Here is a 72,089-nt window from a genome sequence, read left to right on the forward strand (position 1 = left end):
ATCCATCAGAACACAAACACAACAAATTCAACACTCACAACCTACGCATAAACATTACAAAAACGTAATACACCAAACCGTCACGACGGTGAGCGAAAAAACACCATCCAAACCAAACCGCAAATGCATCCGTTAACGCTCACCGTCGCACGGTGGTTTTGCCAACCCTTTGAGAAACTGCGTACGCAGTGATTACACTTTGCACCGAAAATGCGAACGCGTTCGCAGTCCTGACAGACAGACACACCCACAGACCCACCCACAGACCCACCCACAGACCCACCCACCCACAGACCCACCCACAGACAGACACGGTCGTTGTATAACCCCTCCTAGGGGACTTTGTCCCCTCGGAGAGGTAAAAACCAGAAATAGAATAACACCAACAGCTATTCCTACCCTATTTTCTAAGGATTATAGGCAGGCATTGAAAAGTAAAAATAAATTATAATTACTACTTTTTTTAGTACAGCTAAATTACACAGTGCTTTTTAAAGGAAATGACCATTGCGCTAATAATATTAGTAGCTCAAACAAACATAACAAAGACCAGTTAGAAATAAACAACCTCAGGAATTGTGATAAAAACTCTGGTATAATAATATAATACATTTATATAAGGTACTTAATTTAATAAAAAATTCATATCAGAATCTAGGAAACGGGTACTAGAACAGTATGGTGATTCGCTATCAAAGAAAACTCGCCTTTCTAATGCTACGCCCACTGCATGTAAGTAAATAACACTCAAATTGGAAAATAAATAATACCTTTGAATTTTCATATTATCTGGTGTTAATCAGGTTGTACAGAAGTACAGGACCACACTTTGAATAACACCACAGAAACATTTTCAAATTATGTGGATAAACAGAAAAACACCAAAACATTTAAAAATAAAGGGGTTCAAGTAGCTGATTTTAAAATATGCGCAAACAAAATGGTTCAAACAGCAAATTTAAAAACAAGCCAAATATGCGCAAACAAAATTGTTCAAACCTCTGGATTAAAGACAGAAAAAGAAAAATTATATATAAAAACCATCAACGAACAAAAGTTAAAATTAAGAAAAATGCAATTAAAAATAAATAAATTAAATGATAAATTGGTAAAAAACACAGGAAAACAAGCAACAAATTTTCTATCAGACATTGCTAAAGATATTTTTGACTCAGAGCCCAATTAAGTTACGATCTAGAAAAGCAATTAGAGGTAGGCGCTATACAAGCCAAATCAAAAGTTGGGCACTGTCTTTATATTACCATAGCCCACAAGCATATCGTCAATGGCAAAATGTCTTATGTTTGCCAACAAAGAGGACCATCCAGAAATGGATATCCCAATTTGAGATCCAGCCAGGTTTTGATGTTAATGTAATTCACGCTCTCAAAGCTAGGTTTGAAAATAAACCATTAAATGAACGTTTATGTTTGGTAGCATTTGACGAAATGAGCCTCATAGAAGCTCTTACTTACAACGTTAATTATGACGAAGTAGAGGGTTTTGTTGATTTAGGTCCCATAGGCCCAGTGCCGGATTTAGACTACTGGAGGCCCTGTGCTTAACACACTTATAGAGGCCCCCATTAAGGTCCCAGTCGTAGAGCATCATCGGCGTTAAAGCAAGTCGCGGCTTTAAGAAGATGTTTCAATATTATACAGGGTGTTTGAAAATTCAGTACAGAAAATTTGAGGTGTTGTAGGGGTTGAGTAAGGCGAATTGGACAAGCGCTAGAGTGTTTTAAGGTTCGGCCTGAAGACGCCTAACAGTACAGTAGGGTACCACACGGACACAAGAACCCAGAATGGTAAGCCGATTTCAGGGGTAGGAGGAAAATGGGACTTTATAAAACATTACACTGAGAGAAAAAACCGTAGTTTTAACAGAACATTTTTACATGAAAATATGATGCAACACGTTGACAGAATAGTCCTGTAAATATTACCGGGTTTTGGTATTTTTTAAAGAGAATATTTGCAGGAATAACGTGTATTCTTTAAGAAAGGTATTTACCGTAAAAAGTACCGAAGAGGTACGTAAAAACCTTTAGCACACTTTAAATCTGTATAAATTACAGGGAAAATGTCTGTGAAATGGTCAGTGCACATTGCAAAATTAACATAAATATAATGCTTTCGCTAAGTAAGTTAGCTTACGTTAAAAGTACAGTTTGATGTCGTAAATACGTTTTATGTAATTGAAAACTGTATGTTTTACATATATGGGAAGCTAAAATATACATGTTTGAAGGGAAAAATTCATTAGAACTTTTAATGAAAAATCAATTTTAAATATTTTAGACCACATTTATTACATAACACCAAGTTTATTTTCGCAACGCTATTTTTTAATGACAGTATGTTTTTCTAATAAAAATATATTTTAAAGGTAAAAGTATACTCTTACTTTTACCAAATAATAATAAACTATTCAGTTGGAACCAGTGCCGTAGTTAGGGGGGCATAGGTGGCACGTGTATATACAATTTATGTATTTTATTTGTTTCCATTGTGTGCCCCCTCCGAAATTAAATCCCGGCTACGCTACTGGTTGGAACGTTCCATTTATTATTATAAGCGCTCACTTAAATCCCAAAATCGTCTGCTAAAACTCGTCCTTAGGTAACTAGCACCAAACACTCCTAGCTTTGTTAAACCTGGTGGTAGAAATGCGAAACTCGTTGAGCCACCATAAACATGGAACTACGTACTCCCTTTAAGGTACTAATTTTTATCTCTCCGAGGGTACATTCCTGTTACGCAGTATAAAAAAATCTCTAATATTTTATTCAATGACGTTTTCGTCACTCTTTAATCATCAATATTTGAATTATTGCTGTGATACGCTAATGTTTTAAGTTGCTGAATTCCAGGCAAAAGAAGGAACTTATTTTACTTTTGTTGACCTTTTTGTACTGATCGACATAACGATTAATTTTATTTTATTTTCGGCGTCGGACTCTACTGCATACGATGGTCGACGTTTGTTCTGCACTTCAGCAGTGCTACTACTGGCGCCTCTAACGGCTGGTCAGAAGCTTCTCCCGTGTTTCTAATGGGGTAACAATTTTTTTGTAGGGCGACGTCTGTCTAGTTAGCGAAGCGTATTAATAGTCTTTGCAGGAAAAATGTAGATTCTTAGATCGTAGAACTTCGTTTCTTCAAACTCTCGAACAATGTTGCCACTCCTTGGCATTTATCCAGGATCTTGGCATTTTGAGGTCGATTTTGCCACCAGGGTATATATTTTCAACACTTTGGCATTTCACCTAAGGGGTTTTTTTTTGACCCAAAGATCTTATATTATCCGTAGGATTTTCCTTTCGTAAACGTTACAAATTGGGATTTTACTATAATTTATCCTATTTAAGTTGGGCTTTAATGTCGCTACGAGGCCGTGCGAACAGGGTTGGCAACCTTGCGTACGAAGTATAAGTCAAACTATAACCATAGAAATCAGAAAGTAACTACATGTAGAACGATTTTTGCAAAGGCGGAATGCCCGCCGATTAGAACCGTAGCTTTGTCTTTACTAAAACAGTACTTCCAACTGTATATTTTACACATTCTCCAATATAATATAATATAATATAATATATATAATCTTAATATATTGTTAAGATAAAAATAACATTTAGACCTTTTACCTTTAAATATAAATAACCTTTGTAAATATATTTTTTAATAAATTGTGTGCCCTGTTCTGACCCCCCCCCCCCCCGCTGCGCTCTCACTCGATATAAATAGCCAGTGTAAATGGCGATAGGGCGGAGAGTACCGAGGCCTTCTTGCTCAAACGATTCAATCCCTAGAGACAGGGCCTGATGTCCATGCCTAGGGTTGATTAGTTTCACGGGTACGAATGCGGTTGCTAACAAGATCACAGGGTTCTTCACAGTTAAACTTAGACACCATCTCATAATTTCTTAACAATATTCTGCAATGTAATAAACGTGACTACCCGTCAAATATGCAGTACTTCAAACTGTATATTTTACATATTCTTCTATGTATTAAACGTGACTACCCGTAAATTATACAGCACTTCCAACTGTATATTTTACACATTTTTCAATATAATACACATACGAACCCGTAAATTATACAATACTTAAAACTGTATATTTCACACATTCTGCAATGTAATAAACATGACTACCCGTCAAATATGCAGTACTTCAAACTGTTTATTTTACATATTCTTCAATGTAATAAACGTGACTACCCGTAAATTATACAATACTTCAAACTGTATATTTTACACATTCTTCAATATAATACACATACGTACCCGTAAAATATACAGTACCTCAGACTGTATATTTCACATATTCCTCAATATATTAAATATATCTTCCTGTACAATATACGGTAATTTGAGCTGTATATTTTACAAATTCATCAATATAATAAACATACCTTACGGTTAAATATACAGTACTTCAGACTGTATATTTCACATATTTTTCCATAAAATACAAATAACTGTAAAATATACTGAGGGGCGAACTGTAGTTTAAACATTTTTAGCTAGAAACTGTACTATAGTGTATGTAAAATGTATAGAGTTACCTACTGTTATGTTTACATATTGTCCTGTAACATCAAAAACCTCTACCGTGAACTTTTAAATGTAAAATCTACATTTTGTTTATGTACATAAATTTCACGAAAAGATCCAGTTCAATCTATAGTAACGACATGGACACCCGTGGGTCCAAAATATACCTGTAAATTCGACAGCATATTTTTCTCTCAGTGTATCGTGTGCGAAACGTAATTTTTTTAATGCTAAAAATGTCGTCCTCCAACTCTTAGAAAAGAAGGCAGCTGCGAAGAAGAGATGAAAGTATGTCCTCGAACACTCCAGGTGTGGTACGAATGGGTTACACAGCGGCGTTAATTATTACAACTAAATCCACCTCTGATTCGACTGGAGTTTCCTAGACAAAATCTTCCATCCAGCCCACAAGAGAAAGTCTAGCGTCTTTAGATTTTGCAGGCCTGGCAACTGGACCTCCTCGACCAATCCATTTCTGTGGAAGAAATTGCTCGTTGAGCAACTTATAAACCCGCAAGGAAAAGTGACCTGGAATCTCGACATACTGAAACCACATCTATCGTAAAATTGCTAACGGGGCATCATCAAGAAGGTCAGGTAAGTCATCACGCAGAAAAGCACTGTACGTCGTCCCATTGACTTTTGGCGGCAACATGTAAGGACCAATCAAAACGTCTCCGTTAATCCAGCCCAGAAGTAAACAGAAAATCTTTCCTGATAACCATGGGTAAACGTCGCATGATGATTTACATGAGCCCATTCGAGCTGGTTGTGAGAGTTTAAAACACCATCCCTGGGAAATGTGTCTTCATCACTGAAAAGCACAGTGGTTGGAAAAACGGAATCTTGGACGGAACGTTATACAAACCATCGTGCAAAAATCCACACTCAATGGGAAATCGGTTACTGTAAGATCTTGCCCCATTTGCCGATGATAAGGGTGCTGTCCGTCATCGTGAAGAGCACGCGAAGCAGAAGAATTATTGTATCCGGGCGGCCTCTCTCATGATTTGCATTGGCCACTGGGAACTCTGCGACGCTGCGCAACCCGTGCCGTCATGGTTTCCTCTTCGCCCAGACCACCTACTTTGATCACGTGCTGTTCGCGCTATCTCGAACAGCGCGTGATCGCAGACTCACAGTGGACTACTGGGAGGATAGTATACTGGATTAAGGTAATCGACAATTTAATTTAACCCAGGCTTTTTCTGATTGGTCAATTTTTATTATTCAAAAAAGGTTGGGAAATGTATACAAATAGTACAGAGTAAACCTGATATTTTTTAAAATTTTAAAATTGAGGGCTTTTTGAAAAATTAACATTTAAACTTAAGCCTAGTTTTGAAAAAAATAGTTATACCTCATATAAAAGCCCATTATAAGAGCTTTAAAATGAGGTATTGTGCATCCATCAATCTCAACCGGTTCTAGAGAAAAAGGGCAGTTAAATCAAGATGACACCATATTTCATTATAATTAAAATAATTAACATTTTTTTAAAAAATGAAAAATAAAAATATTTGTTATGAATTTCATTCATAGCTACATAACTTCCCTTAGTATACCAACTTTCATCAAAATCAAAAAACATGCGTCGAAATCAGTGTGTTGATTTGACGTGGAATGACTAAAAAGTAAAAACTAGCTTCTAGAATTTTCAAAGTTTGTTGTAGTGAAGTGCAAGGCCTGGCTGTCAGCCTGCCGGTTTCGTCACTTTCATTTGACCTTTGAATCGTGTCACGGCTCGCGCGCGCAGGGCCGTGCAGAGATATCCTGGGGCCCGGGGCAAACTTACTCGCGGGGTCCTTCGACTTGCACCCCCCCTTGAGCCCTGAAAACTTCTCCCAAGTTATCTTGATTTGCACCCCCCCCCCCTTGAGCTTCTTCGATGGGCCCTACAGCTACGGGCCCCGGGGATTTTGCCCCCCCCCCCCTCTGCACAGCCCTGGGCTAACCGAACTTACCGAAGTAAACTAGTCTATATCAATCATATCGTATTTGGGAAATTGGATTGAAACTTTGAAAGGAAAGAAAAAAGCTGGTCTGATAGTTAAAGCCATTGTGTGTGATCAAGGACCTAATAATCAAGCCTTGTTTAAAAATTTGGGAATTAACTATTAACAGCGTTCCAAAAGAGCTAGCATCATGGATCAAATCGCAAGACAGGGGTGGGTTATATTACCCAACTGAAGAGGCGTACAATTTTTTCATGCAAATGTATAAATACATTGCCAAATACTTTGGAAGAATTGAAATAGAAAATAGGGTTACAAAAGCCAAAGAAGAACTTTTGCAAGATAACAACATTACCAATATGTGGAATTCATTTTTTACCAACGACGTTCCGGAGAAGGAAACAGTGACATTGTTCAACCACTGCATTCAAAATTTAATTAATACCATTGGCAATGGACACATAAAGAAATTAAAAGATGATTTTAAAACAAAGGCCAGAATCAAGGCTTCAAAATGTAAAGCAAATTCCAAGGATAGGCAACGGAAACAACTTCTACAAATGTCAAAATAGATGTTGGTCTGTTCTGTCCCTTAAAAAATTAATAAAGCTATTCTAAAAGTCCTACAAATTCTGTTGAAGTGTTTCCTAAATCACTATGGCATGGGATTTTATAATTTTTTAGCATCCACAGTGTTTCCCTGTTATTGCCGATTGTGTCTACTGTTGGGTTATCATTAGAACCATTGACTTGACGTTGCCTTGAAAATTCCAGTTCCAGAGGATCTTGGTTAAAATTGGCAGTGAGGACATATTTTGCCCCTTTATTTAAAAGGAATTTAATGATGCCTACAATGGCTTTTGCTGTAAAACAAATACAATTAACCAACTTTTTTTTAGGAATTTGAGTAGAACTTACTTGTTTGTCTTAAAGGGTTTTTTGTGATAGGAGCATTTTCTTTCGTGCTTCCTTGTCAAAAGTTCCTTGGCGCTGATCCACATCCCGCTCCCATTCATTGATATACCCTAAGAAGTCATTTTCGAGCCACTGCAAAGGTAATAAAAGTAATAGTATGAAACAATTACTGGTTTTGAAGATTGTCGTTTGTATTTACCTCTATGCGTGGGTCAGTAACTCTGCAAAATGGCCTCTTGTTTGGCTTCCTCTTATGATATGACTCATGAAAGTTATTCGTATTGAGAATGTCAAACCACTTGTCAAATAACGTAATGAATTTGACTGTTTCGCTATACTTTTCAGTCTCAAATACTGAATTAATAGCGTGTGCCACTGATGAGCTCAATACTTGACAAGCGTAGCGGACCTTCATTTTGCTATACGAATTCAAAAAAATATGATCACCGGTGAGCTTGTGGGCTTTTCGTAAATTTCCGGGACTATTCTTTTCTTTTTTATAGACGTCTTTCACTGGGTCCCAAGTAATGAGTTGATCATTTTTAAACATTAGCCTCACTTTGCTACCAACAAAGCTAGAGTACCAACAGTTTCTTGTGGTTTTCAACAAATGGGGTGGGTCAAACATGAAAAAGATTGGCCGTTCTTCATCCAAGCTGAATGGATTTAAGCTACAGTGCGGGATCTCTTCGCTATTTTCAGTGTTCAAGGTAAAAAATTTGCGATTCGTTGCTGCTCCATCACCGATAATAGAAAGAATTTTGAAACCTAACGACTCTAATCTCTCAACAGCTTCCCAAATAATGGAGTTTAAGTCATCACCTGTCAAGCTGTTTGTTGCAAAATGGGCAAAAGGGTATTTTATACGACTGGTTGTACCCCTGAGCATCAACATCAACACATGGGTTGCGACTCTTTTGTTTGAATACAAGTCTGTATCAATGCTATTCATATTGTTTCTTGCTTCGTTTAGATGGGTATAGCCTATTATGTCTCCAGAATATTTTTTATAAATGCTAAAATACTGTTGGTGTGGCTCTAGGGTTTCTGGTTTGATATCCAGTTTCATTTGATTTAAGACCACATCTGTGAAGCCTAATGAACGTTTTTCTTTAGGCGTATGCCGAAATAAAGTGCTGTAGGACGGCAATTGCAAGATTTTAGAATTAGCCAAGCTTCGGTAAGCACTTGGTGATTTTTTGTATTGGTACAAGCACCATTTAATGACAAGAGGCTGCCATTTCCGCCCTTGATTATTTGTTTGCTTGCTTATTTTTAATTGCCTCCGAAGGAAAAGTGCTGCAAATGAAGTATCCTCTTTTTTTGGTAAAGCTGTCTCTAAAATAGTTTGAATACAGTTATCGTCACCGTCGTGAACTTCGCCAATTAAGTTGTAATTACTGGTACCTTGATGAGTAATTGGTGGTGTACTGATATCTTGCGCTTCAACATAATCATACATCATTCTTTCGGCCGCAACGTCTGCCTCAGAATCCAGTGAAAAGCCCAGTTCTCTGTTTTCAGTTGCAGTAGTTGTTAAAATTGATGCTGCACTCTGTATCAATAACCAATTAAACATACGTTAGTTCATAAAGCGAGTATAATCACACCATGCTTTCATACTTACTTGACAGTGAACTGGATCAGGATGTTGTTTCGTTGGACCATTTTGCCCAACAAAATGTTTGGAACATATGTACGTACTTGTTGTAATGTTCTCCATTTTAAAATCAACTCTCACTTCTTTCAACCATTTTAGCCATTTGTTACAAATTTCAGGCTTCCTTTTTGGTTTAGGAAATGTTACAAAGGATACACCTAACATATGGGGTTTATAATCGTATCTAGTATCACTATTACACGTTGGATACGCGCAATGTTTAATTCTACCCATTTTATGCCTATATAATTAAATGAAAACTCTTACGTTTTGATAATGTAAAGCCGAGTAGCCGACGCGATTTTAGAAAAATTTCCAGCCAAGATTTTCAAAATTTGAATTTTGAACTTTTTCGCGCCTGCGCAAAAGAGCTTGTCTCAGTAAACCTCCACCCTCCCTCTGCGAAAAATTTTCCTCTTAGAGAGACGTCCGCAAATGCCTTGAAGAAGGTACAACTGCAATATCCAGTAGAACGTTTTTAATCCAAGGTTAAATCTTGGTTAAATGATGGCGAACGCTCCTTGTAATAAGAAACAAATAACGAAATACGTTCTAAGCTTATTTAACGCCAAAAATTCCACGTATTTTGTTATTTGTTTCGTATTAAAAATATCACATTATTAATCCAAGGTTCTAAGAAACAAATAACGAAATACGTTCTAAGCTTATTTACGCCAAAAATTCCACGTATTTCGTTATTTGTTTCGTATTAAAAATATCATATTATTAATCCAAGATTTAACCTTGGATTAATAATGTGATATTTTTAATACGAAACAAATAACGAAATACGTGGAATTTTTGGCGTTAAATAAGCTTAGAACGTATTTCGTTATTTGTTTCTTATTACAAGGAGCATTCGCCATCATTTAACCAAGATTTAACGATAGTAATCGGGTTTTTCCGTTTCAAAATACGCAGTAGATTAAACCTTGGATTAATAATAGAAGCTAATCGATTTATTGCAAAAATAACAAGAGTTATGGGTGGTAAATTTTAAACGTGGTTACATGAAGAGCGGCGGATGCGTTTTAAACCAACGAAGGCGCAAAATGGTAAGACGCGTTTCGGGTACAACGTTAAAACCGCGTATACGACACCACGATTGCTCATATGTAAAATGTTCATAGAACATGTTTTGTGGGAAATAGCAGGACCCTAATGTTCATACTTGGGTTTATAGCCGTACATACAATACTAACGCAGATATTCGCGATAAACCATTACTGTGCACCGGTTTCCCCCATAACCATTGCTCGTAAAACAACTATTTCTAACAGTAACATGTGAAAAGATATGTTTTTGTTTGAGTAATTACTCATAAAATATTTAATTACGGAATTTTTAACCATTCTTCATTTTTTATTTAAAAAACTAGCTTTCTATGATTTGAAAGAAACGCGGTTTCTAGTGCGTTCTTAGCGATTGGAAATTATTGTAAAAAGAAAACTATTTCTAGCACTAACCTGTGAAAAGATATGTTTTCTTTTGAGTATGTACTCTTACACGATTTGATTACGCAGTTTTGAGTCATTCTTCAACTTTAATTAAACATAAGTTACTTTAAAGATTTTAAAAAAACCGCGTCAGCGTCGAGCCACGGCCGTCTCGAGATCTGCTTCGCGCACATAGCGGCCCAGGCAAAGATTTCCTCTCCTATGTATTTCCGCGAATACCTTCTTTTAACACTAGGAGCGCTGTCTGAGCCCCCCTTAAATGTAAAAAATTAGCGGGATATTTAATAGTTTTCTATGGCGGTAAATTCAACTAGTTAATCCTTTTTGCATTGTTTTTCAAAAACTTCTGGAAAGTTTGGGATATACATCTTATGATTTGATCTTTATCTAATAAGTTTTCATTTAAAACATTTATTTAATTAAAGTAATATGCTTATATTGAGTTTTATTAGTTAATTGCTAAGCCTAACCAAAGTTTCTTTTGTTTTTCAAAATTTTCAAACCAGTATTCGCATTTTTTTTATCAGAATTTTAAATAAATAACCACAATATTATTCATATTATTTAATAAATACCTTTATTATTCTTTAAATTAAGTTCACATTTCTCAAACTTTAGTTTTAAAATATTTCCTATTTTTAATTTGCAAAAATGCCCACCACAAAAATTTGTTGTGTTCCATTCTGTGAATCTAAGAAGAATATCAATGTATAATTTCATCAGTTTCCAGTTGATGAAAGTTTATGCAAATTATGGACTAAGAACATATCTAGAAAAGATTTTGGGGTCAATGAAGCTTACGCATCACGCAAGATTTGTTTGTAGTGGGACATTTTAAGGAAAGTGATTACTATCAAGGTCTAAAGATCCGCAAATTAAAGAAAATATTGACAAAGGAAACATATTAATCTATAATATCTATTAGAATAACTTCATTGTCTACAATATCTTGCGTGTCATACCTCCTTAAATCTGGTTTCCAGTTTGTCTTGACAAGAAATTTAACGAGCGATGCTATTGAAATGTTTTTCAGCATTCTCAGGAAAATGGCTGGAGGGAATGACATGCTTGATGCAAGAGAAACTATATTCAGTTTGGAATCCTACCTTAAGAGAGGCACTATATCATTAACAAAACCTAAAACATCTAACGTTCCCCAAGACAGCTTCACAGATCTATCAGCCATGATTGATACTAGACTCGATGGATTTTCAACTATTTTTAACGGCAATGAAGTTACGTTACCATCTGAAGTTATGAGTACCCAGATACACAGAGATGCACCTTACGGCTAGCAAGTATCGCATACTTGGCTGGTTATGTAGTACAAATCCTAGAGGAAAAACATTTTTGCGAATTGTGCCTTGAAAATGTATCACAGCCTAATTCTGACTCACCATTAGTTGGATTGATAAAATTGTCCGACAGAGGAAACCTTAGGTATCCGCAGCAAAGCTTTATCATGTTAATGGCTATAGTAACAACATTCATAGAGAGAGCTGTACCCTACCTCCGGGATTCACCTGCTATTTTAAAAAACATTGAAATCCACTTGTGGCCAAAAATTGCCCTATGCCCTTACATCCAATGTGATTTGAATAATAATCACCGAATGAAATTGCTGATTTAATTTGTTGAAATGTTGTACTTCCAATTATCACAAATATTACCGAAACTCTGTCCGCAAAATTTGAGATAGTGAATGAACTTGTGCATAAGCCTCTTTCTTGAAAAGTACTCAAGTTGTAAATTCTAGTTTTCTAAATTTTTAGTTGTGTATCATTCAGTGGGAAATTCACATTGGTTTATTATATTTATCAGATTTAAATACCTTCCAAGTTTCCATCACTATTTTCATTCATAGTGATCTTCCAAGTGACAGTTAGTTAATTAAAATTCATTTATTTCACTACTTTAATTAAAATAAATTTTTAAACATTAATACAAAACAAAGGCCTCTGGAAGTTACTACATAGCAAAAATACAGCTGTAAGGATCGAGAACCACGTGTTTATGTTTACATTTATATACAGAAAACGTCGACGGCGACTTCTGGCTCCAGAATGACCAAATTTTAATAACGTTTTTCAAAACTTTACTTTGCGTTAAAAAATCTCAAGAGGTGTTTAACTTTTTTATTAATAATTAACTTAAATATTACTAAAAAAATATTTTACAAAAAATTACATATTACGCGATAATAATTGAATTTCCAAAGTTCCGCGCAGTTCCTCCCATTCGATAACATGGCTGCGAATTTTCTCAAGGGGGGGCTAGACTAGCGCCAGAAAACGATGTGAGAAGTTTTTGAACTAATTTCCCATACGCGATTTTCGTACGATCGCCTGGGCCGCTATGAGCGCGAAGCAGATCTCGAGACGGCCGTGGTCGAGCTAAAGTCGGCCATTTAATTTTAGGCGAAATAGAGTGTTAGTTCACCAGTTTGGCACCGATGGCGTAACTTTCGTTGCCAGCCAAACGAAAAGCATGGGCTAAAGGCAGGGTTTTTTAAAAGTTCTAATCGGACCCCACGACAAAATTTCAAAAATCGTTCTAGTTTGTTATCCGATTTCTATGTTTAGAACTAGAGAACCTATTTTCTTGGTTTTTACACCAAACTAACAGCAGAGCAAATGGGATAAATTTACACTCATTTTAAAATTTTACCAACCAAATGCAAATTGCAAACGTAATGATGTTTTTTCAAAGTTGATACAGTAATTGTGCCTCTGTTAATACTTGAAATCCATTTTTGAGTGAGTTCTAAATTAACATTTCTCTTCCCAGGCTTAGGTACATTGTACCGGATAAAAAGATATGTTTTTGTGATATCGCGAATCACTTTTACATTTATAACATCAATATTTTCCCATAATATTTAATTAAACGTTAAATTTTAAAATATAAAAATCATTCTAAGCCTTAATAACCGTTACGCGTACGGGACTAACTCTTACAACCGGCGTCAACTTCAAAAAATATAAAAGCAGACGATTGAGACGAATTCTCACCCAAAATCAAATTCCAAATAAATTTCTTCACCACTAGATGTCATTAAAAACGTACGTTCGACCAAATAGGCCACTCCTCCTGTCCCGCGCTTGCTTATATTACCGCCTATGCTAGAGGTATCGTATTTTCCCCTCCAGAAACACTTTTATCCTCCAAGCCTAGTGTAACGGCAGTCCGATCAACCTCTAAAAGGTGCGAAAAAATGGCGGAAGCACACAATTTTTTTAATCAATTTTCTCCTAAAAACAGTCCTGATAGCTCTCCGTGGTTGGCTAAAGGCTAGAGAGATTTAAATCTTTTATCCCACATAATTTAATTTACTTGAACAGATTTATTAAGATTCGCCACTTTTGCGACATGAAAGTCGGCCGTTTTAATTAAAAAAATGTAAACTTAATTACTTTTGCACTTCACGTCACGTGAGCTACCCGTATCTGACGACACCGTACGTCACCATTACGACATATGCGGGTCAGAAAATCAGAAAAAAGATTACGAAATTCGAAATTCGTCGGACTGCTGTTACACCCGTGGCCCTTAAGAGGTTGGAGTGTGCAATAACTGGTGGCTATACCGGGGAGTCGGGGTCCGGCTCTTGTAACTGGGAGATGTTAGCTCTGATCAAATTGTCCTATCTCCACTTCCGACTTCGGTCAATTATGGGCTGGAAACTGGGCTTGTTGCAGCCTAATTCCAGGAGCTAGTAGGCCACACTTTGAAGCTCTCTGGCGCTCTTTTAACTCATCGTAGGGAAATGGGGAAAAACAGGCATACTTCTCAATTCACCCCCTACTGTCCCCTACAACTCCTTAAAATTTTTGCATAACCTTTTGAAACACCCTGCATAAAGCGCGCGTGCATATAGATATAAAACCACGCCATAAATAAAAAACCTCTCTAATAGGCCAGGACAGAAAATAAAAATGGGCCGTATACGGGGAATTTTAGGTAAAAGCTGGATTTTAGAGTAGAAATTGTAATTACCGTAAGAAACAATTTACTGAAAGTCCCAAGCTGAAGGGCGTTCCAAGATGGTGGCCATTAAAAATTGCCGCGCGTAATTTACTTTATTGCCTATAACTTCGGTTCTAATTGTCGAAATGATTCGTACTATACATCAATTGAAAGCTACGGCTATGCGCTATATTTAATTTAAAATAATATCCTTAGCTAGCTGTAGCCATTTTTGAATTTCCACGGATTTGAAATTGACCCACCCACTTTTCTTTTGACAATTTCGAATATTATTCAAAACCCACATAAAACTTAAAATAATCTTGGCCATGGACAAATAAAATTAAAAATTATATTTCATTCGAGATATTGTGGAAGAAACTTCAACTAACAGGAGGGAAGATATTTAAAATTTAATTTTTCGGAATTTCCAAAACAAGTTGGTCAAGACCAAAATAAATAAAGCCGGTTGATAAATTAATTTGTTAATTAATCCTCCTAGAGATAACAATGACGAAATAAATGTTAAAATTGACACTTTTATGTTAAGGCATTCAAGTTCGCGTCGTCGCCATTTTGAAATATGGACGCTAATTTACTCAAATTTTGTAATAAATATATTTTGACAACGAAAGTCCGAAAGTCGCTTAAAATTCAATTTCAGCGGCAAAATTACTATTTTTATGATTTCCACGAGATAAAAAATATCGACTTTCCGAATTGACTTCGGATCTAAAAAATCGAAGCAAAACGTCTAAGCTTTTGGTTACAGAATTACGAACAAGTTGAACTGCTAAGGATGTTTGTGCGAGCTGAAAGAACGGGTGATTGGGATCTTCACCTCCATTCTGTGCGCCAAATGCTACGGTTCTTTCACGCGGCCGCCCACTTACCGTATGCCAAAGTTGACCAAAATACTTGCAACCTAATTATACTTGCAACAGATGGAAAATCTTCAAAACCTTTTGCCGCCTTCCGAATTTCAAAACTTCGTTAAAAATGGTTTATTCACTGTCCGCCGCGCCGTTCTGATCGCGATTGGAGTGAAATTTGGGTGCAGATATAACCATTGGGCAGGTTTTGATGCCCTCACTACAAAAAGTTCTTTTTAACTTGCATTATTGAAAAATATATTTTAATCAATTATCCGGTGGTCATTTTGTAAAATGGCGTTGAAAGAATCATTCGAAATTTTTATCTGGTAGAAATCATAAAATAGTGACTTTGCCGCTGAAATTGTATTTTTAGCGACTTTCGTTGCCAAAATATATGTATTACAAAATTAGAGTAAATTGGCTTCCATATATATATTGTAAAATGGCGACGACGCGAACTTGAATGCTAAAGACTTAACATAAAAGTATAAATTTTTACACTTTTTTCGTCATTGTGATCTCTAGGAGGATTAATTCGCTAATTAATTTATCAACCGGCTTTATTTATTTTGGTCTTGACCAACTTGTTTTGTAAATTTCGAAAAATTAAATTTCAAATATCTTCCCTCCTGTTAGTTAAATTATCTACCATTATATCTCGAATGAAAGATAATTTTTAAATATATTTGTCTATGGACACGAATATTTTAATATTTATGTGGGTTTTGAATAATTTTAAAAATTGTCAAAAGAAAAGTGGGTGGGTCAATTTCAAATCCGTGGAAATTCAATATCGGTCTTTGGTTCACTTAAAGGGCCACACCGGAGTTTGAAAAATTCGTCTCGAATTAAGCACGTGGTAGCAAATACGACCAATCCTATTCTGGAAACTAGCGCGTGAAACCGGTCAAATTCAAACGCCGGTGTGGCCCTTTAAAGGGGCTCCAAAGTTCGGTGGCAAAATGTGTGTAAAGTCAGTAAAGTGCGAAATTTACCGTTGACTTTGGCCACCTCTGACAAGGCCAAGTGAGGGGTTGGGGGGAAGGAAAAGCATGCTCAATTTTCTTTTTTTTTGCCACTGAACTTTGGAGCCCCTTTAACTAACGTTTTTATGCACGTGCTACGTTTTTGAGTGGAAACGTTTCGGGATTATCTCGGTAGGAGCGTTGGCAGGCGTTGCTATGTTCTAAAATGTGGGATAGGTAATGATTTGTGTTAAGTAGTTTTACATTTTACACTCTCTATAGAGTGTTGTCGTCTGAAACCCTGCGACGTCACCATTGTAATTTGGCTATTGATAAAAAACGGTAACTGTCATGGCGGCCACTATTAACACTACAGCTGTGACGTCACAAGTTTTCAAAATCGTATCAGACGACAACACTCTATTCGCTACCGAAACGAGTCTAGGCGGCGTAACGATGGTAGCTTCACCATCTAGCGTCATACAAACGTTTTTTCTTAAATAAACTTATCAAAATATAAACGATGCATAAATTATATTAAAACGCAAGTATCATTATTTATTAAGTCAAATTTAGCCGCTACGTATCTAGCTTTCAATGGCAAACTAAAGGGGACGTAGTGATAGTTTTCGGCAGAGGCGTAGTGAGGGGGGCAGGGGGGGCATACGCCCTGGGCGCCGACGGTCAGGGGGTGCCAAAGAGGCGCCTAAAGTATTAAAGCGGATATTGGAAACTTTAAATTTCTTTAATATATCAATTAAATTGTAATAGATTAATATTAATTTTGTTATTGATAATGATTAGGTTTCGTTTAAAAACAAGGAATTTTATGGCGGAAATTGGGGCCGGCGTAGGTTGGGGGGGGGGGGGGGCACAAATTTAGGAGTTTGGTTTATGGAAGATCCCAACAATTTAAATAGTAATCTCCACAACAAAACATTAAGCAACGCCAAAATTGGGAGGACGCCTTTGGAGGCCAGATAAATAGTAGAGGCTATATTCCTTTTAAACTTTTCATAAATCCCAAAAAGAAGTAAATTACTTTTGTTATTTGAATATATATTATTTTTAAATTAAAAAAAAATGACTTTTACCAGATGTAAATAGGGGAAGTACGTATCTGTAGCTTTGAGCCGTAGTAGTCGCCGTGTGACCCACGAAAACGCCTTTTTACGCATAATAAACCAAACTGAAAAAGTTGTTTTTATTTTGATTCAACACGGCTATAAACGACGAAAGCAAATACGCCTTAGCTCAATTAGCAGAGAATGAGAAGGACAATATGTTACAATTGTTCAATTTAAGAAAATTTGATTTTTTAAACGATGTATTCATCCACGATTTTCTGGCAAACCGTTTTGGCGCGAAAATTCGTGAAATGTGACGCCTTTTCAAAGCTGACTAGAAGCGAACTTCCCCCTATTTTCTTCTGTTTTTACCCAATTTAACTTTTCCGAGTTATTTCGCAACCGAGGTACGGTCGCGATCATTGAGTTGGGAATAAATAGAGGTACAATTAAATCTGGCTGGCGCGGGACCAATTTCGTTCAATAAGGAGACATTATCAACTTTATCGTTCTACCGTGGCGGCATCTGTCTCTAGTGGTGGCAACTATATTGCAATTGAATTTTTTCGAGAATCGGATGCGAAATTGAAATGTATGATTACTCGTAACAAACAAAGCTTGGAAGTTGTTTCAAAATAATTTTATTCTGTCAACACGATCCTTTTTAACTCAAGTTACGGTGAGTTAGCTAATAATTATTTTTTTAGCCATATAACTTCACAAAATATAGATGGCGCTACCGCCTAATTATAAAGATGAATTTGGTACAGTCTTATCAGAACAGGTCCCGCGTAAACATGGCAACCGAAATCGTAATTGTAATTCTAGCAGTATTATTCCCAATTCAATGGTCGCGATATGGTTCATGAAAATCAAATAAGTAACTTCTCTACTTTTTATGCTTTGAATTCCGCGGGTTTTCAAGCGGTTTTTTATTTGTCCGTGGGAATAGGCATACGGATGTTGGCAGCATTGGGTCACTGCTTTTATCTCATCACCATCTCCCGCATGCCGCATGGCCGGGTTATTTGTCATTCAAAAGCGTGAGAAGGAAACGTGGGTGTAAGTTCAGTAAATTATTTCGAAGTATATTTTGTTATTGTTATGTCTCTTTCTAGCCTGTAGGCAGAAATGTTTTGGAAACTAGATTTTAGTGTAGTTAAGCCAAGCGGAGGTTTCAATCATTTATTTAAGGAGAGTTGAAGTGACTTTTATCTGTAAATCTTTAGGATTGAAGTGCCTGACTGGATATCATTGGAACATCTTGGATTTTCATGAAAGATAAAATTTATGGTAATTAAATTAATTTTGATTTTCCATTTCATCCCCATTCAATTTGGCCAGGTCTGTTGAGCAGAATATATTTCGTTTGATTTCAGAGTGCATGAAATCGTGTAGCTTTATTGCCCTAAATATTAAGATCCCCTGTGTAATTTGGTCTTCTGTCATAAATAGTGCTATAATTTATCTTCGGCTGCCACTGTTGGGGTAGGTGGTTATTTTGTCAATAGATATAATGTAAAATTTAATTATCTTTCTAAGCAAGTGTCTTCTATGTAAATAGATAGGAATAGTGAGAAATTACAACAACCAAACTAACCCCCTGAGACATGTAGGAACCATTTTACAGGTGGAAGGATAGAATAATTTGTGTTACAATATTTGCATTAAGTTTATTGCTTATAGTTTTTCCTTTAATTTCAGAAACTTTAAATAATTTCCGATTCTGGCTGGCCTGACTGTGTTCAAGCGTCCGTTAACAAAAATTGATTAAAATGTTAGCTCACTTAATTCTAGAAGATGGTACTGTTTTCACTGGGGAACATTTTGGGGCTGAGGTATGTGTCAGCGGAGAAGTGGTTTTTCAAACTGGAATGGTGGGCTATCCCCAATCATTGACAGACCCATCATATCATGCTCAGATATTAGTTCCAACATATCCCTTAATTGGAAATTATGGGGTGTCAGATGTTACATTGAGTAACGACAGTGGATTACCTCAATCATTTGAGTCTCATCGAATTTGGGTTTCAGCCTTAATTGTATCAGAATTAAGCGAACAATATAGTCATTGGAATGCTAATAAGTCTTTGTCAGACTGGTTAAAAGAACATGGTGTTCCTGGAATTCAAGGCATAGATGTTAGAGAATTAACAAAAATTATTCGTAAAACTGGCACCATTTTAGGAAAAGTAGTATTGGAAAATATTGTTCCTGATACCGTATTATTTACTGATCCCAATCAAAGAAACCTTGTCAAAGAAGTTTCTCTTACATCGTCAAGATTATACAATCCTGAGGGATTTCCCAAGATCGTAGCTATCAATTGTGGCCTGAAATATAATCAAATTAGATGCTTGGTTAAAAGAGGAGCATGTGTTCAGGTGGTGCCATGGGATTACAATCTCGATCAAACTACGTATGATGGTCTGTTTATAAGTAATGGCCCTGGAGACCCTGAAAAATGTGAAATTACCATAAGAAATATTTCAAAAGCAATTTCTAATGATATTCCAAAACCAGTTTTTGGAATTTGTCTGGGTCACCAACTATTATCCCTGGCAGCTGGAGCTACAACATACAAAATGAAATATGGAAATCGGGGTCATAATCAGCCTTGTATACATCATGACTCAAAACGGTGTTTCATTACATCTCAGAATCATGGCTTTGCTGTGGATGAAGACTCGCTTCCTAGAGGATGGCTTCCACTCTTTACAAATGCCAATGATAAATCAAATGAAGGAATAATTCATGAACATAAGCCCTTTTTCAGCACCCAATTTCATCCCGAACACATGGCTGGTCCAGAAGACTTGGAATTTTTGTTTGACATTTTCTTAGATACTGTGAAATCAAATGTTAATGGATCTAATGAAATGTCTGTAAAGCAACGATTAAATTCCAAAATACATGAAAAGAAAATGGAACACAACGATGAAACCTTTACTGAAACTAAACTTCCTTCTAAAGTACTTATTTTGGGATCTGGCGGGCTTTCAATAGGACAAGCTGGAGAATTTGACTATTCTGGATCCCAAGCAATTAAAGCTCTGAAAGAAGAAAAAATTCAAACTGTTGTTATAAATCCAAATATTGCTACTGTTCAGACGAATCCAGGATTAGCTGATAAAGTTTATTTTCTTCCTATCACTACTGACTATGTCACGCAAGTAATTAAATGGGAAAGACCAGATGGAATTCTTCTAACATTTGGAGGACAAACGGCTTTAAATTGTGGAGTTGAATTAGAAAAACTAGGAGTTTTTGAAAAGTACAATGTTAGGGTTTTAGGAACACCAATACAATCGATCATTAACTCGGAAGACAGGCAGCTTTTTGCAGATATAGTACAAGAAGTTGGTGAAAAGACAGTTCCATGTGCTGCCGTGTATAGTGTTCCGGAAGCTATAAATGCAGCGAATAAATTAGGATATCCAATTTTAGTTCGTACAGCTTACGCCCTGGGGGGCCTTGGCTCTGGCTTCGCTTTAAATCAACAACAACTAGTAACAGTTGTCACACAGGCTTTTGTAAGATCATCTCAAGTGTTACTAGACAAAAGCTTGAAAGGATGGAAGGAAGTTGAATACGAAGTTGTTAGAGATGCTTACGATAATTGTATAACAGTTTGCAATATGGAGAATGTAGACCCTTTGGGCATACACACAGGAGAATCAATTGTCGTTGCACCTAGTCAGACATTAACTAATGAAGATTATAATCGTCTGAGAACTACCGCTATAAGAGTTGTACGCCATCTGGGAGTAGTTGGGGAATGTAATATTCAATACGCGTTAAGTCCTAACTCCGAAGATTATTATATAATCGAAGTAAATGCACGTCTCTCTAGAAGTTCAGCTCTAGCTAGTAAAGCTACCGGATATCCACTGGCTTACATAGCAGCTAAATTAGCATTGGGCATTCCACTACCAGTTCTCAAAAATTCAGTTACTGGTAGTACAACCGCATGCTTTGAACCTAGTCTTGATTATTGCGTCGTTAAAATGCCCAGGTGGGATTTTAATAAATTCACTAAAGTTAGTACAAAAATTGGAAGCTCAATGAAGAGTGTTGGAGAAGTTATGGCGATTGGTAGAAAATTTGAAGAAGCTTTCCAGAAAGCATTGAGAATGATGGACGAATGTCTCAATGGTTTTGACCCCTACCTTCAAACTGTCAGCGATGAAGAACTTTCAAGTCCAACGGACAAACGTATCCTAGTTGTTGCAGCTGCTTTGAAAGCAGGTTATTCAATAGCTCTCCTAAATGATCTTACCAAAATAGATCCATGGTTCTTGCACAAAATGAAAAACATTATCAAGTGTCATTCCAATTTAGAAACTTACAAAAATGATCCAGATTCATTACCTCCAGATGTATTAGCAGCAGCCAAAAAACTTGGATTTTGTGATAAACAGATTGCAGCATGTATTGAAAGTACAGAATTACTAATCCGGAAAGTAAGATACAATAATGGAATTATCCCATGCATTAAACAAATTGATACTGTAGCTGCCGAGTGGCCAGCAGTCACAAACTATTTATATTTAACCTACAATGGTCAATCACATGATATAGAGTATCCAGGAGGCGAAGCAGTTATGGTAATTGGCTCTGGAGTTTACAGAATAGGAAGCTCTGTAGAATTTGATTGCTGCGCTGTTGGATGCATCAAAGAACTAAGAAAAATGAACAAGAAAACTATAATGGTTAATTATAATCCTGAAACGGTTAGCACTGATTACGATATGTGCGATCGCTTGTATTTTGATGAAATCTCTTTTGAAACTGTTATGGACATTTACTGTTTGGAGCAACCGGAAGGTATTATTTTATGTATGGGTGGACAATTGCCAAATAACATAGCCATGGACTTGCACAGACAGAAAGCTAGGATATTGGGAACGTCACCAGAGTCAATTGATGGGGCAGAAAATCGATTCAAGTTTTCCAGAATGCTGGATAACATAAAAATATCACAACCTCAATGGAAAGAGCTTACAACTTTAAAAGCAGCGAAACAATTTTGCGATGAAGTTGGTTATCCTTGTCTAGTTCGTCCATCATATGTATTAAGTGGCGCAGCAATGAATGTTGCTCACACTGAAACTGATCTTGAAACTTACTTATCTGAGGCAGCTGCAGTATCTAAGGAGCATCCTGTTGTAATTTCTAAATTTATTATGGAAGCTAAAGAAATAGATGTGGATGCTGTAGCTAGGGATGGTGAACTTCTGGTAATGGCTGTTTCAGAACACATTGAAAATGCCGGAGTTCACTCGGGAGATGCAACTTTGGTAACTCCACCACAGGACTTGAATAGGGAAACACTAGCCAAGATTAGAGCTATTTGCTTAGCTATTGGTTCATCTTTGGAGGTTAATGGGCCTTATAACATGCAACTTATAGCTAAAGATAATCAACTCAAAGTTATAGAGTGTAATCTGAGAGTCTCTCGCTCATTTCCTTTTGTATCTAAAACCCTAAATTTTGACTTAGTTGCTCTAGCAACCAGAGTTATTATGGGTGGAAAACCAGAACCTGCCAATATAACATTTGGGTGTGGCAGAGTAGGAGTTAAAGTACCTCAATTCTCCTTCTCTAGGCTCGTAGGCGCTGATGTAACGTTAGGTGTTGAAATGGCCAGCACTGGAGAAGTAGCATGTTTTGGAGAAAACCGCTACGAAGCTTACCTCAAGGCACTGTTAAGCACTGGTTTCACCATACCTGAAAAGTCAATTTTACTCTCAATTGGAAGCTACAAGCACAAGTCGGAGTTTCTTCCAAGTGTAAGAACTCTAGAAAAAATGGGATTTAAACTATATGCTAGTATTGGAACAGCAGACTTTTATTCTGAACATGGAATAACAATCGAAGCAGTTGAATGGCCATTTGCTGATATTAGTGAAAATACTACCAGGGGTCAACTTAGAAGTATTGCTGATTTTCTTGCTCAGAAGGAATTTGATTTGGTTATCAATTTGCCAATGAGAAGCTCTGGTGCAAGGAGAGTTTCATCATTTTTAACTCAGGGCTATAGAACAAGACGTTTGGCAGTAGACTATAGTATTCCCCTTGTTACTGACATAAAATGTGCCAAACTACTTGTCGAATCTCTAAGGCTAGTTTCGTGCAGTCCTGTGGTTAAAACCCACATTGACTGCTTAACATCTCATCAAATAATAAGGCTACCAGGTTTGATCGATGTCCATACCCATTTGAGGGAGCCAGGTGCTGAGCATAAAGAAACATTTGATACCGGAACATCAGCAGCATTAGCTGGAGGAATCACAATGATTTGCGTCATGCCAAATACAAACCCTCCAGTCACAAACCGAGAATCTTTGAACTTAATGAAACAATGTGCCTTGAAAGCCCGTTGTGATTATGGGTTATTTGTTGGTGCTACTACTGATAATGCGGAAAAAATTCCAAGTCTTGCAAAGAATATCGTTGGCGTAAAGATGTATCTTAACACAACTTACGGTCCTTTACATTTAGCAGGAATCAAAAATTGGATGAAACACTTTGAACATTGTCCTAGAAACATTCCAATTTGTGCCCATGCTGAAGGGCAAACAACTGCTTCTGTGATTCTATTATCCAGCCTCTTTCAACGACCTCTACACATTTGCCATGTTGCGACGGAAGAAGAAATATTGGTTATAAAACATGCCAAAGAGAGAGGACTTCCTATAACCTGTGAAGTTTGTCCACATCATCTGTACTTATGTGAAGATGATATAATTACACTTGGAACTAAGGGTGAAGTTAGGCCAAAGTTAGCTTCATTGAAAGACCAAAAAGCTTTGTGGGAAAATATGGATGTAATTGACTGTTTCGCTACAGATCATGCCCCACATACCTTAGAAGAAAAAGTTTTGGAAAATGCACCTCCAGGTTTTCCTGGTCTAGAAACCATGTTGCCATTGCTACTTACGTCTGTAACTCAAGGAAAACTTAGTATGGACGATCTTGTTAATAAATTGTACTATAATCCAAAAAGAATTTTTGGGCTTCCTGATCAAAAAGATACTTACATAGAAGTGGATTTGAATGAAGAATGGACTATACCTAATGCCATGCCATTTTGTAAATCCAAGTGGACCCCATTTTTTGGGAAAAAGGTCAAAGGCAGAGTTAGGAGAGTAGTTTTAAGAGGCGAACTAGCTTTTGTCGATGGCAGAATTTTAGTTGAACAAGGCTATGGAATCGATATGTTTGGTCATGGTGATACTGAACGAACAATATATGGACCTGCTTTAGCTTGTGGTACAAGTACACTTCAAGTTCCTCCAATTGCTGCCAGTCCTTTGATAAGTACAGCTCTATCCTCTCCTGGTAGAACTACACCAACTATTTTGTCCACTATTTCTACTTCAGAAGAAGCAATCATTTCAGAGCCTTTAGCTGAACTTAAAACTAGTAGCGATTCAACTTTGTCAACTAATAGAGAAGCTCATACTCAAATGTCTGAAATATACAAAAACATGCTGAAAGAACTTGGAATATCAAAAGAAAAATCCAGACCTCAAAATACAGATGCAACTTTATGGCGTCTAAGCATGGATCCTGCTCTTTCAAGCCATTTGGGGCTTGCCAAGTATCACCCTCAGGTTTCCCAGCATGGACTTCAAGGCCGTCATATAATAACTGTAGAATTATTTTCTAGAGATCAGTTACACGAACTCTTTAATTTGGCTCATACATTCCGAATTTGCGTACAAAAGGATAGACCACTCGACCATATTCTTCGTGGAAAAGTTATGGCTTCGATATTTTATGAAGTGAGCACTAGAACCAGCTGTTCTTTCTCTGCAGCAATGCAAAGATTAGGTGGAAACGTAATTTATATGGATGAAAGCACTTCATCTGTTAAAAAAGGTGAAACATTAGGAGACACAATAACTGTAATGGCTGGATATAGTGACTGTGTTGTACTTAGGCACCCCGAACCAGGAGCAGTAGCCACAGTTGCCAAAATTTGCAGAACGCCGATAATTAATGCTGGTGATGGCACAGGAGAACATCCCACTCAAGCATTACTTGATGTATTCGCTATAAGAGAAGAAATAGGAACTGTTAATGGTCTAGTGATCACTCTGGTTGGTGATTTGAAACATGGAAGAACTGTTCATTCCTTGGCACGTTTACTAACCCATTACAAAGTGCAGTTGCAATATGTATCACCGCCTAACTTAAAAATGCCTCAATCTGTAATCGATTATGTGAAATCAAAAGGAATTCCCCAAGAAGAAGTATTATCTCTGGAAGAAGCGTTGCTAAGTACTGACGTTTTATATATGACAAGAATTCAACGAGAAAGATTTTCAACCCAAGAAGAATATGATGAAGCCTGTGGTCATTTCATCATAACTCCCCAACTTATGACTAAGGCAAAAAAGAAGATGGTTGTTATGCACCCATTGCCTCGTGTCTTCGAAATCAGCCCAGATTTTGATACTGATCCACGTGCAGCCTACTTCAGGCAAGCTGAGGGTGGGATGTACGTTCGAATGGCTTTACTTGCAATGGTCCTTGGTCGTAATTAGTTTTTCTAATGTATTTTCAAGTTATTAGGCATTTATATACTGTGCCATATATATAATTGTTTCATTTGAATTAAATAACATTTTTCTAAAATTTTGTATTATTTCACCTATTAACTGCATTTGCAGTTGATGTGGACAGCTTACCTAGCTAGCTGTCATATTCCAAATCAAATACTCAATTAGTCAGAAGTATATCATCTTGTTTATTTTTTATGGGTTTGAAAAAAACAAATTGATGGCCAGGCTTAATTTGAAATACTATTGGTATTGTTATTGCACAAAAATTTTTTACCCAAAGAAATTTCAGATATCTGTTTTAAATATTGAAATTTCTATTTTACATTTCATTTGTACACCAAATTTTTTTTTTAAATTTTATGAAATAGCTGCTACTTTCATAACACTTTGCATTATTAATATCAGCTATTTAGAATGAGTATCAAGTACATTTTTGTGCATTACCTGGTGGACAGTAGAGAGGATATGCAAGACAAAAGTTTCAGCTTCTCTTATCTACGGCCATTGGGTGAAAACTCATAACTACTTCTGCGTGGAGTTTTTGCAAGATCTCTCCCCACTGATTAAAGGGGTTTTCACTAAAGTCTGTCACTTTCCCCTTTCCATAAAAACTTGTTGAAGTCAACGGTGCTGTTGGCTCGCATGACATAAAGGACTTGCCACGTATACCCTCCTACGCATTATGCTGTTTATATTTATATTATTTAGAAATTGAATGTCCTTCTGAAATTCGTTTTACCAATTATAAAATACAATCTATTTTACGGATAAAACCTAGAGAGTGGAAATTTGGTTGTTTTGCCAAACCTAAAAAAATTATTTGAACTTAAAATTGAAGAATGAAAATGTTCAGACAATTTTTAGGAAATCTATATCAGGGTCTGCTGTTATTATCCTTCACTTCCAAGTCAATCAAATTGGCCAGGTTTCCTTAACATTATGGCTTTTATCGCATTGAAACACAGAAGGGTGATGTTAAAATTAAATAATAATCAGCTAGGCTAATACACAAGGCACCACCATAGGCCTAAGTCATCAAGCGACTTTTGAAGCCATTTATTCAGGTGGCTGGGTTACAATGCGTAGGAGGGTGGTGCCACGCGTTCGAGCCAACAGCTCCCTACACTTACTATTACCGTTAACCTCAACAAGTTTTTATGGAAATGGGTCATTCCACGCAGAATCGGTCAACGAGTTTACCATGGATCAACGGATTTCGATAAAAATTGGCAGAAATGATACTATGCCCATACAAACAATGCATATAAAGTGATTTCTCAAAATATTTCACGGTTCATGTTTTATTTCAAATTTTCTTACACCCCAGAAAAATTGCACTCTTGAAAGCTCATTTTGGTACCCCCCGGAAAAATGTCTAGTAAATAGCTTATTGTCTTTACAAATTCAACCAAATTTGCCTCTTCTACTAAATATGGGGTGACAAAAACGTTAAGCTACTCAAAATTGGTGTTAAGATTTTACGTCTTGAGTTATAGACCCATACTTTGGGAAAACCGTCTGTCTGGGGCTACAACTCTCAAGCTTATAGCGAAAATCGCCTAACTTGAAAAACATTATAATTTACATAGCCCCTAACCAGACCTTTCAAACGATGTATTTAACTATTTCCGTAATTGATTCTTTAGTGTCAAAAATTAATTTTCAAAACAAAACTAAAATCTTTAAAAATGTTTATTATTTTCAATTTTAATTGAAAGATGGCATCAGTGAGACTCCCGTAAAAAAGGTTAATGCCGTTTATTTTTAAGATGATTATTTTCACTTATATCCTTCGTAGTACATTTATTCAAGTCAACAGGTGTTAGACATGTCTGTTTCTAAATGTTCTGTATGCGAAATTAAGGAAGAAAATTGTCATAAAACAACGCAATGTTCTTCTAAGGGAATTTATTTATATAATGAGCTGAATGATCTTGAAAAAGAGTTGCTGCTCATCCGATCTAATACACATGTGAATATTTAAAAACTGTACGTCATCACCATATCACTCTTTACTTTTGGTGAAGTATGACAGTTACCAAAGGAAATGCTGCAACCCTTTTAAATTTCACAAGAAAGCCGTGTCTGGTAACAGATTATAATTCAATATCCTCATATAAATGTTATAAGATTTTATAATATAAATATACACTTAGTATGGAACAGTCTTGGTTATGAAATTAAGAAAAAGCGAAATTTAACCTACAGTGGGATACGCGATGAGACCAACTATTTTAAGACAATACTAAAAGAATCATTTTAGCGCAATATATCTAATTGTTAGAAAGTAAACTATTACCAACAGACTTGCTTTGCAATATAAAACTGGTTAATTTAATTAGTACTATAAACAATATATTTACACATCCAACATTTAGAATTCGGCATAACGTCCTCTAGCCTAACCTATCATCTCAATATACTAAGGAGGAACAACAAGGCTGCCAACAGGCTCAAGGAATATTTTAGACACAAGTTATCACTAGAGGTCGCGCTAATATTATACTAGGGTCAAGGTCAGCTAATTACAACACTCCCCTGTAATTTAATAATTTGTTTGGTACAAAACTTGTTAAATTAATCTAATTCTTAAACAGAAATCTATAACCATTTTCTGTGGTAAGAGTTTGGCGAATATATCGGCCAAGTTATTTTTTGGAGGGACGAACTCTAAATTAAATAAACCTTTCTCAAAGTGATCCCTCACAAAATGGTGTTTTATATCTATGTGTTTAGTTCGGTTATTTTCTATTCGACTCTCGGAAAAATAAATAGCTGATTGGTTATCGCACAACAATAATGGTTTCTTAATAACACCTAAATTATTACACAAAGGATTGATTTCTATGAGAATACTATTTAACCAAATCAGTTCTCTTGCGGCTTCGGCTAGTGCCACGTATTCGAACTCCATACTGGCTAGAGCCACTGTATCCTGCTTGGTTGATCGCCAACTCACTGGATTTCCCTGGATGTAGACGAATAACCCACTGGTGGATTTTCTGTCATCTTCATCTGAGGCGTATGATGCATCTGAATAGACCTCGAGTGCACAGTTATTAACGCGGCGATAGTTCAGTCCATATTCGCTGGTAGAGCAAATGTAGCTCAAAATGCGCAACGTGTAATTATGGTGTTTTCTACCGGGTTTGGACGAGAAACGTGCTAATTTTCCCACGATAAACGCGATATCCGGTCTCGTTCGCTGTGAAAGGTATGATAAAATTCCAACAATTCTTCTATACAATGTTTCCAAGTAGTCACTCTCTGGGCAATCTCTCTTAGTTAATGATACACCCGTGGGTAAAGGCATTTTCAATGTGGGGTCTTTAGTGATGTTATATTCTTTTGCGATCTTTGATATATATCCGCTTTGATGTATTTTCATACGCCCTTTGGGGTGTTCAAACTCAATTCCGAGAAAATATTTAAGTTCTCCTAGGTCAGTTATGTCGAAACGTGCTTTCAGCATCTTGACAATGTCTTGCATGGTCTGTTCATCTCTTGCTAGGACAATGATGTCATCAACGTAAACAATAAGGATTCCGTTAGTACCCATCTTATATATGCAGTTGTAGCAACACAGTCTTTTGAAATCCATTTTCAACAGGGTCGCGTCCAGCTCATTGTACCATTGTCGACCACTTTGCTTGAGGCCATAAATGGCTTTCTGGAGATGCCAGACGAAGCCTTCCTTCCCTACCTCTATGAAACCTTTGGGTTGTGAGATAAAGATGTCCTCTTCTAACTTGCCCCTTTAACATCTAGGTGTCGGTTGAACCATCCCAGTGAAACGGCAAAAATGAGTAGAAACAATCTGACCAAAGTGAAGTTTACCACCGGTGCGTAGGTGTGATAAAAATCAAGTCCAAATTTCTGGGTGAAGCCTTGAGCCACTAATCGAGCTTTAAACCTGGCCACCGCTCCATCAGCTGTGCGCTTTATATCGTACACCCATTTACTGCCCACAATTTTCCTATCTTGAGGTTTTGGTACTAATTTCCAAACTCCACGTTCTTTTATCGTGTCGTATTCAACCTGCATGGCATGCTTCCACTGATCAACTTCCTTGCTCTGTACCGCTTCATCGTATGACAGTGGTATTTCCAAACAATGAGCCTCTATGTTACTCCCGTTCTGCCCTTTGGGCTTAAAATCGAATAGCTGCGGATCATAGATCTCATTACTACCTTCATAATACCGGACAACATCATTGGGAGAACTTTATCCTTCTTATGTCACCTGTACCCATCGCCTTGGCACTCCCCTGTGCAATGTCTATCGGGGCCTCCATATCCCGGTAATTATAAAACCATTCCTTTCTGTTGCAAAAATGATGTGTCGCCGCCGAATCATATGCAAAACCGTCCTTGTCGGTCGTCGCCACCATACATGTTGCGGACGCAAAAAATGACTGTGCGACCCGGCCTCTATTCCTATAAGTTTGACCTCGATGGTTCTGTTGGGAATGAAATCTGTTAGCTTGATATCGTTGGTCCATGCGACAATCTCGCAAAGTATGGCCCTTTTTATTGCATATAGTACATAGTGGTCCCTCATTATTAGCATAACAATCTCGTGCAATGTGCCCCACTTTATGACAATTATAGCACTCGGGTCCCCGCTGCTGTGAAGCACCCCGTCTAGAATTCCGTCAACTAGAACATAGGTGAGAAGAAAAACTTGACTGTACCGCTGGTTCCCCCGCGTCTTCCAATGCAATCTGCCTTTGCCGCTCATATTCTGACAGCAATAATGCTTTAACATTCTTTGGTAAAAATTCGCTATCTTCTAATGCATAGGCCCGGACTACGGTGTTCTCATATTGGGGTGGCAATCGATGAATTAGTTGGTAAGCTATCTCATCATCACCCAATGTTTTCCCTGCTAAATTCAACTGGTCAGCCACTTGAAGCACCCTGGCAATGTAAGCAGACAGACTCTGGTGGGGTATAACGCAGGCTAAGAAATTCCGATCTTAACGCCGCTATACGGGCCCTCGACTTCGGTTCATGAGTATCAGACAGTAAATCCCAAGCCTCCTTAGCAGTCTTACAAGAACCAATTATCCCCTTATGAGGATTATCCACCGCAAGATAAATTTTAGACAACGCCCTCTGATTACGGTCGGAATAAGCCTTGGTCTGGGCTGGCGTAACCCCTTCACCTGTGGGCGCTGGATCAGTGCCATCAATAATTCCCCAAAGACTGAATTCGCATAAGACCATCCGCATGTCCGCCTTCCATTGACCGTAATTCCTATCATTTAATTTCAAAAACGTAAAGGTACTTGCGGAAGAATCAGTATGCCGGCCATCCGCCATTTTGAATTTTTCTGACAATGTGGACGTCGGCTGCGAAGCCTATTTTGGCGAAGCCTTGCCGACCGGCGGGTAAAAATCGTTACTTCCCAAATTATCCTCTGCTACCATGTTAGAAAGTAAACGATTACCAACAGACTTGCTTTGCAATATAAAACTGGTTAATTTAATTAGTACTATAAACAATATATTTACACATCCAACATTTAGAATTCGGCATAACGTCCTCTAGCCTAACCTATCATCTCAATATACTAAGGAGGAACAACAAGGCTGCCAACAGGCTCAAGGAATATTTTAGACATAAGTTATCACTAGAGGTCGCGCTAATATTTTACGGGGGTCAAGGTCAGCTAATTACAACACTAATAACTAATTCGGCGATAGAATTGGTTTCATAATTATAGTACTTTACCCTGCAAATACACATTTTAACTAGTTCGTGTTATATTGTGTTGTCGCCTGATACGATTTTGAAAACTTGTAACGTCACAGCTGTAGTGTTCATAGTGGCCGCCAAGACAGTTACCGTTTTTTATCAATAGGCAATTACATTGGTGATGTCGCAGGGTTTCAGACGACTACACTCTATAGTAGGACTCACGAGGAACAAGATTCCGAAATTTCGTATACTGATATATCTGTGGGTCAGTACGTTGTTGCTGTGTATGGCCAGGAATTGTAGCCTCTGTGCAAACAACTTTTAAAGAGGAAAACGATTTTCTATTAAAATTTATGGTCAGGGACCTTTATTCGAATATGCTTACATGGCCTAAAAAAACTGATGAATGGTATGTTCCCTGTAAAGACATTGTGTGCGTAGTACCCGAGCCAAAAGCTTCTAGCACTTCAAAAAGGTGTTTTAAACTTGATAAAGATTGCCTTAAGTACGTACAAGAATTATTCAAAATGAATTTTGGATAAACGATGCTCGTTACCGTACGAAATAAAAGTTTGTTTAAATACTGAAATTTAGTTTTTTGACACTAAAGAATCAAATACGGAAATAGTTAAATACATCGTTTGAAAGGTCTGGTTAGGGGCTACTTTTCAATGTAAATTATAATTTTTTTCAAGTTAGGCGATTTTCGCTATAAGCTTGAGAGTTGTACCCCCGACAGACGGTTTTCCCAAAGTATGGGTCTATAACTCAAGACGTAAAATCTTAACACCAATTTTGAGTAGCTTAACGTTTTTGTCACCCCATATTTAGTAGAAGAGGCAAATTTGGTTGAATTTGTAAAGACAATAAGCTATTTACTAGACATTTTTCCGGGGGGGTACCAAAATGAGCTTTCAAGAGTGCGATTTTTCTGGAGTGTAAGAAAATTCGAAATAAAACATGAACCGTGAAATATTTTGAGAAATCACTTTATATGCATGGTTTGTATGGGCATAGTATCATTTCTGCCAATTTTTATCGAAATCCATGGTAAACTCGTTGACCGATTCTGCGTGGAATGACCCCAGGGGAAACCGAAGAGCTTGGGGGAAACCCCTTAAACCAGTGGGGAGAGAACTTGCAAACTCAACGCAGGAGTTTTAACCCAGTGCCACAAGCTGGGATCAAACCTGGCTCCTCTTGCTGCAAGGCGAAAGTGTTAACCACTCCACCACCCCACTATAAAGACTATTTCCTTCCCTTCTTGTGATACAAAAAACTAGATTGATTATTGGCTAAACGAAGATTTTCATAGTGAAATCGGTATTTTGTTAAACTTAATCAGTTTTACCATGGGATTTTAATTTTGCATGCATGTTTTACACAGTTGGTATAATTGTTAATTTCAAATTTATTCACGCTTATTATTTGAGAAAATGTTTATTTACACAAGTAAAGTTAGTCGAACTTAAATTCACTACAAACTTAAAATTTTTAAAAAATGACTCTTATGCATAATCAAAGTACAAACTTTATTATACACAATTACAAATTATTCTTTAACTTCTAAACACTCAAGGAATTTGAAAAAATTATTTGGCTGGTTTATAAATGTTATTACAAAGTATTGTTTACCTCAAATTAAATCTTATTTTGACTCTTCACTTTTTACTACATCAGTAAAACCTAATTTCTCTGCAATAAACAACATAATTCTAATGAAATTGTCACAGTCATTATCTACTTTTGCCAAGCTATGATTATCCTCATACACAAATAACCTGAAAATATAATAACCCAGAATTAAAAGAAAAATTTATGAAGTACATTTTCCTTTTCAAGTTATGCTAAAAATTTATTGCAACACTTTTTAAAGTTTATTTTTTTTTAAATTCTTAGTTAGTATAAACATTTGTATAAATTCAGTTGATTAATCCACCAACCTTGGGTTATAAAGGGAAAAATATCAAAACCTCTATGTACAGAATGAGGGTGTATGTTATTAACGTAATTTGAACATAATGGAATTCTGTTGATTGGATTATAGGGAAGGATGTTAGTTCTTTCTTGTGGCTGATGGAATCCTTACAGATTTTATTTTTGAGTTAGTAAAATGATCTAACCCAGTCATGGCACCATCTCAGTGTTTCGAAACTGACTTTTTTAGTGACAAAAATATCAACTCAATTTAATATATGTATTCACTTGTTGTATTAAGTCGTATCCAAAAATATAAATTATATTTAGCTACCTGCCACCATAGGGCCAAACGTTCCCTACATGGAATTCCACTGAATTTCTTTTTCCAAAGAGTATATAAATAAAATTTGTTTGGTGAACTTCGGTTAAACAGCTAGATCTTCTGTAAAATGCAATCAAAGGGCCAATTTTAACCAAAATACGGCTTTTTCTAAAGGCCTTTTTTATCCAAATCAGAAAGTTGTTGCAAAATATTTCATCGCGGTCTAGTAGAACCATACCCGTAGGATAACTTACAAAAAAACCCGAGCACATCACCTCCAAGTTTTTAAGATATCAAGTTTTATCACGTAAAAAAAAATTTCTTGAAATATCTAATTCATGGTGTCTCTGTACATCTTGTTTGCCTTTTCGTTACTATAAAACCTGCTACGAAGGAGAAATCCCTAGCTCATTTTAGTATTTGTAGGATTTTTCGTGCCCGACTTCAAATAGGTTCAGCGCATGCACAATAGTGATAGTACAACAGATATGCTACGTAAAAAATTAATATAAACAATACTAACAATTTAAACAAACTTCCTCATGCCCTGACTATGAAGTCTGAGCTGCTTTAAAGCAAATTGTGCTCAAATGTCGCTGCTGAACAAGTTAAGTAAAACAAATTGGGCAAGCAGTTAATCAAATAAAAATATTCCTGTGCAGCCAAGCAAGAGGAATGGAAACCTGCTATTTGTCGATTAGTCTATTTTTTCAACTCTCTTGTTTCAAATTATAATTAGAAAATTGTAGTGTTGGAATTAAATGGGTAAGGAATTGTAGAGTTTGAATATTACACAGTAAGGAAATATTTCAAATTAAAACAATACTTTAGACAAATCATTTATTCCTTTTATATTTACACTGGCACGAGACACCACTTGCTTAATAAAGCTAGTTTCCTCTAGCCCAGAATGTCAAAGTAAAACACTCAAGACATTGTGTAAAAAATATAAAACAAGGGAAAATATTCGTTATTCGTATATAGTAATTTATATTTATTTTTTACGTAGCGTACCTCTTGCACCTTACAATTACAAGTTTCCAAAATAGCATTCCAACTGTTGCGCATACGCCAAACTTGAAGCCAGGCACAAAAAATCCTACTAATATTAGAATGAGCTAGGGGTTTCTCCTTCGTAGTAGGTTTTATAGTAACGAAAAGGCAAACAAAGACACCATGAATTAGCTATTTCAATAAATATTTTTTAACATGTTAAAGCTTGATATATCTTAAAAACTTGTAAGTGATTGGTGCTCGGGTTTTTTTTGTAAGTTGCCCTACAGGAACGGTTCTAAAACAACTTGCAACTTTTGGATAACAAAAGACTTTAGAAAAAGCCGTATTTTGGCCAATTCGCCCTTTGATTGCATTTTACAGAAGATCTGTTCAACTGAATAACAACAAAAACTTTAAATTTATGTATAACCTAATTCTATACATGCAGGGAACGTTTGGCTCTCTGGTGGCAGTTAGCGAAATGTAATTTATATTTCCGGATACAACTTAAAACAACATTTAAAAATATATATACATTTATTATATTGAGTTGATATTAAATTTGTCACTAAAAAGTCGGTTTTGAAACACTGCAGTGCATCCTAAATACATTGCTGAACTATCGATTATTTAAGATTTCTGTAACAACAAATCTAGAGAAAGGTGGTATACAAGGCAAGCTGTTAGTATACTTGATTGAATCTAAAGGAAACGACGATTTATCCTTCATTTGATAGAAATTTGGGAAATTTGAGTTTTATGAAAAAGAGTGGGGTTTGTATCAATGATATTAAAATGTATCATATAACCTTGAAATAGTTCAGAAAAATCGAGCTATTGCCGTCCCATTAGGTTTCAGATATCTTGGGGGACAGACAGGCTAATAAAGAGGGTACTAATAATGTCAGTGTTTTCTTGTTCTATTGTCTGGGAATGGCGAATATATTTAAATTAATTTTGAACACTAGCCCAGCATTGTAGCTTTAATTGTATTCAATTTTCACTACCAATAATTTATACTTATTAGGGGGGAAGCACCCCCTTGACGGATTTCTGGCAGTACCACTTATAATATATAATGTAGATAAAATTTAACTTTTGGTTAGTTTTGCTAATATTTTTACATTGACTATGTTACACCAACTCAAACTATTTGCAAGGACAAAATTTAAGTTAAAATGACATTTAAGGGCTACCTCGAAATCCTAGAATGGGAGCAAAATAAATGTACAGAAAGGTTCTAGTTAGCTACAAAGTAAAAAAGAGGTTTGAATTTCTGCATACCTTGTGTCGGTTTTTCCTAATGCTTTCAATGCATAATAGTAATTTAACCCTTGCGTCGGTGGAACTCTTAAATCATCTTTTCCAAGCAGCATCAATACTGGTGTTTTGACATTATTTATGTATTGGCATGGTGATTTTTCCCATAGCACTTTCATAACATCTGGAGGTGCTAAATGACACGTTTTGTACTGATCTTCCAGGCCAACTTCAGTCCATCCCCTTAAGTATGAAAAAATTACCTTATATCATTAAAATAAGTTTTAATTAGTTTAGTTCATATTTATCATTAAGCATGTATTTTTACTATTCAGAAAAAATATAGGCATAGTAAGAAGTCAATGGTCCCCCTAAAATGTTTGTCTGGAACTACTCTTGTAGTTATTTACTTAGGTAAATTGGAGATTTTTTATTTACATTCTTTTATAAAAGGTTATAATCAAGAATGTATATGTTAGGGAGACTGCCTATAGTTTTAACTAGTGACTTAAAATAGCCTGTATCTCACCAAAACTTACATCTTCATTATTCTGTTAAAGACTAGTTCAGAAGTCCCAAATATATCTATTGCACCTCTGGTAGAAAAACTAATTTTTCTAAATACTTAATCTATATAAAAATTATGTACATAAGTGTAAACCCATGATGTCTAGATGTTGAATAATCTCCCTAATTCATTCAAATGTATAGACAACTTAAATTTTTTTTAAAAAAGAAATATCTTAAATGATAGTTATAGTTGATTGACTTCACTTTAATTTAAATTAAGGAGGGGTAAATACTGGGACTCTTGTGTAAAGAAGCGTGTTGCATTTAAAAGATACTCATGATAAATCTGCTATTTATTTACACACCGGTGTCTTTAATTCCTCCCCTCTTATGATGGGAGAAAACTAGTCATTTGCCTTAAAAATAAATAAATATATTCTTGTTTAGGTTTTGGATCAAATTGGGTTGATAATATTTCATTCTGTAACAATTTAAGTCTTTTGTAGCTATGTTTACTAGTGAAAGTAAAATTTGATTGAAATAGATATTGGATCAGCATTTTTTTTTAAATATGTTTCATTTGGTAATAACATCTTTTAAAGCTACATAATGACAAAATAAAAACTGAAAGATAGTAATTCAAATAATTCGTCTTACCAGTCTGGTATATCCGTACCTTCTAATTTACCTACAAATTAAAATAAATATTTTGAGCATTAATACTAAAATACTTGTAGAGTACTGTTGAGAAGTCAAGGACACTCGCTACCCCTTTAGGAAATCCCGAATTACAGCTAGTATAAAGGCAATTTTTACATTCAGTCAAAATGGCACTAAGTATCAAAAGGGGTTAGGTGATCGGACCAGGGCAGTGATGGGCACTTTTATTAAAAAACCACTCAGCTCTTACACCATTCATGCTCGGAATTTTTGCTGGTCTGTTTTTTGTTCTTTATTAAGCAGTAAAAGTTTTGCTCATATCTTCTTCGTTTTTTGACTAGATATTTAACACTCAATTTTGCTAAATGAGAGGAGCGCGCCCATCTTTGGCCTAGCCAAACACTTCGATTATTGGGATATAGCTCTCATAGCTGTTTTCTTAAGTTGTTTGAGCTTTAGATGAATACACATTTTCTTTATTGGTATTAACAATGTATTCTTTAAGACATTTACATATCACTAAATCTTATGAATACTTGAGTGCCCTCCACCACCCTAAAATTATGTAATGACGATTACTTAAACAATTTAAGTTGTGATTGTTGGATACAGGTCAGTAGATAAATTATTTTCTTTGAAAAAATATATAGCACCAGGAATTGATATTTCCATCTTAAGAGTTTCATATAAAACATTTATCTCATGTCACAGTGATAAATTAATTTCCATTTGCACTTTTTTATATTTTATGAAATATAAGACAACAATCTTGTAATATTAATAGCAAATTGCAGGAGGCACTTATCAATGCTTTCAAAGATCCACGTTTTATTGAGTGAATAAACACTTCAATAAAGCCGCCTCTCTCTCTCATGGCCAAGTCAGAATCACTATACAAAATATTTTCAGTTAGTTTGTTTACCAGCCCAGTAAACTAGGTTCAACATTTCCTTAACTGGCAACGTTTTAGTCAGGTTGGAATAGTGACATTGAGGCCCCACTTTTGGCCTAAGAGGTGTTTGTGGACCTTTTTGGAGTTTGAAACTCAAGTCTGGTGGTGGTGGCCCTTTTTTGAGTTCATAACTCAAGGTAGGGAGTGCTGGTGAACCTTTTTGCAGTCCATAACTCAAAGAGGGATATGTTGGCGGATCATTTAGGAGTTCATAATTCAAAGAAGGAGGTGCTAGAGGAATATTACTCAACTGAACATACTCCGACCATCACCTCACAGAGTATTCGCCCACAAATTCCTAACCACCGACCCTCCCCCCTTAGTAAAGGAACAAGCCCACAAAGCAAAACCTGGTTGCATTCCTGTGGGATTTTACCCATGTAGCCATTCCATCTCTGACTACATGGATGAAATTCTTTTCCTTTTTTTTTCAAAAGGGCAAAGCAACACTATGGTAAATCTGAATGCAAAAATACTGCATTAAGCCTAACACTTATCTGCATAAACACTTGCAGTAATAGCATTTTGTTAACTTTTGAAAACTGAATTATTTCTAGCACTATTTTTAGCCCAAGAGGCCAGGAAAATATAACGTGGTAGTTTGAACGTTTAGGCTTTGTGCATTTATACTTCCTTGCAAATGATTGGATTGGTTTTATTGAAGCTTCTGTTAGGGACAATTTTTTTTTGACCGACTAATAAACTCCTTAAGAAACTAACCACTTTCCCTTTTGGGATAGGAATTGTAATCTCATACTGATTGTCAAATAAATCTGTACTTTGGTTATGAATTTGTAAAATATTCTGTACTCACTCGCTAGATTGACAACAGGGTTTCGGCATATACATGCTTTATAAAAATCCTGTAAAAATAAAAGATACATTTTTATAATTTTGCTATGAAATAGCCTTAGAAGTCTATAATTGTTTCATAAGTGTGTCAGTCATTTTCATTTAAATAACATATTTTTTTTAACTTTTTTAATATAATTAAATATTCTGTTCAATGTCAATCCCGCGATTTTGTACATCTACGCTTAACCCTTACCAAAAAATAAGTGGTCTAGGAAATATTTTAAGTTGGTATTTGTCTCAAATACCAACTTAAAACCAACTAAATACCAACTTAAAACCTACTTAAAACCAACTTACAAATAATATGTAATTTTCTGACCACTAAAAACCAACTAAATACCAACTTAAAGAAAAAGGCATTTTCCCACCAACTTAAAACCAACTTATTACGAACTTAACTAGTTTACTGAAATATGCTGACCACTTAAAACCAACTTAATATCAACTTAAATGTGAATACCAACTAAAAACCAACTTATTTTTTGGTAAGGGAAGTCAGCCTTTGCGGCTTTGTAGATAACCTCATTAGATCAATAAATAAATGTGAGGAGAGATGTTTAAAGATTAAAAGTAATTATAACAAGAAAAATATGCAACTGACTCCCTGCATATACTCCCTAAGAAAATGGGGCCAAGAGTACACCATAAATGCCTGGTTATTCTAGAAAAGGCTCTTGGTAAAATGTAACACATAGAAGATCAAGAAAAGAATTATTAACTTTTGAAAACATCACTCCTCTTTATTAAAGAGGGATACTAATTCCTTCTGTAAGTAATAGTACTAACTGGATATTGCCCTATAAGATGAGTTGCTAAAAATCCACCGTGTGATCCTCCACTAACAATGACTTTAGAACTGTCCGCCCACGGCTTTGAAAGAGCCCAGATTACAGCCTGTTGCATATCTTTCACATCCTGATCGCCTACTTTACCTAAGAGACTTTCTAATTGAGTTTCTCCAAAACCCAAAGAGCCACGATAGTTAACTAAAAAAGTAACAATATTTCAATGTTTTGAATTATTGATATCTTTCATATGAAATGCAAAATCACCCAAAACAAGAGAAAATCCTAGTTTGAGGTACAAATGAGTCGATAGTAGGAATGTTGGGGAGTACGTGGAATGTGGTCCACCTAAAGCAAGATAAAATAATTGAGACATATAGAAGTACAACATCCCTACCAGATTAGAAATGGATGTAAACACTTTTATTTTTTTAAAACTGTGAATTTAAAAACTCCATAAATAACTGATTACTCTTTACATGAAAATAAAAACATTGAAACTTTTTTATTTTAACTCTGGCATTTTATTAAATATTTTTGGCTGATTATTCCCTTAATATTATGTATTTCATCATATAGATGATATAATTTGTTATAAAAATATTACAAAAAAGCAGTTAATGTTTTAATTTTTAAGCTAACATGATTTGTATATTTATTTTATATCGAAAGATACTTAGTTTGTAATTAGTAAATCACGTATTAAAACAATGCAATATTTGATCATTTTCAAACCAATACATATGGCTACAATAAAGTTATGCAACATATGATATAGAAAACTCACCATGAGGTATTACAATGACAGGTAATTTTCCTTCAACATCTGTTGCCCTAGCGGTCACAATGTCATATGACATAACTTGGAAAATAAGGAAATAGATAACTTAATTAGTAATGGCAATTTGTTTTCAAAGGTTTCAGTGAATTATAAACCGAATAAATCAGAATCTGTAATTAACTACCCCTTGCAGAAATTCTATAACTCAAACAATTTCAAAAAGTTACGTATATATAAATATGAACACATCATATGAATTCAACCATAAGACTATCTAGGCCCCCTAAGTTTGAGACGAATGGAATTTTAACGTTAGGCTAATAACTGTCCAAACTAGCTATATTAATGCACCTGGTGGTGAAAAACTAAACTTATGCACAAATCCCCCAATGCATGCTACCGGAAACTTTGTACTTGGCAAGAGGTAGTACAGGTGTAGGAATGAGGGGGGCTAGGAGGATTTGCCCTTTTTATCAGCCCGGTAGCGTATATCCTTATTTTAAATTATGCCAAATTGAAACTTAGGCGGTCTTTATAGGCTTATTATTCAACTGACAGTTAATTATTTTAAATAAAGCAAGGCCTTCTTGATGTAAGGGTAAGTAAAATATATGGAAATGTTAGCCTAAACATACATTCCTCTTTCGAATCTTGAGGTTGAATTTTATTTAACGACCATTCGATGTCTGCAATTATATAGTTAGACATAGGCTCAACCGAGCACCAATTATCAAGCTTCAGTAGTCCATCTCTAACTTCATACTTTGCTAGTACAATATGTGGTAGCATATTCAGGGAAGACCGTGATGCAATGATTACATTGTCTGTAATATCCAAAATAGTCCAGTCACCAAAACGATCATCTATAAAATGATTTAATATGAAAAAGTTAGAGGTAAGTTGAAAAGACCATAGGTAGTAAGCAATGCCAGTGAAAGTTCTCCATGGAAAATCTGAGAAATGCCCATCAATTACTACTTTAGTTCTAAGTACAAACAATCATTACAATATATAAAAATGGATATCATGTTTAGAAAAAATGATCAATGTCTACAGTTGCGCTTAAATTGTTAGTGCAAAGAAGAAAAATTATATATTACTGGAATTAAAAAATTCCTGGGAAAGTCAGCGTGACTAATGTTGACATTATTGTAAGACAGGTAAAATTATGAGCATAAATTTAAATTAACAAAATAATAAATTTCACAAAGAATGTTTTCAGTTCTTCGCAAATTGGATTGCATCTTACATATTACATTTCAGACAGTTTTAAAATCAGTGGCTATGGATACTAGTAATACAATTTCTTCATATGATTTGTTCTGGCAAAACTTACAAGCACCTATGGTTATGTGTCCATACTATGATATTGCTTTATTTTATGATTACCAAATTACCATTGGTTAATCTCTCAACTGTTCCAATTTTAGTATCAATACATGTTATCTCCTACAAAAAAAAATTATGAAAAATATCTCCCCATTATTTTTCAAACTGTATGCATTTACAATCATGGCAAGTAATCAGTGCCAACCATGCCAATCTTTAGCAGTAATACGATAATTGGCAGATTTCATGAGTGCTCAATACTTTAAGGCCCTTCCCCCATGCGTGGCACTGCCAATTAAAAAAAAAGCTTATAATTGAATAAAAGTTAAAAAATTCTTTACCTTCCATGCTTTTCCACAGAAATTATTACAAGAATATAAATTTTTTTACCAATGTACATAAATTCTTTATCAAATATGATATATATCAAACAATTTTGCATGATAATTTTCTAAACAACTTCTTTAGGGTACATTTTCAGTTAGTTTATTAACTGACCCTAGGACTATTGTGACTTAATTTGATTAACTTTTACCTTTAGTTTGGGTTCAAGTTCCATGGTGGATCACCCAATTTCACATTTCCGCTACCAGGTTTAAAGAAACTTGGACTAACCAGTGATGGGCACCGCTCATCTCATTTGAGAGGTTACTATAACTTTGAGCGATAAAATATATTCCAGCTCTCAAAATTGAGCGGAAATCACAGGCCCCCATTGCGGCTATCAAAAACAAGCGGAAATTCATGAGCGCCTACTGTAGCTCCCAAAATATAGCGTAAATTCATGAGCGCCTATTCCAGCTCTAAAAATGAGCGAAAATTCATGAGCGCCTATTCCGCCTCTCAGAATTTTGGGAGCGTGATTGGTTGAATGCAAGAGACCACGAGGTGTGAGCTAGCTAAGGGGTTCGCTATTGGAAGTGCCCATCACTAAGGATAACTAGTGCTAGTTACATCAAAATTGCACCAAGAAATATCATTTCAAAAATAGTCTTCGACACACCAATGACAGCTTAATTAGTGTATTCAGCGCTCAATGAATTTGCTGCCATTTGCATCTGTGTTGACTTTTGTCTTAAAGAGAAGCTTCGCGGCAAGGTTATCCAAATATATTCTGAGAGTCAAGCAGCCCTAAAGGCTTTCAATCAGTGTAAGATTTCTTCTAAATTGGTTTATAGCTGCTTGAATCTCCCCTCAAAACTAGGCACCAACAATAAAATTCTGCCGATGTCTTGGCCAAAAAGGGGACAGAGGCTGGTTTCTTTGGTCCTAAACATGCTGTTCCTATGATCCCCTCTAGCAATAATGCTCGTCCTTATCTCAAATTCTATGACTGACCATCAACTCAAGGTTTGGCTTGAGATGGATGGCCAAAGGCCGGCTAAAGAGTTTATCTCGGGCTCTTCTAGGCAGAGAGCAAAAGAGTTGCTCTCGTTCTCCAACTCAAATATCAGGTTGGGAATTTTATATTTAATAATTTAATTTTAATGCATGCCATAGGCTGTTGTACAAGGGATGTCAATGTGAGCTGTGATTGTTGCAGTTCCTTATCCAATGAAACGCAATTGCCATTCAGCGGGGCAATGCAGCATTAATTTTTTGAAGATCAAAAAAATTTACGATGATAAATTCAAAAACCTAACCAATTAAAAGTTCAGGGAAAAAAAATTATTTTTGCGGTGTTAAATATCAAAAAAAAAATAATTATATTGTTTGTTTTAAAATAGACAACAATAATTTTTCCCTGGCTTTGAATATAGCACTGCATGTGTGTGTGGTCCATAGAAAAGTGATTTTGTTCCAATACATATTTAAGGGTGTTTATTGGGTTAAACCCACTCCTGCAAAATGGATCAAGGGTCGCAGGTGTAAACCAAAAAATTTATTTTAAGTTTCAAAAGGGGTGTAAAACGTAAATGGCTTTTAGGTCAAAATGGAGTGCACATTTTAAACCAAGGGGTCCGATGTTTGCAAATTGTGCGTACAAGATTTTGAATCTCAAAGTTATTTCAGAAATCAGAAACTGATTGAGATTTCAGAGCATGATTCTCTTGTTGATTTCTGGTTTTTTAGACGGATTTTGGAACTGATATTAACTCAGATTTCGGGATTTTCAAGTTGATTTTAAGATTTCCGAAATAATTTTTCGCTAGAGTGTACAGGATTTTTACAAATGTCGGACCCCTCAGTTTAAACCCCACCCGAAATGAAATCCTGGATTGTGTGTTTGGGCACATATATTAGAAAATAAGTAAACATACTTCCTTGCTTCTCCACAGTGATGCCAATATGATATGAATGTTGTCAGGTGCCCAACATCTTGATGGAAGTTTATTCACAAAAAGTCCAGGAAACCCCCCTTCTAAATTGCATAAAATATTAATTCACCAGTAAATAAATACTTACCGAATATTTTATTAAAAGTTATCTAAAGGAATAATATTATAACAATTATAATAATATTATAATGAAATATGTTCGCCATTCGAAAGGCCTTGAAAAATAAGTAATAGATGCAATCGTAATTTTGTTTCTATTTATAACCATTACAAATTTTTTTTCTTCTATAAAGCCTCTATGTGTCAGACCCGTCCATAGGGCTAACTTGTGTTCTTTGAGGCTCGCTGCAGCTAGTGCAGTAGATGATGTGGAGTTGGCAGGGGTAGAAAGTTCTATATTTCAAGTTAGAATATACTCCTTTTAAAAAAGCTTACACTTAAAAGTTTCAGTTAATTTAAATAGATTTAATTTTAATTCAGAGCAGAAAAACAAATTTTAATAGTTGATAAAAACTGTTATGTATTGAAAATTATAATTTTACCTTTTGGTTTATGAACAATATCCAAGACAACAGTGACATTATCCAACTCTGTGTCATACTAAAGATAGAAATCCTTGCTATTATATTATCACATATACATTCATAACAGAAAAATAAATCTTTACTTTTAATAATCGTTCACAGTGCCTATGAGAGCCACCTACACTGTTATTGATAAATACAACAGATTTCCCATCATGACTCATTCTTGGGGATGCACTGCACCATTTTGTGTCTTCATATTTTACACCTACCAACAATACGTATTAGGTTTAAAAAAAAATCCGTTAATTTAAAAAAGTAATATTTATATGCAAAATATTTTTTTTAATGCATAACTTACTGATTTCTTTACTAGGTATATTGTAAAAGTAGAGTTTGTTGGGTCTGATTGGACAAAATATTAGACCCAATCTTCTCGGACTATTAGGCCATCCAATGAAAAATATTCCTTTGTCAGATGGACCCCAAATTGCTTGTCCACAAGATAAATCATCATCTAGGCCTTCTACCGGTTCAATGGTTTCTTCATTCATATTAAAAATAAATGGTGCTGGATTGTGTCGCCCAACGAGTTGTTCGCCCCATTCTTCAACAAAATTTCCAATCCCCTGAAAGATAAATTGAACAACACTTAAATATGTTAATATTGTTTAATGAAATGAGTGTAATGGAATGAAGGGTGCTAACCATTACAGTATCCCTCACATTTTCAAGTCTAATTAAGAATGACCTCAATGAATGAATTACACATTAAATTAAGAAACTGACCCCCCCCCCCCCCCCTGATTCATAGTCACACTGAAATTCTTAAAAACTTACGTTCTTGACGAATCAACAGGACTCCCCTAGTTTTCCTTGGATATATATAATTATCTGTATTGGTACTGACAAAGCAGGTATATTCAAATGATAATTTCACTCTTTTAAAAGTTTGTTTATATTTTCTACGTAATAAAAACCTAAAGCTAAATATGAACCACAATAGATAAAAATGCTAGCTTTCATTAAACAGGATTTTCATTAATTACAATGTTTCTGAAATTGTTAAAGCACCATAGTGTATACCAAGAATGTATTTATTTCTACTTAGGGAGAATGACAAGGTTAAGACGATTTTTAGCAATCCTCCCAATTCTAGCTCTTCATAAATTATTAAAGAAAAGTAAACTCCTTGCTCCAAAAATTTATACAGTTCAGTATCTCATTGAATGAACAAAATGACAAAATAAAAGCATGTATGGTAAGCGACCACTAGAATTAGGAAGATTTTGCTACACACCACTAGGTTATTTCCAGGGGTGTGCCAACATTTTAATGAGAGCGGGGCAAAAACAATATTATAAGCACCACCTGGTTCAATAGGCTGCGTCCAAATATGCCGAGGTAGAAAACAAAACACAAAAGTGTCACATGTTTAGTTAACTTGTCAGGTTGACTAAAATGGCTGAGGAAAGTCTGCCCTGAGAAAAAATAGTGGGGGCACCCACTGCCCCCGTGGTTGGCATGCCACTGGTTATTTCCCTCTTCTATTTAAAAATGGTGTGTGATGCTGGCATCTGACATAGTATTTCGAATACCAAATAATTCGATGTATTTGGTTTTGAAATAACCAAATAGTTTGCATATTTGTCAAAAAAATAAAAAAGGAATTGAAATCACTGTTCATTTTACTTGCAATAGTAAAATACTAAACTAAATGTATAATTTATATTTTATCTTATTTAATAAATTTAAACTATAACACTTGACTTTTTCAAAGAAAACTTTTACAAACAAAATTTAAAATACACATTTTTAAAGTTTAACTACCCCAGGTCCAAGTCAGCTAGCGACTTTTATTTTTTAGTAACTACTAGCTACAATTAAAATCAAAGGATCTGCTATATTTTTTATGCTTTGCAAACACTTCATTAAAATATCGAGTTTTTAAATATATGTAAAACACGAAGGAGCAGATCTTTTATTACAAATAAAAAATTAATATTTAATTTAATTTATATTAATTTTAAACCAATAATTAAGTGAACTCAAAAATTCAAAATAAAAAAATCCAAGAAGTTATTTACTTCAACCTTTCTCTGGTTTTGAACTTGGTTTACGTTTTAGTTTTACTTTGCTATTTTAGAAAATTCCATAACAAAGAACATGCAAATAATCTAGCCAATAGGCGCTAGAATAAACAGCTTTTGCCTATCGCTAAGAAGTTTTAATACACACGGTGTAACGGGGAGCTGTATCGGGAAGCCTCGGTGGGTTTGTTTACGTTTGCAGTACATCCTGGAGTGGAGAAGTGGCGCCACCGGTCCGGCGGAAGGCGTCTTATCTGTTTTTTTTTAACAGATAAGACGCCCGCCGCCTCACCGGTGGCCCCACCTCTCCACTCCAGGATGTACTGCAAACGTAAACAAACCCACCGAGGCTTCCCGATACAGCTCCCCGTTACAACGGTATAAATAATGGACATGCAAGTTACTCTTTATATGGCCTAAAGAGAGGTGCCAGAAATAGGCACTAGTTCGGAAACTTCACAGTGTTCTCCTCTGATGGCCATGAAACTCAACAAATAAGAAAAAGACCCGCGGTTATTCGACCAGTTTGCAAACTATTTGAAAATACCAAATATTTTTCCTATCTTTTCGAATATTCGACTATTTGATTAAGAAAAAGAATATTCGCAAACTTTCCCAAGTGCTATTCGATTCGACGAATCGAATATTCGATTTGGTGAATCGAATATTCGATTTGGTATTCAATCGAATTATTTGGTCTAACCAAATATTTTGCACACCCCTAGCTGTTAGTAAATACTATTGTGTAGCATCATCTTGTCTAGTTTGAGAAAAAATGTAATTTCTCATTATAAAGTTATGATTGAACTTATACTGAAGTTCCGCGAATACATAAAACAAAATAAAATTGTAATAAACAAAATGAAAGCATGGTTGGTAAAAAAGGGCTCAAAATTAGAGTGTATTAATTATTATATACTACAAAATATACAAGCAAAAAAATAAAAGTTGAAATTACTTGTTTGGTTTTTTTGGATGATGAATCTTCAGAGGGATCTTTTTTCGTTGCTTTCTGACTGAAAAATGACTCATACTTCGGCTTCTTTCTTTCAGCGATGTACAAAAGTTGTTTTTCATCTGAAGACCATTGTAAGCTTCCGAAACAACCTAAAATGCAAACTAAGATTTCAATTTGCTACTTTTATTCTTCTAAGAACCATAGGTTAGCTACTTCTAAAATATTTTGAAAACTATACTTTTAAGTAACAGACGTAAAAAGTTCGTAATGCGCCCCTTTAAGGTGTGTGCCGTAATAACAGCTTTGGAAGCAAAATATACGCTAAGCTATTAATTTATTAATATTATTAATAAATAATTATATTATTTATATCATTAATTTCTAGCTCTTAGATCAAAATAATCCATCATATTAGTTTCATTTTCAATTCTTATTTAAAAGCCTACTCATGTTGATTCTATTGTTATACTTTAATATTAGTATTAACATACAAATTTCATTCCTATTGCGCTGTCGCATGACAATACTACTGAAGGTTCAGTTAATTTCTAGTGTAGGTTCTATTTAAATTAATCAAACAAATTTTTTCGCATGATATATTTATATTTTTGTTATATCATAACTTATAATTTACTATTCATTTTTAAAGAAGGTATGCTTATATCAAAATAACTTATTATTATTCTGTCCAAAAAATAAATTAAAATAACATCCACTTCAATGATCAAAATAGGATTACAACAAAGTTTAAGTTTGTAAGATCATGCATGTTCTGTGTGATTGCTCTTATTTAAAAATTGGCCCTCTACTGACCAGCTAATGAACTTGAAAAGATATTTATATATGATAAATGGCAATCACTTAAAGGGAATAAGATCAGTTTACATAAATGTAGATTACCATAATAGATGGTCTAATTGTAGAGTGAGGTTTGATTTCAAAAGAAAAATCTAAATACCTACAGTCAGATTTGCAATATCCCCTTTTTAATACATTGCCTACAAATAATATAATTATAAAAAATGTCTTACCATCTTCACAAATGTCTCCATGAACATCGAAGCTTTGTAAATCATAAGTCTTTAATTTTGACTTTGTTGACCAAATCTGAAAATACCAATGTTTTCAGACTTTTTCAAATAATAACAAAAGTTAACAGATTGAGCTGAAACAAAACCAAAGAACGATTCATGCATCTGCTGATTTACAGGGCTCCAAAGTTCGGTGGCAAAATGTGTGTAACGTTAGTAAAGTGCGAAATTTACGGTTGACTCTGCCCGCCTCTGCCAAGGCCGAGTGAGGGGCTGGGGGGGGGGGATGAAAAGCATGCTCAATTTTCTTTTTTTTTTGCCACCGAACTTTGGAGCCCCTTTAAGTGGTTTTTCAATCTCCATTTGAAATTCATTTTGAAAATGAAAAACTACTTTTTTCTTAACTTTCATTTGTAAGCCCAATCTTTATCTTTTAATTTAAGGAAATCAAATCATCCACATTTTTGAATAACTTACGAATATAGAACTAATTTTAATTGATACCTCTAAAATTTGTTTCTTTTGTCCATTTTTCTCAGAGAACTTTCGAACAGACGCTCTAAAAAGGCCACTCTTTGAAAAGGCTGATATACCCCTGAAGTATAATAATATTATTTTTTAAATATTGTAACTGAAACTTAAAACAATGCAAGTGGCCACGCACAGGGAAAATGGTTGGTGGAAATGAGAATTAAGCTACAGGCTGTTTCTCATTGTGAGTGCTTTTGTTATTATCAGCAAAATTGAGCGACAAAATGATTTTTTAAAAGAGCGAGAAATGAAAAAGAGTAGCGCTAATTTCAGCGCTCAAATAAGAGCGAAAAGAGAGGAGAGCTTATTTTACCGCTCAAAATATAGCGGAAAGAGAGGAGTGCTTATTTAACCACTCCAAACAGAGCGAAAAGAGAGGAGCGCTTTTTATACTGCTCAAAAAAAGAGTGGAAAGAGATGAGCGCTTTTTAAACCGCTTAAACAAGAGCGGAAAGAAATGAGCGCTTATTTAACCGCTCAAAAATGTTTGAACGTGAGCGGATATTATGCTAGCAAGTGTGAGCGGTGAACAAATATAATCATAAGTATTGGCGCCTAACAGCACCACATGAGAGCGTAATATTACAGTACCTATATATAAAATATTGAACTAATATATAACCGGGAGCTATTATAACATTTGTCCAAAGTTTTATTTCAAATAACTTGTTTTAAGCATATGGTATTTTAAAAATTTTGTAGGGTATTTTCTTAACTATGCGAGTCTGAAAGATACGCATATTGTTTAAGCCTTAAAAAACAAAATATGATTCTCACTCTGAGCCCAGTTCAATGGGAAATCCAATTTGATTAATGGTAAAACTTTCTTTCAATGATGATGACGCAACTCCATAGTTAATGGCAAATACAGACTTTTCTGACTGCTCAATGTTACGAACTTGCCAAAATGATTGCAACGAAATATTTTCACTGGTTGTTCCTCGTTGGATAAAGGCTCCTATTGGAGATGGTATACTTGCATATTTCCGATAAAGTTTGACCAGATTTTCTACCTGAAATTTTTAGCATAATATATAATTAAAAAAAAAGAGCATTACTAGTTTTGATAGCTCTGAATGACTTCTATCCCTAGCTCATCAATAAATTGGACAAAAAAATAAACTATACATAATCTTAACAATAGTGTTGTTCAAAATATTCTATGAATGTATTTCGTGTCTCCCTTTGACATATTGTTCCCTATGATAAATTTGATCAAACAATGAAAAAGTAGGAATTTTATAGCATTAACAATTTCCTTATCAATAATTAAGGGCTTTGATAATATCAAACATTTAAGTTTGTAAATATTGTAACCCTTCAGGTTCACTTTCCCCCCGCATACTTACATTTTTTTTATTTTTTCTGTGTTTTATTTACTTTTGTCATTACATTTTCCCCGCACTCTTGACCCTCTATATTGACAGTTTTAGTTAAGTATTCTTTAAGCCCCCTACATCAAATATCTTAGAATTTTTAGCTCAATTTAATAAAACTAATATAAATATAAATTAAAATTAATGATAAATTAAAAACTTAAATAACTTTTGAACCATACATACAAATTAAATATAGTTCATAAATCTGATAGAACTCAATGAACCCCCATTATAAAATATAAAATTAAGAGAATTAATTAAACAGGGTACTTAATATAAATTATAAACTAAATCCCTGCCTTCAGCAATGTTAAAATTAAGACCCCTCGACATATGGAGATAATTGGTGTCTTTTTCCTCATTTTTATTACCGTGAAAAGCTCTCTCCGACCCGACTCAACCCAAATTTTCTCAGAAGCGTGCCGAACCAAACCAGTAATATTCCCTCAACTCAAAGCGTTCCCATGGAACCTTTGTCATGTTAGTGGGCCTTTAGCCCACTATCAGGTAACCCGGATCTAACAAAAAGCGCACATTATCCAAGGCCAGGTCATAGGTCAAAAGTGTGCCTGGACATTTTCGCTTGACAACAAAATAAATATAACCTCGTGATTTCCTGGCATCTTCTCCCCCACAAACACTGAGACCCCCGCAATCAAGCAGGGACCTTTCGCGGATCAGACAAAGTCATACATCCCATGACTAGACACGAGTCTTGGGTGCACCAATGACCCAAATAAAATGGGAGGTCACCAATCGCTTTTTATTTTCAACTCCGCCCTGGAATCCCTGGAACAAAACCAAGAGACAGAGCCCCAAAAAGAGAGAATTCTGATTCTGGACAGAACGGTAGAGAACTGAGAAGAACTGGACCATGTCGAGATAAATATAAAATAATGCACGATGAAGTCGCGCTAAGATATTAATTAACCCTCAATGCAGCCCTCATGACCGAAACAACTCTCACCAACTGCCTAGATGACCTACATCCAGGACATTCCGACCGGAAGAGTATAAGCCTAGAAGTAATGAATCCGGGAAGCGTAATGCCCTCAACACCCTCGAATCACCTGTTGATCACCCAAAATCTAGACGTTCCGAGGGAAGAAAACCAGATGACCGAGACCGATTCCCTAGCCTAGCCGGACATTTCAGACCGAAACCCGAAGTACCTACGCCCCCGTCAGCTTGTGAAGTAAAAGAATATAGGAAGAAACCCGCATTACGGCCGCCAAACCGAAGACGAGTAAATGAAGAGAAATAAAGAGAAAGTGTGAATAAAGAAAACGTGTAAACAAGCAGCCCCAAAGACGTCCCGTTCTGTGAAGTGTGTGTGTTGGGCATCTTACATAAACCGAGGAACGAGAAAACGAAGAGACGACAACGTAGCGGAGGACACCGAAATAAAATGATGAGTAGAATTTCCATCATAACCCCCCCCCCACCCCATTGTAGAGTACCCAGGGTCGAAATAAGAAATAGTCAGTGAAACAAAGAGAAAAAGTCTCAGAAAGAAAGTTTAACCCCTCGCTATTGTTCGAGAAAAAGGTTTAAAGCAGGTCCCCTCGAGGTTGAGAGCTCATTCCGCTTCGTGTATTTATACAGTTCGGACTATATTTTTTCGTTCGCATTGTACCCTCGTTGTAGCCATTTTTGTTTTGTTTTATTTTGAGTTAATATTGAAAATTGCTTAATTGTCAAATCTCTAATTTTAGTAGTTTAATTGTAGTGTTTATTATTTAGTATAAGTGTATATTTGTTTCTGCCCCCTCCATCCTTTGAAACCAAGATGCCTGAGAGTAGGGATACCGGAACTGATCCCATAGAAAATAGTAAGAGATAGTTTCATTATCAAATTTAAGGTCAAAGAGTGTATATCTTAGTGTTTAAATTTTATCTATTCCAAATTATATAGCAATAAAAAATGAAAACTGTCAGAATGATTAGTTTCGTCCTTCCAGAAAATATTACAATTGACGGCTTTTAAAATTCATTTTGCTCGTGAAAATACCTTTACATGTTATGGTCAAAAAAGCAGGCAAAGAAGGCTGTGTGCCCAAGACATGTACCTGTAGTGTCGCGCGTTAAAACGTTATTTCAAAATCCGTCATTTACTATTAGTAGTTTAACTAATAGTTGGGAAATTGTTAGTAATTTTTTCAAGAAAAAAACATTTTACAAGTAGTCTCTGACAGATGGAGTTACTGTTTCAATCTTATCAGTTGACAACTGCACATTTTACTTCCAAATAGGTACATATTTCTTCTATAAACTGGTCCACGAATTGATTCACAGTGTCGTAAATATATACATTAATATTAGTTTTTGCTCACCTGAAATGCAGACATAATGTTTCACGTTCAAAATAAGTTTGAAGCACAGTGACTGAAAAGCAGCGCTGTCAGATTTTAAAACTGAAATTATGGTATCGACGATAAAAAATTATTGAATTCTTCGCAAAATTATTGCACCTTCCATTTATGACGTATTTAGCTAGTTAGGATAAAATTTCAAATCTAAAAGTAATGCTGTAGTCGTTTTAACTTTTAAGTGTTTTCCTCAAAGATTTACATGTCCTTGAAATACTTGACCTGTCATTCGACCATAGTAAATAACTTTTATAAATAACTGCCGGCAACAGTGACAGACCACGCGACGCTACGGACGCTTGAACGAAAGGTTCATATAATTGGCTTGAACCAAGGTTGGTAAAAATACTGTGTATTATAAGGTTAGCGTATAACGCGGGGTCGGGAATAGAGATATCTGCTGAGAAAAAAATGGGAGGAAAACACGGTTTTTTCCCGGTGTGTGACGTAGCTGGATCCCAGCGAACGATCTACAACGAAAATAAACAGGCGTCGCGTAAAGCTTGTTTTCCACTGGCGGAGCTATTCCAAGTGCCAAAAATTGACCCCTTATCCGCGATTAATTCAATGGGGCTTATTGCTGGGAGCAGCGTTGCCAGGCAGAAATGATATTGCAAAGACAACAGAGTGTATTAAAACAGAAGTCTCGTAGCCTTCTTCAATGCAACTGGAATATTTAATATTCTTTGGTTTGTTTTAATTGTGTAAGTAATGGCTTGAATTTACGCGTATACAGATTATTTTGACCACTATGAGGTAAGTTAAATTATTTTTTTTGAATGCTTGCATTTTTGCCGTTTTATTTCCATCGAAGGGCTTTAATTAGAAAACGAAATATGATATCGCAATATAATTTTTGAAAACCAAGGCTTAATAATCAGTTTTTTAACCAATGAAGTGAAAACAGATAATTTTATGTAGAGTGGAACCGGCGACGAACTAAGAAATATTGAATATTTTTAATACTTTTGGTTATTTAATAAAAAAATTTTATTGCTGAAAATGAAAGAGCACCCATTAGTTAAAATAATAATAGTAATGTAAAACTATCTGAGAAATATGTTGTCAGAATTTATAGCCCGGTGTACCGGTAAGAAAAGAACCACACCACCGGAGGCCTATCATCAGAATGCCCTACGCCAGCGTCCACAAGCACGGACAGGTGACAAAACCAGCATGGGTAGCAGAACCCCACTACTGATGAGAAATAATATTATTTGTTCTCTTTGCCATAAGGCTAGCTCTTTTTGTATAGTTACAACTGTATTTTACGTTAATGGTTTCAATTTGTGGGGCCGGTCTAAGCAAATACTAAGTTTTAAAATAAATATTTAAATATATAAACTTGTAAAAATTTGTCTTGAAAGTTCAAAAATTTGTCTTGAAAGTTCAAAAAGTTGTCACGGAAGTTTAAAAAGTTGTCGCGGAAGTTTAAAAAGTTGTCGCGGAAGTTGTTTTGATACATACATAAATATGTGTTGATACATACATAAATATGTGTTGATACATACATAAATATGTGTTGATACATACATAAATATGTGTTGATACATACATAAATGTGTTGATACATACATAAATATGTGTTGATACATATATGTGTTGATACATACATAAATATGTGTTGATACATACATAAATATGTGTTGATACATACATAAATGTGTGTTGATACATACATAAATGTGTGTTGATACATACATAAATGTGTGTTGATACATACATAAATGTGTGTTGATACATACATAAATGTGTGTTGATACATACATAAATATGTGTTGATACATACATATATGTGTGTTGATACATACATATGTGTTGATACATACATATATGTGTTGATACATACATATGTGTGTTGATACATACATATGTGTGTTGATACATACATATGTGTGTTGATACATACATATGTGTGTTGATACATACATATGTGTGTTGATACATACATATGTGTGTTGATACATACATATGTGTGTTGATACATACATATGTGTGTTGATACATACATGTGTGTTGACACACACGTATGTGTTGACACACACGTATGTGTGTTGATACATACATATGTGTTGACACACACGTATGTGTGTTGATACATACATATGTGTTGATACATACATGTGTGTTGATACATACATGTGTGTTGATACATACATGTGTGTTGATACATACATGTGTGTTGATACATACATGTGTGTTGATACATACATGTGTGTTGATACATACATGTGTGTTGATACATACATGTGTGTTGATACATACATATATGTGTGTTGATACACACTTATATGTGTGTTGATACACACTTATATGTGTGTTGATACACACTTATATGTGTGTTGATACACACTTATATATGTGTTGATACACACTTATATATGTGTTGATACACACTTATATATGTGTTGATACACACTTATATATGTGTTGATACACACTTATATATGTGTTGATACACACTTATATATGTGTTGATACACACTTATATATGTGTTGATACACACTTATATATGTGTTGATACACACTTATATATGTGTTGATACACACTTATATGTGTGTTGATGCGTACATATATGTGTGTTGATGCGTACATATATGTGTGTTGATGCGTACATATATGTGTGTTGATGCGTACATATATATGTGTTGATGCGTACATATATATGTGTTCATGCGTACATATATATGTGTTGATGCGTACATATATGTGTTGATGCGTACATATATGTGTTGATGCGTATATATATATATGTGTTGATGCGTACATATATATATGTGTGTGTTGATGCGTACATATATATATATGTGTGTTGATGCGTACATATATATATATGTGTGTTGATGCGTACATATATATATATATATATATATGTGTGTGTTGATGCGTACATATATATATATATATGTTGATGCGTACATATATATATATATATATGTGTGTTGATACGTACATATATATATATATATGTGTTGATACGTACATATATATACGCGTTGATACGTACATATATATAAGCGTTGATACGTACATATATATAAGCGTTGATACGTACATATATATACGCGTTGATACGTACATATATACGCGTTGATACGTACATATATATATGCGTTGATACGTACATATATATATATACGCGTTGATACGTACATATATATATATATACGCGTTGATACGTACATATATATACGCGTTGATACTTACATATATATATACGCGTTGATACGTACATATATATATATGCGTTGATACGTACATATATATATACGCGTTGATACGTACATATATATATGTTAGAAATAGTTATTACTTTGCATAGGAAAAGTACTTATGTCTAGCCCTGTTCTAAACTGAAACTATATTTATCTGTCGTCTGCTTATATTTTTTTTGTTTTTACTTTCACTTTCTCTTTTTGTGTTTTTAAGGTCAGTAGAGACCATACCTATTTTTGTATATTAGATTTAACTATAATTAAATAGAGATTTATAAATAACAAACTGTCTTGCCAATTCAATATAGATAGATCTTACAATTGGTAGCAGAAAGCGTGGTTAATATGGAATAAATAAAATAGAAAAGATTTATTTGTGAATTGGCAGTGTTTGAGTTAGGCTTAGCTTAGTGAAAGTGCAGAATGGAAATGAACAAAACAGATTAAAGTTAAAAATGGAAAAACAGAATAATTCCTTGACATCCCTTGGAACATCATTTTCATTTAATAAATTAAATGATGAGAATTATGTAAACTGGAAGTTTAATATGAAAATGGCTCTGCTAGATTTTGGGCTATGGGGGATCATAGATGAAACAGATGAAGAACCAAATGAAGAAGCAGATTCTAAAGTAAAAGAGAGATATGAAACCAGAAAACAAAAAGCTCTATCAAAATTAGCTCTGGCAGTAGATGACCAGCATAAGAATTTAGTATCACAATATGAAACAGCCGTAGAAGTATGGAACGCACTTAAAGACCTTTATGAACCAAAGTCACGAGCACGAATAGCTTCATTACGATTGAATTTTCTGAGTCTGAAATATAATGTACCTGAAAGCATGTCAGGATATCTTGGGAGAATCAGTGCTGCAGCGGAACAATTGGAATTAGCAGGACGTATTTTAGCTCCAGACGAAATAGCATACCAGATGATTTGTAAATTACCCGCCCAATATGAGAACACGATTCAAAGAGCTTATCAACTCAATGATGAAGAGTTTACTCCAGATAAAGTCAAAAACCTCCTTATAGCCGAATATGAAAGACAGAAACTAGTACACCAAGAGGAAGAAAGAACAGATATGAAGACTGGACTTATGTCCATTCAACCCAATCAGAATAATCAACAGAAAAATAGAGGTGCACAACAAAAGCGTGGAAATTTCAAAGGCTATCAAGGGAATCAGAATACTAGTCAAAGTTTTGAATGCTATAGATGTGGAAAAACTGGTCATATAGCAAGAAATTGTCATGCAAATATTCAAACTGGAGGCCGCACTGTAAATCAGAAAGGAAATAGATCAAATTATCCGAGCAATCAAAGGTCAGCTAATCAAACTAGAAACAGTTATGCAAGCAGTAGCAGCGATTGGGATAATGGAAATTCATATGGAAATGCATATTTAGCTACTACAATGATTTCAACATCGGATAAAGATTCTTGGATTTTTGATTGTGGTGCTACACACCATTTTTGTCATAGAAGAGACTGGTTCGTTGAATATCAGGAAATAGAAGTACCCATTGATATTGCTCAAGGTGAAGCAAAAGCTTTTGGAACTGGGGTCGTAAATATGGTGGTAAAAACACCTTATGGAGATAATCTCATTCATTTGACAGATGTATTCTATGTTCCGCAGTATAATAGAAATTTATTATCAGCCAGAAGATTTGATAATAAAGGATGTAAGATTATAATAGTTAATGGCTCGATTAAAGTATACGGTGTGAACAAGACGTTGGTTTTATCTTCCACCTTAACCGGAAACAATCTTTATGTTGTTGATGCATACATTCCAAGTAGAGAAGAACCCAGGAAGGAACTCTCAGTGAAGGGTGGATGTAACACGAGTCTAACAATTGATACAGCAAGATGGCACCAAAGATTAGGACATCCTTCAATCAAACGGATGAAGGAATTGCAGAGAAAAGATATGGCTCACGGATTACCAGAATTTAAAGGAGAAATTGACCACTGCATACCATGTAAAGTAGCAAAAGCAACAAAGGCCGCCTCAAAATCTATACCTGATATATCTACAAAACAACCATTAGAACTTGTCCACAGTGACGTTTGGGGACCTTCACCTGTTATATCTCAAGGTGGGTCACGATATTTTATCAGTTTCATAGACGATTATACTAGAAAGGCAATAGTTTATATTATGAAGAATAAAAGCGAAGCATATGATAAATATAAAGAATATAAGGCTATGTCAGAAAGACAAACTGGTTTGAAACTCAAGAAAATACGCACAGATAATGGCTTAGAATACTGTGCAAATTATTTCAAGGAAGGTTGTAAAAAGGACGGAGTTGTGTGTCAAAGGACGAACACATATAGTCCTCAAATGAACGGCATTGCAGAGCGATATAATCGAACAGTATTAGAAGGAATTAGAGCAATGCTTGAAGATGCAAGACTACCGCATTATATGTGGGGAGAAGTATTATATACAGTAGTGTATTTATCAAACAGATTACCTCATTCGAAACTACCAAATATCACACCAGAAGGGAGATGGAGAAACACGTCACCTTCATTACGACATCTTAAGCGATATGGATGCGTAGCTTACGCATTTGTACCACAACCTCACCGTAATAAATTTGAGAAGAGAGCGAAGATTGGTATCATGGTAGGCTATGCTATGAATACTAAAGGATATCGCATATGGTTTCCAGCAGAAGGAAAAGTTCTAGAAACCAAACATGTTTCTTTCGACGAGAGCAAGTTAGGTATTAAAATACTTAAAGAAACCAGAGAAGAAACATATGAGCCAGTGAAGCAAATATGGTCAGAAGATAATGAAGACGAATCGTCAGATGATGATAAATCGCAAGAGTCGGACAACTCATCGGACGATGAGAATACTGATGAAGGAGATGAAGTAGGAGCACAACCAGAGCCACCACCTCCACAACCCATAATACCCCGTTGGAGACGAGAAGAAATACTCAGAAAAAAGGGTGATCGAATTGACGTTTATCACTATGATAACATTACAAATCAGAAAATCAGATCAGAACCTGAAATGAAGCGATACTTAGCAGATAGAGGAGAACAATACAACCCCAAAGAATTTACTTTCAAATCTACTGGAAATGTTGAAGCCCGATGTGTAGTAATACCTTCAACATACGACGAAGCAATTGGAAGTCCAAATAGTGAAAAATGGCAAGAAGCCATGACAACAGAGATTAATATCATTCAAGATAGAGAAGTGTTTGAGATTGTTCCAAAACCAATTAATAAGAAGATAATTGGAGCAAAATGGGTGTACGATCTTAAGAAGAATTCTAACGGAGAAATCAATAGATACAAAGCCAGACTAGTTGCCCAAGGTTTTTCTCAAGTTCCTGAAAGAGACTTTAATCAGACTTATTCTCCAGTCGTAAATTTTACCCTGATCAGAGCATGTATAATGATATTTATTGCATGTCTCGGATGGCTACACTCCCACATGGACGTGAAGTGTGCATATTTATATGGATCATTAGAAGAAGAACTTTATTTAAGACAGCCAGCTGGATATATTCAAAAGGGAAAAGAAGATTATGTGTGGAAGCTAAAGAAGGCTCTTTACGGATTAAAGCAGAGTGGAAAGCAGTGGTATTCTGAATTAGATAATCAGTTACTTCAGCTTGGATATAAAAGACTTTTTGGATGCAACTGTATCTACAGATTTGGATTGACTGGACTATTGATAGTGTATGTTGATGACATAATTGTACTTGCATCAAATACACACGTTATGAAGAAATTAAAGACACAACTACAAGCAACATTCGAAATGACTGATTTAGGAGAATTAAGTTACTTTTTGGGGATTGAATTTGAATTTCCCTCAAAAGGACAAGTATATATTCATCAAAATAGCTACGTGAAGAAATTACAGGAAACATTCAAGATCAAAACTGAGAAGAAAAGGGAGACACCATTACCCGTTGGGATATCATTGTCAAATAGAGACTGTACACCAGAACCGAATAATAATTACCCATACAGACAACTCATTGGTAGTTTATTGTATTTATCGCAGCGTACTAGACCAGATATAGCATTTGTAGTAGCAAGTTTAGCACGTTATTCGTCAAATCCTGGTCAGAAACATTGGAATTACTTATTACAAGTGTTGGAGTACGTGTGTCAGACCAGCCATTACGGTCTTCATTATCATGGATTCAGCAAAGTTGATCTCAGTGTGTTTACCGATGCATCATGGGGATCGGATTTAGACGATAGAAAATCTACTAGCGGTTTTGTGATTAATATCTGTGACAGTCCAATAAGCTGGAGAAGTGTGAAACAGCAGAACATTGCCCTATCATCAATGGAATCTGAGTACATTGCCTTAGCAGAATCATCAAAAGAGATTGCATGGTTAACTAGTATTGTTAAAGAACTGTTAGAATTAGCCAAATTAGAAGAAACTTTTGGACAGCCGATTGTTTATTGTGATAACCAAGCGGCAATACAATTTTCTGAAAATAAGATAGAAAATAATAGATCGCGGCATATTCAGATGAAATATCACTATGTACGAGAGTGTATTGACAACAACTTATTCAAACTTAGTTATGTAAATACCAATGAAAATATGGCAGATATTTTTACTAAAATTCTTCCTAAGAGAAAACATAGTGAATTTTGTATGATGTTAAAGTTAACAAAATAAAAAAAAAAAGGGGGAATAAGTTGATATATATGTATATTTGTATATTAATTTTACCTATGTCAAAGTAAGGGGGAGTTTGTTAGAAATAGTTATTACTTTGCATAGGAAAAGTACTTATGTCTAGCCCTGTTCTAAACTGAAACTATATTTATCTGTCGTCTGCTTATACTTTTTTTGTTTTTACTTTCACTTTCTCTTTTTGTGTTTTTAAGGTCAGTAGAGACCATACCTATTTTTGTATATTAGATTTAACTATAATTAAATAGAGATTTATAAATAACAAACTGTCTTGCCAATTCAATATAGATAGATCTTACAATATATACGCGTTGATACTTACATATATATATACGCGTTGATACGTACATATATATACGCGTTGATGCGTACATATATATACGCGTTGATGCGTACATATATATACGCGTTGATACGTACATATATATACGCGTTGATACGTACATATATATACGCGTTGATACGTACATATATATACGCGTTGATACGTACATATATGTACGCGTTGATACGTACATATATGTACGCGTTGATACGTACATATATGTACGCGTTGATACGTACATATATGTACGCGTTGATACGGACATATATATACGCGTTGATACGGACATATATATACGCGTTGATACGTACATATATGTACGCGTTGATACGTACATATATATACGCGTTGATACGTACATATATATACGCGTTGATACGTACATATATATACGCGTTGATACGTACATATATATATGCGTTGATACGTACATATATATATATACGCGTTGATACGTACATATATATATATACGCGTTGATACGTACATATACATACGCGTTGATACTTACATATATATATACGCGTTGATACGTACATATATATATATGCGTTGATACGTACATATATATATACGCGTTGATACATACATATATATACGCGTTGATGCGTACATATATATACGCGTTGATGCGTACATATATATACGCGTTGATACGTACATATATATACGCGTTGATAAGTACATATATATACGCGTTGATACGTACATATATATACGCGTTGATACGTACATATATGTACGCGTTGATACGTACATATATATATACTGTTAGAAATAGTTATTACTTTGCATAGGAAAAGTACTTATGTCTAGCCCTGTTCTAAACTGAAACTATATTTATCTGTCGTCTGCTTATACTTTTTTTGTTTTTACTTTCACTTTCTCTTTTTGTGTTTTTAAGGTCAGTAGAGACCATACCTATTTTTGTATATTAGATTTAACTATAATTAAATAGAGATTTATAAATAACAAACTGTCTTGCCAATTCAATATAGATAGATCTTACAATTGGTAGCAGAAAGCGTGGTTAATATGGAATAAATAAAATAGAAAAGATTTATTTGTGAATTGGCAGTGTTTGAGTTAGGCTTAGCTTAGTGAAAGTGCAGAATGGAAATGAACAAAACAGATTAAAGTTAAAAATGGAAAAACAGAATAATTCCTTGACATCCCTTGGAACATCATTTTCATTTAATAAATTAAATGATGAGAATTATGTAAACTGGAAGTTTAATATGAAAATGGCTCTGCTAGATTTTGGGCTATGGGGGATCATAGATGAAACAGATGAAGAACCAAATGAAGAAGCAGATTCTAAAGTAAAAGAGAGATATGAAACCAGAAAACAAAAAGCTCTATCAAAATTAGCTCTGGCAGTAGATGACCAGCATAAGAATTTAGTATCACAATATGAAACAGCCGTAGAAGTATGGAACGCACTTAAAGACCTTTATGAACCAAAGTCACGAGCACGAATAGCTTCATTACGATTGAATTTTCTGAGTCTGAAATATAATGTACCTGAAAGCATGTCAGGATATCTTGGGAGAATCAGTGCTGCAGCGGAACAATTGGAATTAGCAGGACGTATTTTAGCTCCAGACGAAATAGCATACCAGATGATTTGTAAATTACCCGCCCAATATGAGAACACGATTCAAAGAGCTTATCAACTAAATGATGAAGAGTTTACTCCAGATAAAGTCAAAAACCTCCTTATAGCCGAATATGAAAGACAGAAACTAGTACACCAAGAGGAAGAAAGAACAGATATGAAGACTGGACTTATGTCCATTCAACCCAATCAGAATAATCAACAGAAAAATAGAGGTGCACAACAAAAGCGTGGAAATTTCAAAGGCTATCAAGGGAATCAGAATACTAGTCAAAGTTTTGAATGCTATAGATGTGGAAAAACTGGTCATATAGCAAGAAATTGTCATGCAAATATTCAAACTGGAGGCCGCACTGTAAATCAGAAAGGAAATAGATCAAATTATCCGAGCAATCAAAGGTCAGCTAATCAAACTAGAAACAGTTATGCAAGCAGTAGCAGCGATTGGGATAATGGAAATTCATATGGAAATGCATATTTAGCTACTACAATGATTTCAACATCGGATAAAGATTCTTGGATTTTTGATTGTGGTGCTACACACCATTTTTGTCATAGAAGAGACTGGTTCGTTGAATATCAGGAAATAGAAGTACCCATTGATATTGCTCAAGGTGAAGCAAAAGCTTTTGGAACTGGGGTCGTAAATATGGTGGTAAAAACACCTTATGGAGATAATCTCATTCATTTGACAGATGTATTCTATGTTCCGCAGTATAATAGAAATTTATTATCAGCCAGAAGATTTGATAATAAAGGATGTAAGATTATAATAGTTAATGGCTCGATTAAAGTATACGGTGTGAACAAGACGTTGGTTTTATCTTCCACCTTAACCGGAAACAATCTTTATGTTGTTGATGCATACATTCCAAGTAGAGAAGAACCCAGGAAGGAACTCTCAGTGAAGGGTGGATGTAACACGAGTCTAACAATTGATACAGCAAGATGGCACCAAAGATTAGGACATCCTTCAATCAAACGGATGAAGGAATTGCAGAGAAAAGATATGGCTCACGGATTACCAGAATTTAAAGGAGAAATTGACCACTGCATACCATGTAAAGTAGCAAAAGCAACAAAGGCCGCCTCAAAATCTATACCTGATATATCTACAAAACAACCATTAGAACTTGTCCACAGTGACGTTTGGGGACCTTCACCTGTTATATCTCAAGGTGGGTCACGATATTTTATCAGTTTCATAGACGATTATACTAGAAAGGCAATAGTTTATATTATGAAGAATAAAAGCGAAGCATATGATAAATATAAAGAATATAAGGCTATGTCAGAAAGACAAACTGGTTTGAAACTCAAGAAAATACGCACAGATAATGGCTTAGAATACTGTGCAAATTATTTCAAGGAAGGTTGTAAAAAGGACGGAGTTGTGTGTCAAAGGACGAACACATATAGTCCTCAAATGAACGGCATTGCAGAGCGATATAATCGAACAGTATTAGAAGGAATTAGAGCAATGCTTGAAGATGCAAGACTACCGCATTATATGTGGGGAGAAGTATTATATACAGTAGTGTATTTATCAAACAGATTACCTCATTCGAAACTACCAAATATCACACCAGAAGGGAGATGGAGAAACACGTCACCTTCATTACGACATCTTAAGCGATATGGATGCGTAGCTTACGCATTTGTACCACAACCTCACCGTAATAAATTTGAGAAGAGAGCGAAGATTGGTATCATGGTAGGCTATGCTATGAATACTAAAGGATATCGCATATGGTTTCCAGCAGAAGGAAAAGTTCTAGAAACCAAACATGTTTCTTTCGACGAGAGCAAGTTAGGTATTAAAATACTTAAAGAAACCAGAGAAGAAACATATGAGCCAGTGAAGCAAATATGGTCAGAAGATAATGAAGACGAATCGTCAGATGATGATAAATCGCAAGAGTCGGACAACTCATCGGACGATGAGAATACTGATGAAGGAGATGAAGTAGGAGCACAACCAGAGCCACCACCTCCACAACCCATAATACCCCGTTGGAGACGAGAAGAAATACTCAGAAAAAAGGGTGATCGAATTGACGTTTATCACTATGATAACATTACAAATCAGAAAATCAGATCAGAACCTGAAATGAAGCGATACTTAGCAGATAGAGGAGAACAATACAACCCCAAAGAATTTACTTTCAAATCTACTGGAAATGTTGAAGCCCGATGTGTAGTAATACCTTCAACATACGACGAAGCAATTGGAAGTCCAAATAGTGAAAAATGGCAAGAAGCCATGACAACAGAGATTAATATCATTCAAGATAGAGAAGTGTTTGAGATTGTTCCAAAACCAATTAATAAGAAGATAATTGGAGCAAAATGGGTGTACGATCTTAAGAAGAATTCTAACGGAGAAATCAATAGATACAAAGCCAGACTAGTTGCCCAAGGTTTTTCTCAAGTTCCTGAAAGAGACTTTAATCAGACTTATTCTCCAGTCGTAAATTTTACCCTGATCAGAGCATGTATAATGATATTTATTGCATGTCTCGGATGGCTACACTCCCACATGGACGTGAAGTGTGCATATTTATATGGATCATTAGAAGAAGAACTTTATTTAAGACAGCCAGCTGGATATATTCAAAAGGGAAAAGAAGATTATGTGTGGAAGCTAAAGAAGGCTCTTTACGGATTAAAGCAGAGTGGAAAGCAGTGGTATTCTGAATTAGATAATCAGTTACTTCAGCTTGGATATAAAAGACTTTTTGGATGCAACTGTATCTACAGATTTGGATTGACTGGACTATTGATAGTGTATGTTGATGACATAATTGTACTTGCATCAAATACACACGTTATGAAGAAATTAAAGACACAACTACAAGCAACATTCGAAATGACTGATTTAGGAGAATTAAGTTACTTTTTGGGGATTGAATTTGAATTTCCCTCAAAAGGACAAGTATATATTCATCAAAATAGCTACGTGAAGAAATTACAGGAAACATTCAAGATCAAAACTGAGAAGAAAAGGGAGACACCATTACCCGTTGGGATATCATTGTCAAATAGAGACTGTACACCAGAACCGAATAATAATTACCCATACAGACAACTCATTGGTAGTTTATTGTATTTATCGCAGCGTACTAGACCAGATATAGCATTTGTAGTAGCAAGTTTAGCACGTTATTCGTCAAATCCTGGTCAGAAACATTGGAATTACTTATTACAAGTGTTGGAGTACGTGTGTCAGACCAGCCATTACGGTCTTCATTATCATGGATTCAGCAAAGTTGATCTCAGTGTGTTTACCGATGCATCATGGGGATCGGATTTAGACGATAGAAAATCTACTAGCGGTTTTGTGATTAATATCTGTGACAGTCCAATAAGCTGGAGAAGTGTGAAACAGCAGAACATTGCCCTATCATCAATGGAATCTGAGTACATTGCCTTAGCAGAATCATCAAAAGAGATTGCATGGTTAACTAGTATTGTTAAAGAACTGTTAGAATTAGCCAAATTAGAAGAAACTTTTGGACAGCCGATTGTTTATTGTGATAACCAAGCGGCAATACAATTTTCTGAAAATAAGATAGAAAATAATAGATCGCGGCATATTCAGATGAAATATCACTATGTACGAGAGTGTATTGACAACAACTTATTCAAACTTAGTTATGTAAATACCAATGAAAATATGGCAGATATTTTTACTAAAATTCTTCCTAAGAGAAAACATAGTGAATTTTGTATGATGTTAAAGTTAACAAAATAAAAAAAAAAAGGGGGAATAAGTTGATATATATGTATATTTGTATATTAATTTTACCTATGTCAAAGTAAGGGGGAGTTTGTTAGAAATAGTTATTACTTTGCATAGGAAAAGTACTTATGTCTAGCCCTGTTCTAAACTGAAACTATATTTATCTGTCGTCTGCTTATACTTTTTTTGTTTTTACTTTCACTTTCTCTTTTTGTGTTTTTAAGGTCAGTAGAGACCATACCTATTTTTGTATATTAGATTTAACTATAATTAAATAGAGATTTATAAATAACAAACTGTCTTGCCAATTCAATATAGATAGATCTTACATATACGCGTTGATACGTACATATATATGTACGCGTTGATACGTACATATATATGTACGCGTTGATACGTACATATATGTACGCGTTGATACGTACATATATATACGCGTTGATACGTACATATATATACGCGTTGATACGTACATATATGTACGCGTTGATACGTACATATATATGCATAATCATAAATAATAATATATTTTGTTTTTTCGGTCGCTTATAAACAAAATATATTTAGTGAGCAGAATTTAAAAGTAATAGGTGTAAAATTATGGAATAGCTTAGATAATGAGATGACAATGAATTTGTCGCTCTCTTCATTTAAAACTAAATGTAAAGAGACAGTATCTCTAATTGACTCTTGAATTTGTTGACAATAATTATTTTATTATTTATTTATTTTAGTATTTATTTTAATTTAATTTAGGACTCCTTTGTAAAACAGTTTTAACTGATTGGGAATATCCGAATAAAGCTTTTTATTATTATTATTATTATTATTAATATATGTATATATATGTGTATGTTTAAACACCCATATATATGCATGTATAAATACGTGTTTATATATATATACATATAAGTAAATTAGATTCAGTAACTGATCAGCTCTTATTTTAAATCAAAAAGTAGACTATAATTGATCACCTTAAACTGTACTATACACGCTTAACCAGAAATCAAAATTTGTTTAATCCTATTGATAAATATAATACTACCATTTTTAGTAAAGATAATGATTTGTTTATGAAGTGGAAGCTCTTAAATACGAGTATAATTCTATCTAATATGTAATTTGAATGAGAAAATTTTATGCAAATTTTTATTTTATTTAAGTAGTTATTATGGCTAATGAGATATACCTGGTATTGAGGGGATTTGTAAGGAACTAATTTTTCTACCTTGGGCATTACAGATTTATATTCAAAATTGTAAGTCATAACTGATGTAAGTAAAACTAGTTTCTAATAGGTTAATGATGAGTAATTAATCACGAGAGCGAGTGCTTCGTAAAAACAAAAGGGCTAAACAACAGATAATTAAAAATGGGTTTAGTACAATTGGAAAATATCTAAGTAATAATGGTTATCAAGTGATGAGCTAATACTTTGTGACCTTAATGCTGTATTACTAGTGGTCAGGTAGGAGGGTAGAAGCAAGCCCTTAATGGATCGCATGTTGACAGCTCTCTACACTACTGTTATTTTATTTTGTAAATATATCTAAGTTAGTTGAAATACAACAGAATCTACAGCTCTGATTTTCAAACTCTCTGCCCTTTTGAAAAGTCTTAATTCTTAAGTCAAATTCTTTATGCTCAAAAATTAATAACTAAACAAAAGTATCATCTAATCACTTTGGTCGTCGTGTATCTTGACTTAAGGAAGCGAGTTGTAATATTATTTAATCAAACTTCCTTTAAAAAGTTTTAAATCTAAAACAATTAAATTTATAACTTTGACTTCTCATAATTTAAAAAAAAAAATACTTGGTTTTCCCATGTACCTAGTTTAAATTTAAATAATTCTTTTATAAAATGAAGAGACACGCATGGATTTTGTTTAACAATTTTAATTTGGTTGTAAAGGGACCTAATAACTGAGCTTTCAGCCCGTAGGCCTTCGTCAGAGTAAATGAGGTAAGAGCCACAAGATTGAAAATGTAAATACATCAAAGAAAAAAAAAATATAAAAAGCCATGTATTTTCACTTTTTTTATTTTTAAATTGATATTTCTTATCTATAACCCCTCAACATTTTGCATCTTCAAACCCCTTATTCAAATTCATTAATTCTTTTTTATTATTATTAATATATACAACTTCAACAAGCCTACGTTTAAAAATATTGCCTTCTTTATACAAAACAGTGGGGTCATCAAAATTTACCACACAATCATTATTTGATTTCCAAACATGAACCACAGGACCATTTTCCTTGTCACCTTATGGCCATAAAAATGCTTGTTCAGAGGAGGCTTTGTTTCACTAATATATTCAACCCCACACTTGCAAGAAACATTATACACCGCGGCATTCATATCAAGAACATCAAAATTGTTTTTTTGACAATTTTTTGAACCATGTGGATTAAATATTCTTTTTAAATTCATAAAACCCTTATTAACTGAAGTGATACCATTCTTTTTTAACAGACGCGACACTTTTTCACTGGTACCTTTGAAATATGGTTAAACCAGGACATTTCTATTTTCTTTAACATCACTAATAATTTTTAACAAAATTTTCATCTAGAATGTTATTTACAACCTTTGGGGAATAGCCTGAATCAACCAACTGTTTTTTAATAATATTTTTGTCACTAACAGGATTATCCGATATAAATTCAATCCTATGTTTTAAGGCTGTAACAACACCAATTTCAGTTTGTTTAGGGTGATGTGAGTCAAAATGTAAAAAACGATTACTATGAGTAGGTTTTTGATATAAACTAAACACTAAACTTTTACTTTCGAAATGTCTTTTCCAAGGGTAAATTTAATATCTTGATCCAGTAAATTTATGTAATTGAGAAAATAATCAATATCACCCCTATATTGTTTCTAAAAATTATAAAAATTTCATCCACGTAACAAAACCATTTTTTAATATGCCTACTATTCCTTTGGTCACTACAAACCTTCTCTTCAATAAACTCCATATACTTATTCGCTAGAATGGAGATACAAGTATGTTGAGTTTTACTTAATTATAAAGTTAAAATTTTTGGTTTTGTTTCCATTGCAACTAGTAATATATTTAAAATTGCCTAGACCTCTCTGTAGTAGCTAGTCCAGGATTTCTGAGAGATATATTTTGTGCTGAACTTTGGCCTAAATACTAGAGAGTTTTAGTGATATTTTAATACATTGAAATGGTCTAGGTCATGTCAATTGGAGAACCTGACTATGAGGAATAGTTTGAAAGTCAGGTGTGTCCACCCTTTGAATTTCAATATGACTAGAATCAGCGCATCTTAACACCTAGTGTAATGTCTCTAATTCATAAAAACCCAGTTTTAATAGTTTTGTTCTAAGATTTTGTACCGTCATAAAACTTCACTCAACAGAAATTGTAACAGCTGGTGGCGTGGTTTGCTCATAACTTTGTTCTTATTGTTAAAACCAGTGGACAGTGGATACTCTTTTATTAAAGTTCTTTACTGGTCAATATTGTGCTAGCTAGCTTCTATTGAAAGCCCAATCATTTCAGCTAATGTAATGTTTTGCTCCCATTTATTTTATATGGCGATTTTTGTTTTGAGTCAATTTTTCTAAATAGAGAAAAGTTAATGTTTTTCTAATAATAATAATAATAATACACCAAAATTAGTTAGGAATTTGGCCGCAGTAATTTCAAAGTATTTTTTTATATTTAATTAATCTGTCACTTATGACGGCAACGTTTCCCGACATTTGGAAAACTGCAAGAGTAACGCCAATTCATAAAGGAGGAGATTTTGAAGATCCTGAAAATCTTCGACCAAGCCTCTCATTCAGTGGCGTAGATGAGAACTCAGAGCCCCCCCCCCCCCCCCGCAAAAATCTCTATGTGGCCCCCTTTTTATTTTTTTATGGTGAGGGGGGCGCCCTCCCGAAGCTCGAGGCCCCCCGCACCGCGGGCCCTGCGGACCATCAGCTACGCCTCTGCTCTCCTATAAAAACGTGTATAAATACTTGGAAGATACGAGTGTCCTGTATGTAAATCAATCAGGTTTCCGGACGGGCTACTCTGTAAATACAGCTATTTTTAATTTATATGAACAGATTATGCACCATCTAACAAATGGAGAGAATGTGATGGTTATTTTTGTAGACCTATCGAAGGTATTTGATACAGTGCAACACGATATAATCATAGATACTCTGAAAGAAAAGGGTGTTTCTGGTAATGTTTTAGAAGGGTTCATTTCTTATCTTAAGGACAGATCCCAAATAGTTGAAAATGATGGTACGGTTTAGAAGTCCCTGAAAGTCAAACATGTTGCCCCGCAAGGGAGTGTAATGGGCCCGCTTTTATTTAATGTGTATACATCTGACCTTCATTTTTATATAAAAAATGGTGTTCCAAACGAATATGCAGACTGTAGGGACCACCTATAGATGGCGATAGATTAATATATGACGTCACCATAAGTGACTAAAGGTAGTTTATATAGGGTTCCCTGGAGTAGGAAAAGAGGTAATCAAGTGAGACCACTCTTAGAAGCTAGACGTGCCCGTGCAAGAAACGAAGAACAGTAAAGGTGGAGGTATGAACTAATAAAGTGTTGAATAATAATTATATTGGCGTTTACCCTAAATTTAAATATAAGACGTGTAATCTCTCTGTAGTTTCATAATTTGCATTATTTGAAGGAGAGTTTATTACAGAAGATATCGCAATAGTAATTGCAGGTTTAAAATTAGACGAATTGGTAAAAAAGGCGAAGTTGACTTATATTGTTTAAATGAAAGCCTTAAATAGATAAAAACAAATGTGCTATTTTCGCCAAATAGAAAAATGAAAAAAGATGCCCTATGTGTTCGAACAATTTGAAATAATACGATAAAAAGAACGTATTCTTTCAAATATCTTGGCCTATGGATTGACGAGAATCGTACATGGGTCACGCATGTAGATTATCTAGCAAGTAAAGTAAAGTCAAGGTTATGGCTCTTAAGACCTTTACAGAATTCTGTTAGTGTTGATATTCTTAAACTGCTGAATGTAAGCTTAATTAAGTCCCTATTTGACTACGGTAGCCTCTTTTATAATCAAGCGACCAAAACTAACTTGCAAAAACTAAACTGTGTCCTAAATGCCGCCATAAAATTAATTGCAAATAAAACAAAATATTCATCTTTAACTGGGGGTAGTGAAATAGCCCAGATAAATAGCCTGAAGTTTAATTATTTCTATAGTCTTTATCAATTTATGTGTAAAGTGAAAC

At 34.9% G+C, this 72,089-nt stretch overlaps 2 protein-coding genes across 2 annotated transcripts; one reads left to right on the plus strand and one right to left on the minus strand.

The window, feature by feature from the left end:
• Window positions 1-18,398: 18,398 nt before the first annotated feature.
• Window positions 18,399-26,066, plus strand: r (carbamoyl-phosphate synthetase 2, aspartate transcarbamylase, and dihydroorotase rudimentary). Its single transcript, XM_090176008.1, has 3 exons — window positions 18,399-18,482; window positions 18,650-18,713; window positions 19,125-26,066. Exon 3 carries the CDS (start codon window positions 19,196-19,198, stop codon window positions 25,973-25,975), a length of 6,780 nt encoding a protein of 2,259 aa, XP_090032134.1. The 5' UTR covers window positions 18,399-18,482; window positions 18,650-18,713; window positions 19,125-19,195; the 3' UTR covers window positions 25,976-26,066.
• A 7,206-nt stretch (window positions 26,067-33,272) lies between these two features.
• Window positions 33,273-53,712, minus strand: LOC149945548 (acylamino-acid-releasing enzyme-like). The gene is made up of 18 exons (XM_090175149.1): window positions 53,192-53,712; window positions 50,257-50,492; window positions 49,453-49,543; window positions 48,949-49,024; window positions 47,918-48,066; window positions 45,231-45,498; window positions 45,013-45,137; window positions 44,888-44,945; window positions 44,328-44,428; window positions 42,135-42,186; window positions 41,373-41,600; window positions 40,744-40,818; window positions 40,224-40,304; window positions 39,958-40,157; window positions 39,131-39,179; window positions 37,362-37,392; window positions 36,219-36,437; window positions 33,273-33,477 (listed from the first exon to the last, which is right to left on the minus strand). Exons 1-18 carry the CDS (start codon window positions 53,204-53,206, stop codon window positions 33,345-33,347), a joined length of 2,187 nt encoding a protein of 728 aa, XP_090031275.1. The 5' UTR covers window positions 53,207-53,712; the 3' UTR covers window positions 33,273-33,344.
• Window positions 53,713-72,089: the final 18,377 nt, after the last annotated feature.

The sequence above is a fragment of the Leiobunum rupestre genome, chromosome 5, assembly GCF_980474605.1.
Source record: "Leiobunum rupestre chromosome 5, qqLeiRupe1.1.hap1, whole genome shotgun sequence".
In the NCBI taxonomy this organism is placed as follows: domain Eukaryota; kingdom Metazoa; phylum Arthropoda; class Arachnida; order Opiliones; family Sclerosomatidae; genus Leiobunum; species Leiobunum rupestre.

Coding starts and splice junctions, on each gene's coding strand:
- r (XM_090176008.1), top strand. CDS start 19,196: ATGTTAGCTCACTTAATTCTAGAAGATGGTACTGTTTTCACTGGGGAA.
- LOC149945548 (XM_090175149.1), bottom strand. Junction 40,819..41,372: donor TCAAGATTCGAAAGAGGAAT/GTATGTTTAGGC, acceptor TTATTTTCCAAG/TTATGTCATATGACATTGTG. Junction 36,438..37,361: donor GGTACGGATATACCAGACTG/GTAAGACGAATT, acceptor TTCATACTTAAG/GGGATGGACTGAAGTTGGCC.